A 72,089-nucleotide genomic window follows, 5' to 3' on the forward strand; every position below is an offset into this window, starting at 1 on the left:
GCAATGCGTAGTGTGGGCATGAACTTGCGTGGCCTCTTTGGAGCGTAGCACAGCACAATCGTTTTTTTCAGCTGATACTGCCAAGTCCAGTTGGTGGAGTCGATACACTGCATTTGTCCGGGCTCGCTGGAGAGAGCATACCATGCGTTGCCTTCTGTAGCTGGGGGCGGTGGACCAGAGTGCCACGTCGTCTGCATAGACGGCTATGCTGATAGGTACGCCGGCTCTTCTCTAACCCTTGCCGCCGCTGGGAGCGACGCGATGGCCAGAGCAACGAGTAGCGGGCTAAGAGCGCTCCCTTGGGGAACTCCTCGGATGATTTTCCGGGGATTGCTCACCGCGTTGCCGGTCTTTACACACATAGTGCGTTCACTAAGAAACGCGCAAATGTATTTTAATAGATCTCCGTTCACCCCGAAACGGCGTAGAGCTGAATTGAGGGCCTTGTGGGGGAGGGCGTCAAAGGCCTTGCGGACGTCCAGAAAAACGGCCACCGCAGACCAACCCTGCGCTTTTGCTTCTTCCAGTGAGCTAACGATATCTCCCATTGCATCTACCGTGCTCCGATGGTGCCGGAATCCCGAAAAAACAGTCCAGTAAATCCCTTGCCCCTTCTAGGGGGTAAACAAGACGGCGTAGCACTGTACGCTCCATCACTTTCCCGAGGCATGACGTCAAGGAGATAGGCCTGTATGAGCTTAGCTGGTCTTGGGGCTTGCCGGGCTCAGCAGTGGTATCGTGGTTGCTACCCTCCAGGCGTCTGGCAGCTCAGCTGTCCTCCAGACTTTGTTGATGAGAGCTAGCATCGCTGGGAGTGCCGACTCGTTGACGTTTCTCAAGGCCTGGTTGGCGACTCCATCCGGTCCTGGTGACGCGCGGTGTCTGGGAAGGAAATCAAGGACGTACTGCAGCTCGTGCAGAGTAAAGTCGGTGTCCGGTTGTTGCATCAGAGGTGCCGTGGGATGACTGAACTTGTCTCGATTCTCGGGGGCGCGATCTTACAGTCGGTACCAGCGGAACTTCAGTGAAAGTATCGGCGAGGAGTTCTACCATCTCTGTTGATCGGAGGTTCATGGCCACGGCCATTCCAAGGACTGAGTTTCGGAGAATCGGGCGGCCCGCCAGTGTTCTCGATATCCTCCAAGCCCGGCTTCCTCCGGATGGTCTCTCTAGAGTACTACACTTGAGACGCCATTGTCGGCGCGCCAGTTTCTTTCCGTGTTTCCTGAATCTGGCATCCAGTCGCCTATAGGCTATAAGTAGGGTGTGTACTTTCCGGTGTTTATTTGTAAGAAAAATCGGCGGATGTTTTTCGGTGTTTATTTATTTTCAAAACACCGGCGTATTTCGGTGGAAAGTCTCACTACAAGGCTAAAATCGGTGATTATCGGTGGAAAAAAATGCGATTGATCACAGACAGAGAGTTCCAGTTTTATTCACATATTTCATACACTTCTTTTTTAGGAAGCATCTATTTCTCATACTTGGTTATTATAATAGATGGAAGCCTACTTTGAGAGGCTTGCATCCGTCATGGCAGCAGGTTCCTTGCGGTTCACAACCCACAATTATGAAAACGCACGCTCCTGTATGACACGGACGTTGGCAGTGTCTTCCAGGAACCACAGCGACCTCTGAATACGTGGCTTGCACCGACATCACTTGGCCAGACACAATGGGGAAAGGGCACGAGAGAGCCTACGCTCCACCGCGTTAATTTTTCCACAAAAGGGTGCCATGGGAGACACAATAGGGGAAAGGCGTGTGAGAGCTTAGCTTCCACCGCGTTCACTAGACGCTTTTGACCCCCAGAAAGGAGGGCGGACTGACGCCATGTGCAAGCCATGTATAAACACGGGAAGGATGCAGGATCCACGAGATCACACGTTTGACGAACCTCTACGGGGAAAAGGTTTCGCTAGGTCGGAATCATGCCACGACCGGTGTTTTTCGGTTTTAACCAGAACGAAAAAATCCAACCACCGGTGTTTTTCGGTTTTAACCGATTTTATATTTTCGTCACCGACGGATGTTTATCGGTGTTTTTCGGTTAAAACCGGAAAATACACACCCTAGCTATAAGCCAGGATATCCTCCGGTTTTCCAGTGACCCATGACTTTCGCTGGGCTCGCCGTCTTCTCGCTTGGAGTTTAAGCCACTCGTGGTCAGGGTTATGACGTGTTAATGGCACGCTGACTTCACGGGTGGCTTCTTTGAGGACGCCCGACAGTGTTTCTGAATTAAAGGAAAATCCCCCTCTAGTGCTTCTCCAAGCAGTGTCCTGTAGTAATCCCAGTCGACTATCTGGCAAATCCTAAGGTGGACTTCCGGCGGTCTTCCAATGACAATTGGAAGGTGATCACTCCCCCAGCTTTCCACGTGAGGGGTTGCACTGAGCCTCAGGAACCAAGTTGTGAAGGTGAGATCAATCACGCTTCCCGTCACTCCAGGGCGGATAAACGTCTGGCTTCCACTTGTGATGTTCCTTAAGTGAAGTGCTTCGACCGTTGCCTGTAGCTCCCGTCCCCGTGGGGAGCCTTGCTTGTCTTCCCAAGACTGTGAGTGCGCATTGAAGTCTCCGGCTACTATAAGGTCTCCCTTGGCTCGCACTCGAATGTCCGCAAGAACATGGGTGTCCCACGGTGCGTTAGGGGCCACGTATTCCGATACGATGGTGAGTGGACGTCTTCTCCATTCCACAGTCACCGCCACAAGCTCCGCGCTCTCAGTGCATAAATCATTGAGGTCCACCTCACTTTGTGGCAACCCTCGACGCACTAGTAGTGCTGCCCGCGGAAACCCTCTTGCCACATGCGATTTGCTGGCTTACACTATGTGATTCGCAATGCGCATGTCGCCGGCTGACATTCTTGGTTCTTAGAGAGCTACTGCATTGTAGGCGTTGTCCAATTCGTGTTTGCGGAGCTCAGGGAGTCGCGTTCTCAATCCGCTACAGTTCCATTAAAAGACTGAGCAGGAGAGGGGTTGAAGATGCTTGGTGGTCCTCCTATTAATGTCTCCCACGGTGGATGAGTTGATGTGGGCAGGCGAATGGTGAAAAATTGCTGTCCTGCAGCTTTGAAAATCTGTGATTCATACTGGCGTATGAGATGTTTGTGCCTTAAATTATTTGATGAGAGCGTTTTACGAAGCGCATACCATATAAATTTGTAGAGGGCTTGTGGTGAATAGGTTTCGTTCCATTCCATTGCAGCAGGATGAGTTTCAATATGATCTGACTCATCTGTTCGATGCCATTTAGCTTTCGAGTTACAGTGAAGAAAATGTTTGTACTGACAAGTAAGGCTTTCTTGGAAACTCTCTAGCACAGCACTGCAATAATGGGTTCTAATGTGAGGACGGCTTTGATCACTTGATGAAGTGTTGATGTTTGTGACGTTGTGGCCAGTATCTTGTGAAAAGCAGTGAATATAAGTGGGATTATGGCTTTAAACACAGAGTCAGTCTTTGTTCCGTTTTCCTGGCTGGGTCCCGTCATGTAAACGTTGGAGGTTTTAAGGAAAGTGATATTTTGATGTGTGGTTTGTCCCAAAAAGGTTTCCTAGAAACTGGCAGTGTAGTTGTTGCGAAAGATTTAGCGGTGACCAGATTTGCAGGCGTGCTCTCTACGTCTTTGAGGAGGGAAGTCTTGAGCAGTCAGAGGCAGAGCATTGTTGGTGGAGGCGCTAGGTCCTGGTACGTTGTTTGAATCCATTGTTTCGCTTGCTTGTCTTTTTGCATGCACAGCACTTTTCGCCTCATGAATTGTGGTGTTGTGCTCTAACTTGTACCTCGCTACTTCTGACTCCCCTGCCCTCACTGGGCAATCAGGTGCGTTGGAGGCGTGATTTCCGTGACAGTTGACGCAGCAGGGGTTGGCTTTGCACTTTGTCTTTGTGGCATTGTCCACACCGAGAACATAACTGGGTTTCTTCTGCGCATCAGCGGCGATGTGGCCGAATTTTCGACACCTGTAGCACTGCAAGGGGCGTGCTCGGTAGGGAATTACTTTCGTTCTTACAAGACCGACATTAACATGTTGAGGAGCTACTTTTGTTGCGAACGATACTCGCACAACGGGTGATGTCTTGCCAAGGCGCTTCACTTCCGTTATGCAGGCGGTTGACTGTAGTCGCGTTCTTATGTCGGTCTCTGTGCAGTTAGGGTCGATGTCTCGAAGGACGCCATAGCAATTTGTGCGGTCGCTAGGTAGAAGAACACGCACCGGCAGTGCGCGTAGCTTGGTTAGCTTCAGGAGTTCGGCTTTGAGTGCAGGCTTTTTAACGTCAACCGCAACTATATTACGAGCTTTGTTGATACGAACTACACTAACCATGTCTGGTGCGATGTTGTTCAGGTAGTCAGACAGTTTAAATTTGCTGAGCGATGCAACTTCGCTGGTGTCAGTTGGCGTGTACAGTACTGTGAATCCGACTTGTAGGTTGGTTTTCTCTTTAGAATGCGATGCTGAGCTCTGGCTTGCCTTATTTCTTTTCTTGCCATGAACGACCTCGTAATCGCCGTCGTCGGTGTGCAGCTCGTTGTTAGTAGGCACGATTGTCGATAAAAAATTGCTCATTGTTTCAGCGGTGCAGTGTATGGGCGGAATCTCATAGCCGTCTTTGATGATCGTCGATGTGCTCGCCTGAGCTTCATCCATGTCGATGGACATGGAAGCGTTCAATGACTCGATGTCCGAGGTCATATGTGTTGATGTCCTGGCCTCCCTTTAGGAGGTCCTTTGCGCACGAAGATCCTATGTCGTTCTGTTAGTTGCTAATCGCCGAATGTACTGTTTAAACACACAATTTCTCGGCTACGTATGGAAAATTCAGGGGCACGCAAAGAGTTACCAGCAGCCGTCCTTTTCTTTTTCGAGAGGAGGGGCCTACTCTCCCCTCTGTACGATCCTCTCCTCCTCCTCAAGAGCTGCGCTCTAATTCGGCATTACAGGAAGTTGTGAACGTCTCTTTTTTCTGATAAATGAGATAATTAAAAAGTTACCCAGTTAATTTAATTAGACTAGTTATTCCGGCGCTCATGCCTTACCCTTCATTTAATGTGCGCCGAGCCCGATAGACATCGAGTGAAGACAGTATCTAACTATTCATTGCACCCTCTTAAAACATTATGAAAAGATTTTAAACAAGCACCCAGTTTTCAAGTTGTTAATACAAATTAATTTTCCGTGTGACTGTCGCTACTGGTGAAGTTTGCGGGCTCTGATATGTTAGATCCCAACTGTCAAATTAGAAATATATTGCATAGCTTGCAAGTAGCTTATATCTTAATAGTAGCATTACCACAGAAGCGTAAGATCAGGCCTACATTTTATAGACGTGTGACAAGAAAACTCGTTTTCTTTATTTATCTGGATAAATATTTAAGACAAAAACCACAAAAGCGTACACACCCAAATTCCCCAGAATCTCTGCTGCTTGATTTTCAGTTCTTAAACTACAATAAAGGTTATATTAAAGTTTTTATATGTTCGATATTTATCAATCACAAATAAGACCATGCCTTTGACGTTTAAACATTATTTTCGAATCTTGACAAGTTGTGTCAAATGCTTATGATTAAAAAGGTCTTACAGGTGCAATGATAAGAAATTAGTACACATTTACCAAGAAAAAATTGCATATGTACCGACAAAAGCTTATTGTTATAACCTTTTTGAAGAATACTTGTTTGTTATCAAACATGGATTGTGTCTAATAAAAAATTTTGCCAGTTATTTGGAGACCTATGGTTTTATAGTCAATTGGGTAATATATTTAATGTAGAGGCTACTGAAAATGTTAAAATAAAACAATGCATTACACATTTCGAAATTACAATTGCATGTGGTTCTACGAGCCTTAGCGATGCCACTAGAGGACGCCAGATGTGCAGCGTGTCCCCCAAAAAATAAATTAGACGTTTTCTTTTTTTTTTTTTCATTACAAACATAAACTATTCGCAACTCCAGCCCGCCGCTCGCACTCTCGCGAACGAACGGAGAACCAGAGGAGCGGGGACGGTAGCGGCGGCGGCGGCGCGGACACGGTGGCAGGGACTGTTGGCCTTGATGCGTGAAGCCGTTTTAACGAAAAAAGTGAGCGCGTTAAAATATAAATTTCTGTGCTCCGCCTTGCAGCAGCGTTACACGAAGGACCGGGATGTCCGATTTCATTAGGGACTTTTCGTACATTGCAGACGCTATAGATTTCTGGTCTTGCACATGACCACCAGCTCAATCTGCGCTCAGCGTGACGGCGGCAAAAGCTCCCGCTAATAGTGTAGAGCTCTATAGTACTGTCTACGAATAGTCTATTTTTCGCCACAAGTAGGAAAAAAACTCGTCACGCAACGGTATGTCGAGCAATACACATCGGGAATGGGTTTGCATTTCAAGGCCGTTACAAGGAACATGACCATTTATTCCTAGCACTTTAAAAAGACAGAATATTCGTACTTGCTTTCAGGTGATTACAAAGCAAATAAATAAATGCTCGAAGCATTTTAAGGGCGTCTGTGTTAGCCAGCCGCTCGTGACGAGAGCTTAGAACGGGCAGTTTTGGCGAGTGAGGCCGCAAAGTTGCAAATAACATGGTACAAAAAAAAGTGAAAGCCGTTTACAACTCCCTGTAACAACGAATTAGAGCGCCGCTCTTGAGGAGGAGGAGGGAAGGGTACGGGGGGGGGGGTGAAGCGACCTGGGGGGGGTCACGTGACCTTGGGGAGTCACGTGACCATGCCGATGATGTCATCAGTGACGTTACTGATGACGTCATCAGTGACGATGACGATGCGGACTCCGATGACGTCATCAGCGATGATGACGATGACGATGCGGATGTCGGTGACGTCATCAGTGACGTCACTGATGACGTCATCTGTGATGATGACGATGACGATGCGGATGCCCCCCCGAAGTCACGTGACCTGGGGGTGTCACGTGACTTCGGGGGGGGGGGTCACGTGACCTCGGGGGGTCACGGGACTTTGGGTCACGTGACCTTGGCGTGACCTTGGGGGTCACGTGACCTTGGGATGACCTTGGGGGCCACGTGACCTTGGGATGACCTTGGTTACGGCGACGCCAACGGCGACGCCAACGGCGACGCCGACGGCGACGCCGACGCCGCTCAAGCCGGGAACGGGCCCCTAAGAGCTGCGCTCTAAAATGTACGGTATATCAAAATATTTATTTTTGAGAGAGCAATAAATAAAACCCCTTAACACGTCGATTATGTTAATATGCAGTTTTAGCATATCATACAACACCTGTAAACTTTAGTTTAACGTACAGCGCACTGACGTTCAACCGACGCTACCAACTTTCACGAGCGGCTTGATATCCGAGTTGTTAAACTTATTAAAATAGCTTAAGTAAGTGTAAATAACTGTTAAAAATGAAAGCCGTTTACAACTCCCTGTAACGCCGAATTAGAGCGCAGCTCTTGAGGAGGAGGAGGGAAGGGTACTGGGGGGGGGTGGGTCAAGTGACCTCGGGGGGCGGGAAGTCACGTGACCTTGGGGGTCACGTGACCTTGTGGGAGTCACGTGACCTTGTGGGAGTCACGTGACCTTGGGGCGTCACGTGACGTCGGGGGGTCACGTGACCTGGGGCCACGTGACGATGACGTCATCAGTGACGTCACTGATGACGCCATCAGTGATGATGACGATGCGGATGCCTGTGACGTCATCAGTGACGTCACTGATGACGTCATCAGTGATGATGACGATGACGATGCGGATGCCGGTGACGTCATCAGTGACGTCACTGATGACGTCATCAGTGGCTATGACGTCAACGGGGGGTCACGTGACCTCGGGGTCACGTGACCTGGGTAACCATCGTGACCCTCGTGAGGGTAACCCAGTAACCCTTGTGAGGGCAACTCTCGTGACCCTCGTGAGGGTAACTCTCGTGACCCTCGTGAGGGTAACTCTCGTGACCCTCGTGAGGGTAACTCTCGTGACCCTCGTGAGGGTAACTCTCATAACCCTCGTGACCCTCGTGAGGGTAACCCTCGTGAAGGTAACCCTTTTGAGGGTAACTAACCCTCGTAACCCTCGTGAGGGTTACGAGGGTAAGTAACCCTCGTGGATGGTAACCCTCGTGAAGGTAACCCTTTTGACGGTAACTAACCCTCGTAACCCTCGTGAGGGTTACGAGGGTAAGTAACCCTCGTGAGGGTAACCCTCGTGAAGGTAACCCTTTTGAGGGTAACTAACCCTCGTGAGGGTTACGAGGGTAAGTAACCCTCGTGGCCCTCATGATCCTCGTGAGGGTAACCCTCATGAGATTAACCCTCGTAACCCTCACGAGGGTTACGAGAGTTGCGGTTACGCCGACGCCGACGCCGACGCCGCTCAAGCCGGGAACGGGCCCCTAAGAGCTGCGCTCTAAAAAATGTAATCGGGGTTTTCTTGGCCCTGCTTCAAAACCTCGGTGGTTGTTTTTTTATGTACTCTGTGATGCGTTCCTTAACTCTTTAATATCTTATACCGCACCGTCATCAAGCCTCTCATAAAAGTTGGGGCCGTCGGTTTGGCGTCAGTGCGCTGCACGGCGAACTGAAGTTTTGTAGTGTCGTATATGTGACAAGGAGCGCAAGGATTACAACCGTTTTTTTGTTTTTTAGAGAGAAAAGCACGGCAACGTTCCTGGCCCGCGCTGAAAATTGTGCTTCAAAGGCGCAGCGCCAGCTTCCGGTTGTAATGCTACACCGCACGGTAGCCTGCGGTAGCAAACTTTCTGTCAATAACCATAGAGTAGTTTGGTCACGTGTTGCAATACACCAAAACAAAGACGGTGAGCAGCGAGTTGTGAGCCTGTGACACGAAGACGCCGCTACTGTGAACGCTGGCCTTCCGAAGCTTAGCGGTCATCGTTCGCGGCCCACTTTTCAGAGCACTAATAGCCAGGCAAAGCGCAAACACGATATCTTCATCACCCTCAAACATATTCTACCACAAACAGGGACGTGGCCGGTGCCTAAAACGCGCTCGCCCGCCACAAAGCTTCGCAAGTTGAGGTTTCTGCAACTTTCTAAATAACAGCATGCTCGTATTTCTAACTTGCATCAACATCTCCGTCACCTGTAATATAATCCCTCCCTAACCGCTTTGCATTTGTAGATAAAGACATTCTTTTTAGCACGCTGACCGCCGTCAGTGAGCAGGCGCACGAGAAATCCTGGAGAATCTATCCCCATCTCTTCCGCCATCTTGGAACAACCGGCCCGCCACCTGTTGGGCGTTGGAGTTGCGAATACTCATCGTATCACCGCTCATTCTCCGCCCGAAGGCTGGAGGTCCGAACCAGATGCAAAAGTTTCAGTGCGAACCGATATTTTATTCAAAAATTATAAATGGTTTTATGAAAATCTCAATGGGAAAATGGTGGACGACAGACTCTCGATTACATGGTGCTCTATACGCCAGAAACAGAAGACGGGAGAAAATGAGCCCCATTTTCCCATTGGAATTTCCAGAAAATCACTTATGACTGTTAAATAAAATATGGGTTCGTGCTGTAACTTTAGGATCTGGTTCGGACCTCTAGCGCTACCTTCCGGCGTTGATTGAGTGTTCGGTCATGCATAGTTTATTTTTGCGGTGAGAAAAAACCTGTAAATATATTTTTGCAACTCCCTGTACTATAGGGTTCGAATGAAATGCGAACAGTGACGGAACTTTCAGCGTACCACCGGCGCAGCGTCGAAGCTTGGCCTGTGCCAGTCTAGGTTCATGCACATTGGAGTATGACGCACACCCTCGCCGCTCCCTACTCTCTACAGCTCAGTTTGATCATTGTCGAGAGGCTTCCAGGAGGCGCAGCGTGTGCTGACTACCAGTCGCTCCAACGTTCTCATTTCACTTGAACCCGATGGTACTTCCAATAATGCAGGGGAAATAGTAAGTAATATTCCTTAAAGGCTCAAACACCAACATCATAAAAAACTTTTTTTTTTTTTTGTAAATTCTGCTTAACTTTCAGAGCTTCGCAAGTGCGGCTCCGCCATAGCCCCGGACCACGCGGCATAGCCACACTGAGGTTTCCGCTCCCTCCGACTAGGAAGTCCGCTTCCTGTCTACGCACATGGCATGCCGCTCGTGATTGCATGCGATTGTGCAATCCTCCCACAAACATGGCGCCGTGGGCTGGCGTTGGCGTGGTCTCCGCGGTCTCCACTCTGCCAATTCATTTTTTATGTGTAGCGTTATTGTTGGCTGTCACCTGTCGGGAGGGTAAACCAGGACACTCAAGAAAAATACCAATCCGCCCGAGCGGCAGGTCATAGTGCGGATTCAAGACGGCAGAAACGTCTATGCTCCCTGTTTATTTACCTCACCTACGCTGGTGCTTTTCGAGCGTTTACGGATTCGAACGTCGCACGTTTCTTATCTTGCGTACATATATTTGCTCATGTTCAAGTTATTGGTGATATGTAGCCTTTAGTTTGTCTGTTTGTGTGTGTGTGTGTTTGTGTGTGGAACGCGAACTTGCGCGGGGTGCGAACAATACATAGAACGCGTTAAGACTAGCATTCCTGAATGTTGATATGGTCCGTGTAATCTCGAAAGCATATCACTTTGTTGCTGTCTCTCGGCAGTAGTGACATTGCTTCCATCATTGCAGTTGAAGAATGTGGTGAGATTTGTACTGGCAGCAAGGTGGCGTAGTATTTAATTCAACGTCGGCCCAGAACAACGTATCGCGTATTTTTCTTTTTTTTTTTGTTCCTGAGTTTAGTTTGGCAAGTTTTATATCTGGAGAATGGAAACTCCTAGAGCTTTTGTCCATCAGACGTCGCCTGTTCTTTTACCGCTATGCCTAAAAATTTCAACCCCCCCCCCCCCCCGGTTTGGAGGCAGGGCGAAAACAGATAACGGCGGCGGAGCAGCAGTTGTCGCGGTACCGATCACCATTTCTGTTGGGAGTCTCATGCACTCGTCATAGCGTATTGCACAAAAAGGGTTCGTTGCAGTCACAAATGACACAGCCATTGCTAACAAACTTGACCTAAAAGTCTCAACCGACCGAAAGTGTGCGAAACGGTGCTAATTTTATGCGTGTGAGTGTTCCATTTCGAAATTGGAGCAAAACTAGACGCAAGGGCTTCTTGACTCGCGATGAAAAACAAGGCTTATTAAAACTATTCAGGCACTGACTGCGGTCGCAACCATGCTAAAAAAACAAAAGTTGTAGTAAAAAAAAAAAAAAAAGACGACTGAAGGTAAAATTTGATTACTAAAAGCTAATTTTTTTTAAAGAAATTAATGTCATAGGCAGCTGCGCGTTGGCCTTGCTGGGCGACTGGTAAATCTCACCACCATAGCATGCCGAAAACACGAAGCACGCGCGGCGGCGCCAGCATTGTCAGAGGTGAAATCTCCCTGGAGCCTTTATTGTAAACGTCTATTGGTCATGTTGAGTAACTTACACTTAAAACAACTTTCAAGAATGTGTAACAATAAAAAAATTATACAGAAAGACGACATTACTCTTCAAATAATGAAACTCTAGCGACAGTCATAGATGATGACAGCATAAAAATTAATATAAAAATTCATTGAAGATTTACCACACAATGCAGTAGTAGAAGGCGCATTCAGAGTTCAAGTATAATGCTGCAATAATAAAATATAAAAAAACACGCAACAGCAATGTGATAAAAAGAAAGGAAAATATTGCGCATATCTAGACCGGACAGTTCTTGACGAAACGATATGGACCAGTTGAACTCGTGTCCCTGCGTAGATGCAGTGACTAGCGATTACTAGATTTACCAAATGACGGAGTCATGTTGTTACTCTAGACTAGAGTAACTGTATATTCTATATGTATACGTCACGGCAACTGTATACGCTTATCAAGCGAATCATATACGTAGTTACTTTAGCAAGGTTGAGCACTACCTTTCGCTGCATTTGGAGAATTATATATTATAGAAGTATTAGCGCATTTGAAATTAATTTTAAATTGTATTGCAAAGTCAAGAATGTAAACAAGAACACATTTGATGATTGCGTTGAAATAATATTATGATATTCATTTTTATTTTCATTAGATTATTGTATGTTTTTATACTGCACAATGCGGTCTCATGTTGGGTTTTCTAAATTCCGTGTACGCTCAAGTAATAGCTGCATTGCTTACGAACAAGGCCCATGCGTCTACTTTCTTGCAGAACATAGATACAGCCAACCATCGCGTTCTGCACAAAGAAGAAGAAAAAAAAAACGTAAGGAATAACAGGGTCGAGAACGCGATTCTCCTTAAAAATGCAATCTGAGCAGATAGCATTTTCGCGTGAAAAACGTTATCTCTGTCTCGTAAATTGCTACCATTATGGAGTTGTAGTAGATAGTTTTTCTCCTCCGCCACGGTATCCCCGAAGAAAACACCACAGCTGCGCATGCGCGCCGCCAGCCTTGTCTGCATAGTTCAAGGTCTCGTGGCGTATTATGGAGCGCTATCCGTGTGCTTAGCGGGCTGCGGGAACGATCTACTACAATTCCCTATTTTTCTGCCGATCGAGGTGATTCGCTATCCCCATGCTACGCGGGAAAGCAGACACACAGGTTTCGGTTAAAAATAGCGCGGCTATTACTCGGGCAAATACGGCTCTAAATATTTAGAAATCAAAATTTTTTTTAAATACTTCTATAAAAAAAAAACAAAAAAAACATTACGATTATTTAGAAAATGCACGTTTCTAAAGCCAAATTGGCAAAGTTACCAGTGCTTTATCAGAGTTTCTGGGAGATAATTTATTTCGATTAAAGAGGCCATTTTTTATTGTTTAATAAGAAAAGGCAGTAGCTCTTCGTGCTAAATAGTACTTTCCTAACATCGGAAGTGCCAGCTATGTATTTATAAATTAGGCTATAAATACTAAAAGTGATGACTGTATACCAATAACCCAGCAAGAACCGTAGATTAATTTTTTACGTTGAATTGTGTCGTAAAGATTCGAGACGCTCGAACAACCAAGCCTCGCAGTGAAAACAAGAACGATGCCCGTGTGTCTGCAGTGTGGAGCGTGCCCACTTCTGTTAAGTTGCATCGATTTCTGTCTGGCCACCACAGCAACTGCAGTCAGGCCAGTGCAGGAGGGAACTCTCGAGGATGCATCAGAGGTAGTTCAGCTTCCGATATATTTCTGCTAAAAAGAAAATATAAATAAAGTCCACTTCTCTGAAAAATTACATTGAATCATTAGATACCACGATGTAAAGTAAATCATTTAATTTAATATGATTCTGATTACCCGAAGGAGCGAAAATGATATGACATTGTTATAAATAAATATACACATGTTTCGTACCCAAAGCAATCAAATTCAAAAGTTATGCTGGTGTTGAATTAGTAAGAACGAAAAATTGCGAGCATAACACTATGAATGATGGATCATTCAATATTTAATAAGCAATTTTAGGAAAACTACTTGCAGGGAGACCTATACCGCAATTGTTAATTCGTTTAGGTTCTTAATTTTTGAGGAATGTGCATAGCACCAAACTGATAGTGGGCGTTTCGGGAGAATCAAAAATGATGCTTGCGTTGTGTATTACTATAAGTAAAACTATGAAACATTTCTGCAGGCAACGATCAAATAAATCTGAGACATATATGTACTATATTTTTGCGCAAACGAGCTAAAGGATAAATGTCATATTAGGAAAGGGCATGGTTGAATTGAGCTGAAACTCAAAAGATGTCTGTCCTGTCCGTCCTCTTTGTCTAACTCTTTAGTATTTTTAACCCTGGAGTGAGGGTGCAAAAAGTGACGGACAGACACAAAGCTCCGGAGCTTCGTGTCTTCGGAGCTTCGTGTATGTCCATCCCTTTTTGTCTCCTTGCTCCATAGTTAACATGCTTTTCAATACCAGCTCACCTCCCTACTTGCTTTAACATACATATTTAATTCTGCTTGCAAAAGGGCGAAACATTTATTGGTGTGTGAACTTTTGATTCGTGTGTACAAAAGCTCCAGTGGTACTTATACTCACTGACACTTTAAAAAACGCAAGATGTGAAAAGTGCCTGGCATCTTATTATCGCTTAGACGCCAATGAGGTTGCAGCATCAGCCGATAGCGAGGAAAAACAGCAAATCACGAAGCACAAAGCGTGAACACAGTGAGCCACGCCCGAAGTTTCTTAAGTTCTCAGTCACTATAAAGTGTACGCTTAATATAGGCGCCGTGGCATTCTCAATCTTTGGTTTAACGTGAAATATTTAAGTCAGAACATTGCACTTGTCTCAACTTTTGAATTGTACAAAACTGCCATCTTCAGTATTGTCTATTGTGATTTTAAAAAGGCAATAAAAAAGATTTCGGAGTTGACACATATTCTCGATCCAAAAGGCAGCTTGCGCGCCCTCTGCTACGATACGTTCAAATTAACCGGGAATAGTAAATGCTTTGCCAGTTTGTAAAACGAGTCCGCAAAAAACGAACACAGTTTTTTTTTTATGTTCTTTTTTATTACAAAATAAGCCATACGCATCTCCAAACTCTCATCCTCCACCCAAATGTAGCTTTAGTGGTTCGAACCATATGCCAATAGGGAGTTTAAGGGAACCTTTTTTACACTTCCGATATGTTGCGATGGCACTCCTGTACGAACTGAACATGCGGTACCGCACTAGTCGCACATATGGGCAGTTCGTACCGGAGTACCTATCGTCCCGTATGAGATGTGTAAGAACGGTTCCTTGAAACTTCCTAATATTTCAGAACCAACTCTTTTCTCATTGAAAAGTTATATGATTATCTGAAAATTTAAATGGGAAAATATTTACCTACGGTTTCGCCCGTTTTCACTAACGGGCGCCATTCAGCTCCATGCATTTGAGTGCGCAATTTTCCCATTAAAATTTTCAGCAAACTAAATATAAATTTTGAATGAGGTAACGGTTAGATCTGAAACTTTGGCGTACGGTCCGGAACGCTAGCGCTACAATTCGGCGGATAATCATTTGGGGATGCTTGGTTTATTTTTGTGGTGAAGACAAAATACGTACATTTTTCGGGCGGACACCTTATATTATATTTCCTAAAGTCCTTTACGAATAACATTGCGCCAGTACGTACAAAGGGTTGTTTTTCACAAATCAGGTTGACAGAGCTACAATAGCCATAAGAATTAAACGTTCTTATAAGAAGCCGTAAGAATGCAATATCCGATTTTTGGGTAAGCTCGCTTCTTTTCATTTAGATGAGCAATTTATTGGGAACATAGGAAAAGCTGACCGCCATGTTTGCTACGACTACATACTAAGAAAAAAGGGAGCTGTATTTAGTCCTTCCGGGGACCAAATGCGCTGACGCCGCCATTAGTTCCTTGGGGACTAAAGGAAAGGGAAGCAATATTTTCGCCCCTCCCGTTTGTCCCTCGAAGTTGAGTCACCGGGACTTTTGCACTTTTGCATTTAAGCCACGGGAACAAAATGTTGCGCCCTTACCTTATTCATTCCTGAATTGCGCCCTTACAGACCCAGGTGGCACTAGCCCACGGCAAATTTAAAATTGATAAAACATAACTATCACTGGGATGGATCGTTTTCACGCTAATTTCATTCACATCTAAAGAGCGCTTATTCCATATTTGTACACGTAATATGCATTTAACATAGACAAACAATTAGAACGCAGATGAGACACACGCATAACGCACACGCGGCGCAAATGCAATATTTTTTCTTCATTACTGTCCCGCTTATCCAATCGCATCCCCTAAAGGCTATCTACGCGCCTTTTATTCGGATAATTTGAAAGAAGTTGTTTTGTCAGGGACCATCTCGACCGTGAACGATGTCACAAATATTGTGCTGCTTTCGCACAAGTATTGTTCTGCAATATTGTTGCTAAACATTACGAGGAATTTACCTCTTACTAAGAAGTAACGGTACATACAGTAATTATTCGCCACAGTGCTGGCAGTCCCCATAGCCTCCCCGCAGCAATGTTCTCGCTTCCCTGTATAGACAATCCCACTTTGAGCATGCTGGCTCCGTTGCAACCGCATCGTTCCTTGTGAGAGAAGGAAACATATTTAAAAAAATAAAAAAAAAACAGAAAAAGGAATTAACCTTTTGCCTTTGGAAACGTTTTCATCACGTGCTACGTAGTTATTTTCCTCAGCGTTAAACCAGAAAGAAAATGTAAACGCTTCCAAAGCACGTTTCATAATAGTGCAAAGGGGAAGGACGCGAGGACAGCGGTTAAAAGACGCATGGCCAATGCATAAACGATGGCCGCGCTCATGGCAGGTCTGGCTAACGTTAGTATATTGGCTCACTTACAAAACTGCTCATAGATGCTGCTTGCACAGGCATTATACCCCCACTCACTCACCACGACTCCCCTCTCATCGTTGGACGCGCCGGACGGCCACTGTGGTAACTGCAGCGTATTTTATGGAATACGTACGTTTCGCAGCACAGCGTCTAGATTGCGTTCCAACTCTGCTCTATGCAAAACTCAGTTATGAAGCGAAAATCTAGATGGCGCTTCAAACGCCGGCAGGTGGACTGAAGTGACTGAGGAAAGCCACCCACTTCCGCGTGAGTTCCACAACTGAGGTAACCTAGTAACGTTGGCGCTGGCTTCCACGGCGTGCTGGAAACAACTTTACTAAAACACTTAGTTGGGGGTATCACCCTTCAAACCTGGACCACCCAAGTCCACCGAAACCAAACTGAATACGATAACAGCGCCACCCTTTAGCGACTAGTCAAACATGAATGTTTATTTATATTGCTACTGTGAAATGGCAGGCGATGGCGCCACCGGCCCTTGCGTGACTCGACATGACTTGAACAGATAAAAGCCCTTGTGTCTGGGAAAAGTTGCGTATTCTCTTCCCTCCTCCCTCAAAGAACCCTCCTTAACCCACCTCTAACTTCCGGTTTGCGACGAGGCGCCCTCTGGACGTTCCCAAGAGTCTCGACGTTTCGGTCAGTTGGAGCAGCGCGGTGCCGGTCGTGTGGACTTTTTCGTCATATAAGGCAATGATCTCATTTAGAGCCCGCAGTCGCATCCGACAGCCCTGAAGCCGCTCTAGATCTGTTCGTACAACCGTGGATCATAAAGGTGCTTTAGATAATCGTTCCAATCGTCCCTACCGCTTTGCATTATCGGTCAGTGTCTCGGGGGTTTCCTGTCCGCCACTTCGGCTTCACAGGAATAGCAAATCGTTTTTTGTTTCATATGAAACCGCCAAATTGCAATTATATTCTCCACGATTTCAGATTATTCACTACTTATTTTTGATGTCAGGAGAGACAGCATACTCGCGCTTGTCACACTGGCTTCGCTTTCACTTATTTTGAATCAGGGTATAGATACATCTACATCCTTGCGTCCGCAGCCGCGAAAGCATTGCAAGCTTATGAACTTTGTGCGAAACAAAGCATAATATGCGAAAACGTCCCTACTAAAAAAAAAAAAAAAAAAACATTTGAAATTCAAACGGGTGTCAAACTTGTCGATCTGTTTGGATCAAACGTGATACGGTTACCCGTTTGATACGGGTGCCCGTTTGAAACGGGTGCTCGTTCGATACGGGTGCCCGTTCGACCAGCCACGCGACCACACATTTGAATGCGCCATTCGAATAGGCAAATTATTTGCTAGCCCTATATGGGTATCGTCCGGCAGGTTGGTTATCTTAAACTTATTTAAGACATCCCGAAACTCATAAGCTATTTATAACGGAGGAAACACGTAGAAAAAATGTGCTCGCGCAGGTGCTTGCAAGTGGGCAGAAATACAGACACAAAAAATGATTTAAATTCTCAGAAAAGTTTATTACAGCCTATTCCGTAGACAAGTACAAACGTGAAAGCGATCTGTGAAATGTGAAGAGGCACTCCAAGCTTTTTTATACAACTTAGAAGATTGCAAAGCAAACAAGAACTGAAGTAATTCTAGACTATAATGGAATACTTTCGGAACAATTGCTCTCCCGGCTGCCGCGAGAACAGACGCTGCATAATTCTATAGATAATCTCGACGTGTACCCGGAGAAGAACCGTCAATCGTTGCCAACAAGTAGCTAGGAATGCACTTACCATAATAACAGCGGACCTGACAGACGTAATCCAAGATGAATGTCGACACGGTCAAAGCAGGACAACCACACGAACACTAAAACGAGAAGGAAGGCTCCTTGAAGTTTCAACACGATGCGGCGCACAAGCTGTCATTTGCCGAACCCAGCCAAATCGCAAGAATTCCTGACTTCTTTGAAGAATCGCTTGTTGCCGATATACGCGTAGTACTTTTCGAACATTTGGTGCACATCCCATACATTGTTGAGAGACATCCTTATAACACCGCAAGGAAAGGCGGCAGATCGAAGCAGGCAAGACAAATGAAGTTGCAACGGACAACAAGCAGACAAAGGAAAAAGCGACTGCCAACGCGCGCGCTGCCGGATCTGGCTATGCTTATCACCGTGTAGCGTGTCCTCCCCTCTCTCTCTGGTCACGTGACAGAGCTGACCAGAGAGGAGGAAGGGGGCGACGGCGAGGTCAAGGCGTAGGACACCGGACACCCCCGTCCCCCCAACCCTCTCCTCATGCATACTATTAAAAAAAAAAACAAAAAAACACTTGCTGTTGGCTTTTTGTGGCTATGCAGTCAATGCTAGGTGAGAGGGTGCACCAACCGCTGTACACGCGCTTTTCTCCTCTCTTCGATGTGCCACTGAACGTCGCGTTTGCAGCCTCGGAAAGCAGGTGAAACGCGCGCATTTCAGCACGCTGGAACGCTGGAAATGACGTCGGTCAGAAGCTCGGCTTGCGCCCGAGCCAGAAAAGCACCCAGCGCGAGCTCGTAATTTGACTGCTGCAACGGCAGACCTGCTCTCGCAATGCTCGATGTTCTTGCAGCCACGTGTTTGCGCGTTACCTTCGTTGAGTTTTGAATTGAGGTGAAATGGAGTCTAGAAATATATTCTTTCACGCGGTCGCGTCCTCTGCGCGAGAGGTTCGAGCCGAATAAGTAAATTGAGGCAACAAAGAACGCCAAAATTTTAAAGTTCTGTCAAAAATATCGGCTCGTCAACGTCGCACTTTTACGTATAAAAAAATCGCTTATTGCAGTTGCAGTGTAAGAGAACATCAGCGCAATCAAAATATAAATACCATTACTTGCATTACGCGGACGATTGTAAACCGATAAACCGGCGCTCCCGCGGCTTTCCGAAGGCAGGCTTGCACGGCTGAAATAGGCGCGCGCCCATGCCGCCGATCACTACGTTCAGTATTAAACTAGCTGCGGAGAGCCGATTGATTAAACCGGTACAGTTCGCCGGTCACCGGTCACCCGTCTGTGCAACATGGTCGCCGGTTTGAGCAAGCGTGCGACAACTTTGCTCGAACGAGTGGCCCACTTCATCAGACGAGTGACCCGTTTGCCAAAAGAGTGACCTGTTTGCCCAAATAGATCGCCGCTATGTCTCATTCGGGGACCCCTTTGACCATACAGGTGACCCCTTCGACAAACTGGTGACCGGTATGGCTAAACTGTTACCGGTATGAACACGTTTACTTTTATATAGGCGCCAAATGTTTTTTTTTTTTTGTTTGTTTTTTTCAGTAGGGGTACGCCACACTTGTCGGGCGAGCGTACTCCGCACCTCCGCACGCACCGGTATGTGGGAGCGACGCCGATGCTCCAAAGACGAGCAGAAGCAGGCCGTTTTGAACGACGCTTCTGCCACAGCACAGGCGTCCGTGCATGCCAAGTCGGCAGCGTTGTGATCGCTATTACATCGCTCGTGCTTACTGTGGAATGGAGCGTATAACTCGCTCTAAACAGCTGTCTTTTTGCATTCTGGTGAGCTTTAATCAGAGCACATACATCGCATAACTCTGCAGCTCCCGTCGGGTTGAAACCTTTTCCACCGATTCGGTGATGCAGGGTCTTCCTCCGAGGCTCATTTTCCGTCCCAGAGGGAACAATGAAAGGCTCTCCGGCCGACTTTTCCCCAGACGCGGCAGCCCGTTAGCTGCGGTTTAGCAACAACTTAGGAAAGTAATGGCGACCGGAAGTCCAGAACTGAAAGCAGTATGGCACGTGACGAATGGCCAATAGTTTGCGCGGCGGCTTGTTCAAGGAATGGGACCACTTTTCCCAGAATAGAGGGGCTTTAAAACCGATACGTGCAGCCATGCAGTCCCCGAGTCGCCAATCAGATAGAAATGGTGGCGTTGCGATTGCCATTTCTTCGGTTCTTGAGTACGGATCGAACCACTTTTTCAATGCCGGGTCTATGGCAGTTTCCCAACTGATTTGTTCTAGTAATGTTGGCAGGAACAGAGGCTGTTATCGTTATGAAGTCAGCTCCAGCCCTTAAAGATGCCTCCTCCTGCAATTGTTGATACTACGATTGTCTGGGGATACATCCTCCTGCGTTCCTAAAGAGTAAGTGCGTCACTGACGCTGGCCATTGGCGATGCAGCAGACGCCGCCATTTCGTCCGCGCGTTCGGGGGACTAAAACATAGAGGTGCACCCTGTCTTAGGAGGCCTAATGGCCGCTATTGCTCGAGCACGCCTCTTGGTTACCCCTGGTCGAATGCGATTAGTCCTCAGCATTTGAGTACGGCCGCTAGCTCGAACCAGATGTTGTTTTTTTTTTGTTTTTTTCGGGGAGCAAATGGGAGTTCAGAAGTTTAAATGCTCCCGTTGTTCCTTTGAGACCATTTTTTTCTTAGAGTGTAGCCTGTCGAAAAAAATCTGAACCGAAATTTGAATCAAAACCTTTATTTTTGACCAAACCGGAACGAAACTAAAACCTAGATCAATCAATCAATCATCTTTATTTTTCCAAGGCTACAATTATTTCTTCTTGGAAGGTCCATGGCACAAAAGGCGAAACAAAGTCGACAGACGGTGTGCCAATTGCCTACATCGGGAGGCAAGGTACACACTCTAAAAAAAAGGGTGTCATGGGATACACCCATAGGGGCTGTACGAGCTTTTCACATATGCTACACCCTTTGGGGGAATATTTGTACCCCCCAAATATGGGTGTATGCGCACATCCGTTGGTGTGGCGCACATGTACACCTTTTTCAACGCAAATCTTACTCGAGGGGAACACATGTGCACCACATTCAATGGTGTGCGGCTACACCTCTTTCTACACCCAATGAAATGAAAGGGAATAAAATGCATCCCATTCGAAGGTGTACCATCGCACCGCTTCGTAAACCCGCCTCACTCAAAAGGGACACAGATGCGCCCCGCCCAATAGTGTACCATTACTTCCCTTCCTACACCTACTGCCCTCAAACGAAACACAAGAGCACCCCGTTCAATAGCGTACTGTTACACCTCTTTCTACACCCACTCAGTTCAAAGGAAACAAAGATGCACCCGATTCAGAGGTGCACCGTCACACCACTTTATGCACCCGCTTCATAACTAACTTCATAAACCTATTTAAGACACAGAGGAAACCCTTAAAAAATGTATGCGCCCAGGTGATTGAAAAAAAAAACAGTTAAACGGACACACGAGATTGTTTTCAAATCTCCTAGAAGTTGAGTAGACAGCCTATTCCGTAAACAACTGCGAACTTGCAAGCAATCAGTGATATGTGAAAAGGTATAAAATCTGTTACACAACCGAGAAGATTACTAAGCAAACAAGAACCGGTGTGAGTCTTAGTGTATATTCTCTTAGCAGCCGGCAGAATTATTTCCACGAAACTCCACCGGCAGTCGCCATTCATTCATCGAACGACGTTTCATCGACACGCGATGTTTCATAGACAGCTCAGATTAGCTTGCCTATATTAGCTTCTCTTTTTTTTTTCTTTGTACTGAGCCGCCCCAGAATGTATCCGCGAAGTGACGTGCACGGGTGGGACAGGTGGGTTAACATTTTTGTAATGAGCCGCCGCAGACTGTCGCCACGAAGCGGCGGGAACGGGTGGGCTCTCTACTGAAAAAAACCCATATAAAGTTATACAGGATCGTACCGGTCCATATCGGTACATATATTTAAACCGGAGGCCCGGTAGCACCGTACCGGTGGTCCGAGTAGTTATACCGAGACCGGTTTATTTAGAACGAAGCCCCGGAAGCTTGATAGCGGTGGCCCTATCTGGTGTACCGGACCGTGGCTCCGGTCGTACCGGGCATTACCGGAATTCCAGGAAAGCAAAGTGGTAACCCGGTGCGCTAAACCGGTGAACCAGGTCGTCACAGCGGTCACCCGGTCACTCTACCGATAAGCGGGAAAACTGTGGCTGTTTATCAGTTCGTTATACCTGCGAAGACGCATAACTAAAGCGATAAGGCCGTTGACTCGCGAAAAACGGAAATGTTTTATTACACCTGATTTTGAGGAATTTAAAGCAAATTAGGAACAAGAAAATAAAAATATCACATAAAAGTGCACCACGCAATAAAATATATATGCGATTGTAGTTTCTGTATAAAACAGAGAAGTAAACGAATATATATATATATATATCACAAGTAAAAAAAGGGAATACTCACAGATCTTTATAAAAAGTCCTACCGAAAAAGACAAGAACGGTATGATTACATATGAAAAACGAACCTGGAATCTGAAAAACGGTTTGCATAAACCAGGAAACGTACCAGATGTTCAATAAACGGTTTAGCGGTCTGGGTCTACACAGGGAAATATACCAGGACAGAAAACAAACGCTTTGCATAAACCAGAATGCCACCCAAGCCCCGTTAACCCCAGAAACTCCGGAAAGAAAGCCCCATACCATTTAGCTGAGCGATGTTTCGTCAAAAACATTCGTGTTTTCTTTTTCTTCTTTTTTTCAGTGTTAATCATAAAAAAGAAATGTGAATATGGCAAAATGTCTCAAAAGAACAAAATATTTGAAAAAAAAGCAAACCCACCTTGGGAATGGAACCCGCGACCGCGGCGTATGAGTCAGAAGCGTTACCACTATGCTACGCTACAACTTCAAAACATCGCTTTGACAGTTAGTGTCATACGAGAACCAAAAAGCATTCACGTCGAAGACTGAGGCTTTAAGTTACTGATCGTAGTAATCGCAATCAAAAGACGCCGCGTTGTCGTAGATTGTTTTTTACCAACTAGGTCCTGTGGGGATGATTCCAGGGCTGGAGATTCGTCGCCGAAAACGTAAAGGAACCAAGCAAACGACGTGAAGCTCGCGGACACGGTTCGTGGGTGCCGAGTTCGTCCGAGCCACGGTCCAAACAGCCCTAGTGGGGGCCTTGCTTCCGAGAAGACAGGACATTCTTTCCGGCGGGTGCATAATACTTAGACAGCATGCCTGCGGCTGATGTGGATCGCAGGAGGTGGATATCGGGACAACCAATGCACAGCAAATAGGTCGAGCACGGCACATGGGACAACGATGGTCGCCGTCATGTTACAATAAAACGAAGCTAAGTAGGGCAAGCTTCAGTTTAGTTCACAATGCACTCCAACATGCTTTATTGGAAATAATTATATAAATGTTAAAACAGTTAATTTTTACTTTTGAAAGTTCAAATGTAAGTCGACTATAACAAGCACATTCACGTTGCGTCAAATGAGTTTCGTCGGAACCACTGTGGTCGAACCAACGAACATCGCCGCATCGCCATCGCCATCGTAACAAACTTAAAACGAAGCGAGTGAAAAACTTCATCGACGACCGTTATTGCGTTCTTGGAGAGAAAAAGTGTCCCAGGCGCCGGCGTGCCCACGGAGCCAACTGTGGATTTGAGCCTCATTGGTAAGTGCTCGTACATTCGTTTTACTTTTAGAGCGCAGCTCTTAGGGGCCCGTTTCTAGCCTGAGCGGCGTCGGCGTCGCCGTTGGCGTCGCCGTCGGCGTCGCCGTCGCCGTCGGCGTCGGCGTCGGCGTCGGCGTCGGCGTAACCGCGCCCCTCCTCCTCCCCCTCCTCCTCCCCTCCACCTCCTCTTCCCCTCCTTCTCCTCCTCCCCTCATTGTGTAGTATGGTCCGGGCGGGTCACGTGACCTCGGGGGGAGGGGGTCACATGACCCGTTTCCAGCCTGTGGGGCGTCGGCGTCGGCGTTGGCGTCGGCGTCGGCGTCGCCCCTCCCCCTCCTCCTCCCCCCCGCTCCTCCTCCTCCCCCTCCTCCCCCGCCAAGGTCACGTGACCCCGGGGGGTGACTCCTCTCCCCCCGCCGAAGTCACGTGACGGCCCGCCCAAGGTCATGTGATCCCGTCCCCTCGAGGTCACGTGACCCCCCGGACCTCTGCCCTCCTCCTCCGCCTCCTCCTCCTCCCCTCATTGTCTGGTTCGGGGGGGTCACGTGACCTCGGGGGGAGGGGGTCACATGACTTCAGCGGCGAGGAGGAAAGCAGTACGAAGGTGGAGGAGGGGGGGAGGAGAGACGAGGAGGCGGAGGCGAGGGGAGGAGCTTGAAGGACGAGGAGGTGGTAAAGGAGAGGGAGGGGGAGCAGGAGGGGAGGAGGACTAGCAGGCATGATCACGAGGGAGGAGGAGGAATATACCCTCCACTCCTCCTCCTCAAGAGCTGCGCTCCAATTCGGCGTTACAGGAAGTTGTAAACGGCTTTCACTTTTTTCAGTCCTTTCTTTTCGGAGCGTTTATGACGTATTCTTGTGTCTGCAGGCAGCGTGAAAGCGAACGTGTGCGGCTCCTTGTCGCACAAGTGCCTTGTGCATTGGATGACCCTCGAGTTTTTGCCAAGTTCCGAAACCGACGTGGACACTGAGCGAGCAGTCGAATTGCAGGAACGCACCCAGAGGCAAACGTGCCACCGAAGGCGCGAGAAGGGGAAGGCAGACTTGGTAAGTGTATCAGGGAGCTTCATCTCGTGGATCGGTGGGCAAGGCTTGTGTTCTACAAATAGGGTGGCGGTGTGCTTTACGGAACCTGTGACTGCTAGGCACCCGTTACGTGCTAACGCTAGAATTTGCACCCCGTTTGCTTCCACTGCGGGTGATCGGATTCAAGTTCGATTTTCGTCCTCGGAAACTACTCGAAATATTGCGTGCCGTGAGCCTTTAGAAGTGGGGTCTGTATTGGTCTGTTGCTTGCAAAGAGTATAAAGAATGAAACACTTTAGTGAAAAACCCGAGACTGAGGAATTGACAGACGACGACAAGAAAGAGAAGAACATCTCAAACTCAGCTAAATCTCTATTGAGGACAGGACCCCATATATAGGGTTGAAAAAAGAAGGAAGAAAAGGGAACCCTTATTCACATCACCTTTCTCAACAAAACACACGACACCGGATTTCTAACAATGGGGCCAAACCAAACAAAACAACTGCACCGAGGATAATACATCATCCACACAAAAAAAGCAGGAAAGCCACATATTGCATCGGACCCATCACTGAGGGAGTCAACTAGAAAACGTTTACTTTTATATAAGTTTTAATCAACAATACAATTTTATGGTGGACTCCATCAGTGGAAGGTCCAGTGCAATCTGTAATTTCCCTGCAGTTTTTTTTTTTTGTGAATGATGTGTCATTTTTTGTGCCGTCAGTTGTTTCGTTGGTTTGACCCCACTGTTAGAGATTCAATGTCGTGTACCTTATTGAGAAAGGTGGTGTGAAGAAGGGCTCCCTCTTCTTCCTTCTTTTTTCAACCCTATATAAAGGGTCCTGTTCTCAATAAAGGTTTAGTTGTTTGAGACGTTCTCGTTCTCTTCCTTGTCGTCGTCTGTCAATACCTCGGTCTAGGGTTTTTCAATAAAATGTTTGATATGCACCGACTCACGCCCTTACGTTCTGCTCACTATAAAGAATCCTTTTTTGTCTGTGGACACTGACTTTTTTTACAAAATTTTGTATATGTTGCGCTTATTTGCTAGACCTCAGGCAGTACTTTATTATGAAGGTAGCGAAAAAAAACGCCATTGAATAGTTAGAAAGAAAACAGAAAACAAGGTGTTTTGAACAACTTCCTTGAAGAGACCATGAACTGATTTTCAAACTACTTCCTCCTCACTTCGTAAGTAGAGTGAGAAATCACGTGGTCGTATTTCACTGGAACCCAAAGTTCTCCAAGCAGTCTGAGAGTCGGCAAGGACAAAGCCCTTGATAAAATACACGCTTCACATTTTCGCAAGCTCCAACAACCATAAAGCGAGCGACGAGACAAGCGATGGCGACCTTTTTGGTTAACACTCAGTCATCCGCGCAACGAGGCAAACCGCATGAAAGCGACGGGAGCAAGCGATCAAGGCGATGACCGACGTTTTCTAGAAATCTAGAAACCAAGCGGCGTAACGAGCGACAGTGGGAAATCTCCATCGTTCATCTCATCGCATCGCTCGCTAAATCACTTGCATGCGGTTCAGCCTTAATTCTGTGAATGCGAGAGGCGCATGCCACAAGCGGGTGCTGTGCTGCCCCTCACTTCCAAGGGCCTCTCATTTCAAGGCTACAAAGTCATTTGCTTCCAAGTGCTGCAAAGGCCTTGTGCGCTGGCACTTTAATCCCACTTACTAAACTAACACAAACGTATTAAGGAGTTAGGCGGGGGTAGCCATGTGGTGTGTATACCGCATCATTCTTTTTCAGGTAAGCGGGCTTTCAAAGGAAAATTGGGACTAACTTGAGCTTTATAAAACCCATTCGGGTTTTGAAAATCGGGAAATATTGCCGCGCGCGCAGTTGGCCTAGTTGGCAGTGCTCCCGTGTCCTAACGGTTACCGTGCTTGCCTCCCACACGAAAAACCGAGGCTTGATGCCTGGCCGCTGATACACATTTTTGTTGAAAAGACAGTGAGTGTGCAGGCGAGCTGGTGATAGTGGGTGTAGGACAAAATGGTCCCGGTCAGACTGGTTCCTGTCAAAATTGTTCCGTACAAAATGGTCCCAAGTGCCAACCCGGAAAAAATGGTCCTAGGGGAATTTATCAATACTTTGAGAGCTCTCAATAGGACAAAATGGTTTGGTACTTTGAAATTTATTTCGACACACGTTCAAGGATAATATTAACGTTTTCATTATAATCATTTGAAACAAATTTTTAATCCCTTCTATCTATAGCAGGCAGCTCCATTTCTAAAAGGTGCTTGATTTCTACCGATACATTCCGCGTGTCTAATAAATATATTTCTGTCACCAGAACCTGTTTTTAAATTAGCGCTATCGATCTTCAAAATGATATCCGGAATGAAAATTATTATCATACACGTACTACAGGTTTTTGACGTGGTTTTCTGAGGTGAACCTGTCGTACCACCGTGTTCCGTCTTTCAGAAACAGCATCGCTCTGTCTGAACAATGTATATTAAAAATCAAAAATGTATTTCTTAAGTATGAGCGTATTTATTAGATGGACCACTTAAGAGACAAGAAGTCGACGCTGCTGAAGCAGAGGCCTAATACAAAAATGTATTGATATTGCCGCGAGCGCAGCTGGCCAAGAAGGCAGCGCGCTCCTGGTCTAACGGTTATCGCGCGTGCTTTCCACGCTGAAAGCCAAGGTTCGATTACTGGCCGCGGAGGCGCATTTTTGTTGACTCTGTAAAGTAATGTTCTGGTAAATTCGAGAACTATGTTGGGCTTGTTCGAGGTCAGGATGTTCTACGCGCCGAACCTTCTACGCCGAACGATCCAGAAACCCACGAGGGTACATAAGGGATTCCGCAAGGCGAGCGGAGACAGTCTCGCCCCAGCGTTTCAGCTGTTACGCCGACTTCGACGCCCGCGACTCTCTGTTATTATCTTTTGTACCCTTTTATTTTTGGGCACAAGTTCGCCCCATTAAACGTTTCAGTTTCTCCAGATATTCTTTGTTTTCTCGCCAGTTTATTTGTGACAATATGACCCACACCCCTCAAAAAGTCGTTCAAGGGACGGAGCCCTTGCACGTAATATGTGCACAAAGTTGCAAGCCGCTGCTGCATCTCTTTGTATATTCTTTTTGACCTCTTCTTTGGTGGATGTATGACCATTTCCGATGTCATAACCGTAGTGACTGAGGATTGTTGAGAATGCAGAGCGTCGATCGCCCTCCAAATGGTGGGATGGTGGTGCCCAACTATGCTTTAAATGTTCCTGTTCCAGGCTTCCGCGAGGATATGAGTTCTGCGGTCACCGGTCATCGTTGCAACGTGCATGTTCCGAATCCTCGGAGGAAATTTAGGTGCACGAGTCTCACGGTTTTATTCATTGTGAGAACTCTGCGAAACGTACCGATGACAATACTGTCGAAGTTCGTATCAAGCAAATCTCCTGCTTCTGAACGCGCTGTATTCCGCAAAAACTCGACGCCACGTGCGATGTTGTCCAAAGGAAGGAATTCCAGTCCATTCATCATGCCATCAAACAGGCGAAAGACGTCGCTCTTTTTTAAAGGGACACTAGAGACAGCTCTTGAATTTTTCTCCATGTGCTTTGGCGAAAATGAAAATAGCATCCTCTTGTGGTGACGTCTTCTCCGAACACAGCACGTGCAGAGTTGATAGCAGGAGTCTCGAAATCGCTGATGACAAGACCTGGATTTAGTGATGTTCCGGCGGTGGCTTCCGCAGCTGCAACCACGGCGTTCAGTAGTTCCTCGTATGAGGAAAAAAAGAAGCGCATAAAATGAGGGCCTACAAGTGGGGATACAGAGCCCTGTTCATTATTCGACTATGCCGACGATGTTTCTCTGTATCCCTCGTGCTTGTTCCTCATTTTTTGCGTGCCGTTTTTCATTGGATATAAACATTGATTTATTGCACATTGGCCCAACCGCTTGACTGTAATTTAGTTAAAATAAAAAAGGGTTAGTGTTGTGTTTCACGACTATTTCCCAAATTATTTTTTAAGTCTTTAATATTCGTCAAAAGTATAAAATATAAAAACCGGAAAACAGCAAATAAATAATGCCACGCTGGGATATTTTGTCCAGGTTGGCGGTTGGGACCATTCTGTCCGGGACCATTTTGTCATGAACCATTTTGACCGGGACCATTTGGACAGGGACCATTTTGACCGGATCCCGCTGATAGCTAATCATGTCATATATCATTTGAGATTTCGTGGAAGAAATTGGAAACTTTTTAGTAGAAGGAACAGACACAGAAATGGACGTCTCAAACTCAGCTGACTGGCTTATTTCTCGACCACCCACGAAGCACTTCCCAACCACACTCTACGCAGAAATCTCATTTGTTGAAAACAGTTCCAAATGGAGAGAACACACTTGACACAAAAAAGATATCAAGCGCACGCACAGACAAAGGAGGCCCTTACCTGTAGTACACCTCGGGACATGGCAGTGACCTTGATAAAAGTTTTGACGACAGCACACATAAAACGAATACACTGCAGGCCATCGCAGTGACCTTGAAAGAAAATAGCCGGACTATCCTAAACAGTAGCACCAAAACCACACGTACCCTTCGATAGAAAAAAAAAACAACGAGAGAAAAACTACTTTTGGGAAACACATCTTGGTGACCTCTAAACCGCGGCGACGGACCTTAACTACTTATTGTCCCCCTAATTCCCCTCTTCCTTTCCCTTCCTTTTTTTCGCGAATCGATGTGTTCGTTCATAGTCTCAGACACTTTTTGGAGTTGTTTTCAAGTTCCATTGATGCTTGGCTTATGCAGTTTACCATTGCTTTTATTCTTATCGTTTCTTTAAAGACTCTCTTGATATCATCTCGCTCTTTATGTAGAACTTCCCTTTCTGACCTGTGCGCAGTACAATTGTTGCATTCCTCGATGTGCTTTGCAATTTCCAAGTTCGGCGCTTTCGTGTTTACATTTCTCCTGTGTTCTAATAACCTATCGTTGAGGCATCTCGAGGTTTGTTCCACGTACTTGAAACCGCATGTTAACGGAATTTCATATACCACACTTTCTTTGCACGGAACCGAGGGTTCCCGATGGGCCTTCTGACAGCATTTGTGGTTTGACAGAAATGGCGTCAACCGGCTCATTTTGAAATCTGAGGAGAACACTACGCCTTCTCCGAACTTTTTGACGCAAGCCTTTAGGCTGTGGGAAATGCCGTGGAAATACGGAATTACTGCTATCTTTTTCCTTTGTTTTTCCTTTTCTGGTGTCCATTTTAAAGTTTTATTTCTAACTGCCTTTTGATGGATTCCTCTTCATACCCTGCAGATTCCAGCCTCGACTACTATTCCCTGACCGCATTACCCATAAAATGAGTGCACGATTTACGCAATGCGGTCGTTACGAAGGACTTCAATATCCCTGCTTATTTGGCGTGGCAACTTTTCCTACTTAGCGCAGTTTTTGCGGCTTTTTTCCCGTACTCCTAACAAAGAGCTTGTTCGACATGTATGCGTAAATCAAGAAACTGCAGGACCCCATTTTCAGGTTGTTCGGTTGTAAACTTAACCTCCGGAGCTGCTGTCTTTACAATCACTTCCAAACACCGAGCATCCGTTTCTCGAAAATCACAAATAAAAATGTCATCAACGTACCCTTTTACCAAGCACCCATTCAAGTTATTTTCGTTAAGGGTTTTAGTTACGGATTTATCTAAGGTGTTCAGATAGATTTCTGCTAACATCGGTGCCACAAAAGAGTCAATGCATACACCATCTCTCTGAACATATTTACGACCGTTATATTCAACAACTGTCGCCTGAAGATATAAATCAAGAAGAGAAAGGAAACTGTCGACGGCGATACCTGTTTTGGAATGAAAAGTTGCCAGGTTCAGCTCTACCACTTGCCTAACCCTTTGCATCAAGCGAACCTTCTCTAGCGAATAGTATAAATCCTTAATGTCCATTGACATTACTGTACACTGTTTTCCATGAAAGTCATCTAGGTCATCGATTAGTACCACAGTATCAGGTGCTATATGACATAATTACCTTTTTGTTGTTTCTGTAACGTCGCATTCTGGTAAATTTGAGGCAAGGATGTTCAACGCCGATTGTGCCAGAAGCCCACGCGTCTACATAAGAGGCTCCGCGTGGCGAGCCTGAGTTAGTCTCGTCCCAGCGTTTGATCGTGCTGTTTCACCAACATCGACGCCTGTGACGCTAAGCTTCTTCTATTTTGTTTTGAGCGCAAGTTCGCCCCATTAAACGTTTAGTTCCTCAGTTATTTGCCGCCTCATCATTTGTCATTCGTGACAATATCGGGGCTTATTCGAAAATGAAAACCTGGCCATAATGCCTTTGATATTCTTGGACAGTGTCCACCGCATGACTGCAACTTATTAAGAAAGTGCAGTTTTTTCATATCGCTCAGAATCTACTATAGCGTATCCAGAAATTAATCACTGGGCTAATAACGAGACTATCTTTAATTTTGGCAAGCCTCCATGGTATGCATAGTTTACAGTAAGATTCCTGGCTCGCTAATCCAGTTTGAATGTTCGCGTGATAAAATTTATACCTTTGTTTTCTCGCTAGGTACTTACTATTGAAATTTTTACTCACCCATCTATGATGGTCCGACTGCCCAAAGAATATATTTGTAGCATTAAATCTCCTTTATTTTTTTAAACCGCTCAAGATTCAATCTTCTGCAAATTGGCGATGAAGGCGGTTTTCGGTGCTGTAAACCTGCAGTGCCGAAGCGTGACGGGGCGGCCCTGCAGGCGGCTGAAGCGAGCAGCTCCGAAGAGGGAACTGACTTCTGACAACCTGGCAGTCGTGGGCAGTAAGTTGTTTTCTTTTTGCTCCCAACAGGCGAAACTCTGCCATTTATTTGCAGCCATCAATATGACTTAATGTTGACCACTTTGGCTGCTTGGTCTCTTTATTCAGCAAATACAAAACTAGGTATATGCATAAAGGTTCCTTGCAATTGAAGAAAGGCACCATTCCGTATGATAATGACAGGCCTGACGGAAGAATGTCTCAGTCATGGACATCTGCACAGAGTGTTGCAATACTTAACACCTACAAGGAATCGCTCTAATTATTAAAGGGTAAGGTGATATTTATACGTATTTAACAATCTTTAGTAACTCAGTTAAATAATTTTTAATTGTTTGCACCATCGTCGTGCTTGTTGTCAACATGCAGAAATTTAGTTAGTTTTTTTTACCTCCGATCGCTTTGGTTGTCGTCACAGACGTAGCTTTGTGTACAACTGCACTTATCAATTTTCTCCACTGAGACACAATAGGCTGTGGTTGTAGAGGAAATCAGGTACTATTACGGCAAATATGAGCTGAAACGCCATGACACCTTGTGCTCGGGACTATTAGTGCCATTTGTCGTATCTCTGGGCAAACACCTGCGCGCTTTGGGGCTGAGACACTTTTACTTCTGTGCTCGTCACGCCGTTCCAGTCTCCGTGACGATGGATGCACCTTGCAACCCAATCCATAGACACTTGCGTTGGGAATGCCACATTTTTAGATAATCCGCCTCTGCATCTTTGCCAGTGAAAGGAAAAATTAAGTTGTTATTTACCTGCATGTTTTTTTATTGAGTGAGTTTAACTTTCTTCTGCAAACAGCTGCACGATTAGGCCTTTCTGGAGCATTCACCAGCACGCGCTCGGAACCGGAATTTCTGCCGCTGCATTCTAAATGAGAAATTTAGCTGGGGAATGCTTTAACAGGCATCACACAGCAGTGACGCACGGCCTGCCGGTATAGTGCTCATCCCATATGACAACAGGCAGGTGTGGGGATCGAGAGACACCCGTAGCCCTGGGTTTTACAGCGCGATCCTTGGTTCTCTTGAATGGCAAGAGTTATGCATGAAACCGTTTGCAAAATTTAGTCAAAACAAGCTCCGCGGTACTTTCGTGCAGAGCCTCGATTTGTGCAACATTCAGTTTGCGATAAGTAGTTCACACTCAGATCTTGGTTTATATTTATGGAGAATGACAAGTGTTACCTTGACACTTTCGCACTCAATACTGCACCCGCCGCCTCGCTAGCAGACAGCCGGAGGTGCGCTGTGGCATGGGCACACGAGGAGATATGTCTCTGCGTGAGTTGGTGCCAGTGTTTACGGAGCAGTGTACCAGGTGGCACTAATAGCGCCACGCGTGCGGTTTCAGCTCATACCGGCCGCGATACTACCTGGTGTCAAGAAGCCGCAGTTCTTAAAAGAAGCATGGTAAACGAACGTTTCATGCTTTGTAAAAGAGAACACTTCCACTGATTGAGAATCATCGCCTGCACCAAGCCGTGTTTGAGGCTTCTCTTGTCCTGTTAGCACAAGGACAAGTGGTCTTTGACTTAGACATCAAATAAACTTTAAATCTTCGTTCTTCTGGGCCCCTCATTGCAGGAGCGTAAAAGAACTTGACATTGTTGATACTTATGATTTTTCACTTTTTAATGCTTAATTCGCGGCTAGTTCAGCACCCAAGTACTGTGACAGGCTCCATAAAGCAGATCTTTACCGTCTTTTTGTGAGCAATACTCCAACCATGCGGCAGTGTTCTCCCGTTTCCCCCAGTCATGTTTAAACTTTACAGATGTCATGACAGATCTTGTTCTCCCATCTATTCTGAAGGGTGTTATAGAGCCGTTGATTAAAGGAGCTGTGCAACGATTTTAACGTTGAAAGAATTGGCATCTTCTGCTTTTGATATTGTTCACCTTGTCACAAATGACAGAAAACACACCTTCTTTCATCGAAATGTTGCGATTCCGCCGCGTAATAGCGATGCAAAACTGAGAATATTCCCCGACCTGCAGCCGCAAGCGGCGGCCATGAGAAACACGCAGCGTGACGTCAATGGCGAATCTTGTAGAAAGATAGCAAGTTGTGCGAATACCTGCTCGATAAAAGGTAACCTTTCTATTAATCTTGTCGTTCCAACATATATATAAATGCGTCAAAAACCTGGTGTAATCGACAACACTTTTATTATACGGAGTTTTAGTGGCGCCATCTATCATAGGTCCACAAAACCGTCAGCTCTATCTACAACGCGAACAGCCGCCAGAAGCCAAAGGGGGAGGAGGACAGAGCCGGGCCCGGATGAGACTTTCCTCCTTTCACCATATTGTTTCCGCGGCGCCCGCCAGCACGTGGTCACGCGGTCGCGAGCGGATGAGTTCTCTCTGCTCACTGATGGCTCTAAAGAGAGAACTTTTCCGGAACCCCACGCCTACCCCATCAACGTCACTGCGCACGTGACCCGGAAGACGACGTACGAGTTGAGAGGTGGCGAAAACCTGGATCTTTTTCATTTTTTTAAAATAAAAACTAGGGTATCCAGGCAAAATCTGTTTTCTGTAGTTCACTTCAGAAGTGTCAGGCATTAACTTCCACAATAACCTAAGCAAAACCCGGAAATTGTTGCACAGCTCCTTTAACTTGAGGAAGATCTGATAAAGCAAAAGGCAGAGGCGATCGTCATTCATATCCGCTGTTGGTTTTGTGTACATAACAACAAAACACTTGTAGTGTCTGTAGCTTTACAATTATGTAAAAAAAGAGCGGGGGAATCCTGGGAAAGTAAATAAAAGTGCCAAATTCACATACATTGGCATGATGCAGGTGAAACTTCAATTTGGAAATTAAATTCTGAATAAGGCGAGGAAACACTGAAGTGATAGATTTAAGCATTTATAGGCATATGCCTAAGCTTACGTGCCCTGATTTATTATATCCATTAAGGACTTATGTTCTTGAAATGTTGGGATAGATCACCTTTGTCACCGTCTTAAGTGGTCAACCTGGAGGTGGGCCACAGTTATGGGCAATTTTCGAGCGGCGTTTTCGAACTTAGTTTTACGGCTTTCCTTTTAGACCGCCAGATGCTGCGAATATTTGCTTAGCTCACGTAAACTATTGAGCGAACCCACCCTGACAGTTTTGTGCCCTAGCCACGAGGTGCCGTTGATTTCACAAGTCGCCATTACACCATTAACCTCTACGTTGAATGGGCCGTAGAAGCTGTATGCTCGTTGGTCCAGTCAACTGTCAGTTTTAAACCCTATGATCAACCCCCTCATGCCCTGCAGACTCACGTGCTGAGAGTGAAGTCAAGCAATTAGAGACAGGCCTTTGATTGGTTCGGCGAAAGGCACCCTGTTTAGGGTGAACGTAGTGTAGCCCAGAGCAGGCTAGCTGTGCCGATTTCAAAACAAAGTTGTCATTTATAAAGTTGTCAGATTTAAAGAGGCAAATATTTTGGTTGACCTATTTTGGGTTGATAGACCAATAAGATATTTGCTAATTGTTCTCAGTTGCACTTTAGTAAGTACAATATTGCAACAAATTAACATGTGATTGTGATGTGTTTTTTCTAGGGCTACAGTGAAACCCGATTATATCGAAACCGGTTAATTCGAACTATCCCTTGTATCGAACTAATTGTGAACAGACTAGTAGCTGCAATAAAAATGCGTAGAGAAAAATGTGGTTACATTTAACGAAAATTGCAGCGTCTCCCGATAAATCGAACTGCTCTGTAAGCTGGCTTTCCCCCATTAGTGAAACTCCTTGGGGGAAAGCCAGATCATGGGGGAAAGCCAGATCGCAAAGAAAGCTGGCTCTTTCTTTTTTTTTTTTTTTTTTTGAGCAACCGCTTTAAAGGAGCTGTGCAACGATTTTAACGTTGAAAAAATTGGCATATTCTGCTTTTGATATTGTTCACTGTGTCACAAATGGCAAAAAACACACCTCCTTTCATCGAAATGTTGCGATTCCGCCGCGTAATAGCGAGGCAAAACTTGGAATATTTTCCGACCTGCAGCCACGAGCGGCGGCCATGAGAAACAAGCGGCGTGGCGTCACTTGGGTAGTTGTAAAAAAGATAGCAAGTTGTGCGAATACCTGCTCGATAAAAGGTAACCTTTTTATATATCTTGTCGTTCCAACATATATATAAATGCGTCAAAACCCTGGTATCATCGACAAAACTTTTATTAGACGGAGTTTTAGTGGCGCCATCTATCCTAGGTCCACAAAACCGCGAACAGCCGCCAGAAGCCGGAGGGGAAGGGGGACAGCGCCGGACGGGCAAGGACGGGTGGTCACGCGGTCGCGAGCGGATGAGTTCTCGCTGGTCGCTGATGGCTCCAAAGAGAGAACTTTTCCGGAACCCTGCGCCTACTCAAGTGACGTCACTGTGCACGTGACCCGGAAGACGATGCACGAGTTGAGAGGCGGCAAAAACCTGGATCTTTTTCATTTTTTTAAATAAAAACTAGGGTATCCAGGCAAAATTTGTTTGCTGTAGTTGACTGCAGAAGTGTCAGGCATCAACTTCCACAATTATTTAAGCAAAGCCCTGAAATTGTTGCACAGCTCCTTTAACCACCTGGAAGCAAAAAAAGCCCTTTTGAGCAGGGACGGGGGAGCGGGTGAGTCGGTGGGACCTTGAAAAACGAAGAAGCGGCCTCTAAATAGCCGCTTGGAGCGTCCCTCATGATCTACAGAGGCCCCTTCGAGAGTAAACGTTTCTAAATGCGGCGTGCTTGTTCGTTTTCAAATTCAATAAAATTTTTATATAAAAATACTCGCTACATCGAACTGGTAGACGGGTTTTTCCGAGTTCGATAAAAACAGGTTTGACTTAACAGCAGTGCACACAGACAATTGCCATGTTTTTTTTTTTTTTTTTTGTTAGATGTCTTCGACATGTACATCGGACAAGCACCCTTGGATGGGTCACCTAGGCAAAAGAAGGGTCTCACGAACAAGTATACCGCGTAGACACTTCCAAGATATCGACAGGAAGCTGCAGTTTTAAGCTACTTCTGGGAACTAACTCAGTTTTCCTGTTGATGTGATGGCGGTACTGGGTTATTTGCTTTTGTCATGTGTGTAACATATCTGTTTCGTCTACTGTACCTGCTTTCGAGTCCTTGTATCAGTTCCTTTGCATGCTCTTTTCAGGAAGGGTGTCAGGATTTCATTCCAATGGAGAGCCTCCAAATACGAAAGGCAGACCGGCGGTTGCCAGCTCACCTTTTTCTGAACAGGAATTGTACGGGTGGACCTGCATCACAGGTGGACCTGCATGACGGGTCGACCCGAATAACAGGTCGACCGGTATATGGTCTCGTGCTCCTGTTTGCGACCCGTTCACATATAGAACGACCTGTCTGCGTGCGGACCCCGTATGTCCATAACATCGTATGACCAAAACGGGTCGACCCGTGTGAAAATTATATGTTTTTTTTCAGTAGGGCTAGGTAAAGGCCCTTTATCCTAGGAAAAGTGGCGCCATTCATTGTTGTGGAAATGCTCGAAACACGTGCCTCACGCCACTTCTGGGAAGAATATGGCGTCTGAAATGTACTCAGTGCTACGCTGTGCCGCCATGATCTTCCCAAGGGCTGCACGTTGCACGTATCTCGTCCATCGACGCACCTTGCGTTATTTTTGAAACATGAAGGGGCTTTAGGTTGCGTCGGTGTGCACGCGCCTCAGAGAAACACGCGCAACGAAATGTCCCTACAGCGTGCATATCGCGTGAGAAGTGTCGATGAAGTGTGTGTACAAAACCTGTATCAACGAAAAGCAGTCCATGAAACGTGTTTTCACAAAACGCCGGGAGAATAAGAAAGTCAGTATTCTACCTGCAGTTGTCGTATAATTGTAGACAGCTAATGGCAGGCGATTGCCGATATAATTTCGGGGAAATTATTCTCCAGGCTGCTAGAAAATATACACTGCCTAATTCTAGAGGTAATCCGGAACGGAACGGTCAATTGTTGCGAAGGAGTAGGTTGCAGTGCACTTATGATGAAAATGCCCTATTTTAAATATGTAATTCAAGATATATGTCGACACGGGCGCCGCAAAAACGAAAAGAAAGGGGTCCGTAAAGATTTGGCAGAAGCTGTAATTTGCCGAAACGAACACTAAACGCATCACATGAATTCCTTGGGCTTTTTTGAAGAAATCGCTTGTTGCCGATTTACGCGTAGGGACTTTTCAAACACTGGAAATTTTGGTACACCCAAATACGTTGTCGCGATCGAAATCTACGGAATCCCCGCTGGTCGCAGCACAGCACACAAGAAACTGGGCCGAGAAACGGGCACTCCGTGATCGGAAAAAGGTACTACGTCATCCGTGAAACCTTTACCACGTGATGACGCTCCTGCCGTTACCCACGCCTCGACAGCGGAGTCGAGGGATAAAAAAGCCTCCTGTTCATTGGTCTGGCGACTGCGTCACTTCTTCCACTCTTTCAGCTTAGGGAGAGAAAGAAGAAGAGAGGAGCAGGAAAATAGCAACTTATTCTAGGCCAAAAGGGGGGTGCCCTCGCAAAGGGACATCCTAACAATGACCACAATGAGAGGATTTGTCACATATATCCTCTTGAAAGTTCGACCCAAAGTTAATAGTGCAGTGAATGTTATCTGTGGCCTTGGCCTTCAGGGAGGTACCGTACTCTGCCTTATCTCTAGCTTGGAGACTGTAGTCACGTTATCCTAGAGGGAGGCCCGATTGGCCTAAAACAAGCATAGCGTCCGCTCTGCTATCAATACCAAGTGAATAGGATTGCTCCATGCTTTATAAGAAACTGCCGAACCCAAAAAGTGATTCCCAAGGGGGAATCCAAGCACAAGCATATCGGGACGCGTGGGTAGCTTGGCGGTGCGCTGATACACCTAGAGGTTTTTAAGGGAGAGGAGCATGTCATTGTCGGTGTACAAGTACACTCGCTGGGTAACGGAGGGTGCATCTTTCAGGAAAAGGGTGCATGTGCGCCTGATGCACAGGACTACACCTTTTTTTTCTTAGAGTGTACAGCAGCACGCGCAAAACAAAACAATACACGCAGATAAATTGTAATGTCGATTTACCCATATATGATTCACAATAGCGATATATCCCTTGTACATCAGTGATAGGAAACAGGAAAAGAACAGAATATTGTACACAGGCTACTATATATTTATGCCGGAAAAAAATGCAGAAAAGACACCGTCCATATAAAGAAAACCATCGGCAGATTATTTTTAAAGCACAACGTCAAAAATAGCACAGCAAATGCAAAATATATAAAAAATGGTGCATTTTAAGTGTTTAAAAATTTATGCACCAACAAGCAAAAAAAAATATATATATATATAATGTTTGTCAATATTAATAAATAAAATAAAAAAGAGCAAGATGGACATGTGATACTAAAACACTTTAACTATAAGAACGTGAAAAAGCAAGAAAATATATATATATATATATTTGTTTATTTATTTATTTATTTTACCCTCAGGGCCAAAGGCCTTAAAGGGGGGAGTGGGTTAAAAACAAAACAGAAAAAAAACACACAACAGCAAAACGGCAGGACGACTATAGTTGTGTGAAGCAATACATGTTAGTCAAGGCACTTCTAAAACTCTTACTGCCCACGATTTCGGCAACATCCATGAAAAGCTGATTCCAATACAAAGAGGGGCTGGGAATAAAGGAATGATAATATGCTTTAGTGGTGCAGGATGGAATGCCGACTTTGAATCTATGATCGTTCCGTGCTGAGAGATAATGGGGTTGTGTTAGTAGCCTATGCTTGAGAAATGAATTACGATGATATATTTTGTGGAAGAAACACAAGCGATAACATTTTCTACGCACAGAAAGATTAGGCAGGGATAAGCGGGTTTTCATTACGGTTACGCTGGCGGTACGATGGTAATTAGAAAGAATAAAGCGGGAAGCACGATTTTGGACGGATTCGAATTCAGAAAGGAGCGATTCAAGACCGGGGTCCCAGATAGACGCAGCATATTCAAGCTTACTCCGAACAAGGGTTTGGTAAAGAATGAGTTTCAATTACAGGCGCGAGAAAAAAGTTTATTTTAAGGTAACCAAGCTTGCGATTAGCGTTGTTAACAATATGTTCAACATGACCTTTACAGGATAAATCACAAGTTATGTGCACTCCTAGATACTTGTAGGATCGCACATACTCAAGAGGAACGTTATCAATGAAGTAAACACGACATGTGTTAAGACGAGACACACGCATGTATTTACATATAGCAGTATTTAATTTCATGCACCACGAGCTACACCATTCAGAGATAGAGTTAGCGTCAGACTGAAGGAGAGATATGTCAGAGTCATTGGTAATTTCACGATACATAACAAAGTCATCTGCAAACAGACTGGTAGATGAACACACATTGTTAGGTAGGTCGTTACTATAGATAAGAAATAAGAATGGCCCCAGAAGAGAGCCTTGGGGAACACCTGAAGTGAGTGGTGAAGGGTTGGGAATCCACATCATTGACGGTTAAAAACTGCGATCGATTAGTAACAAACGAACGTAGCCATGCAACGACGTTGGAGTCTAAATTAAGTTTGATAAGCTTTTGAATAAGGTGGAGGTGAAGGACCTTGTCGAAGGTTTTAGAAAATTCTAGGAAAATACAATCTACCTGAGAGCCGCGGTCAAGAATGGAATGAAGGTCGTGGGTAAAACACAAGAGCTGAGTCTCACAAGAAAATGATTTCCGGAAGCCATGTTGAGCATTACAGAGATAAGAGTTAGACTCTAAAAAATTAGCAAGGTGAGAGTATATCATATGTTCATCGATCCAACCCTGCCTATCCCACAACGACAACTCAATAACCAACTCGCCGAGTTCAGTGAGTGCTTCTCCACATGGTCAGAGGCGCGCCAAACGACGGCTGTGACACATTGAATTGTTACTGATGACGGCGCGCTTCCTGTTCATTGAACGTCGTACTGTGTCTCTGTGAAAGAGAGAGACGTCATCCAGAAACAGGTCTAAGAAATGATCGGGGACGGCATCGTACAGCCCTCAACCAGTCTGTGGGATTCACCGGTAGTCCTGGTGAAAAAGAAGGGCGGGACTCTTCGGTTCTCCGTGGACTATCGTCGACTGAAGGCTGTAACAGAAAAGGACGTCTACCCGTGCCACGTATCTACGACACTCGGGACCGGCTGCGCCACGCCCGATACTTATCGTCGATGAACCCGAAGAGTGGGTTCTGGCAGATCGAGGTCGACGAACGGGATCGCGATGAAACTGTCTTCAATTAAATCGTGTTGTTGGCCTAGTTGGTTCATGATGCAGTATAGAGGTTTTTTTTTTTTTTTTTTTTTTTTGCGCTTGTCCGTGTCTACTCGCTTGTAATTGTCCCCTGTGTCGCTCAAAAAAAAAAACCTTAAAACTGTCTTCCTCGCGCCGGACGGACTGTACGCATTTAAAGTGATGTCGTTCGGACTGTGCACAGCTCCGGCGACGTTCCAGCGCGTAATGGACACCGTTCTTTCCTGCTTGAAATGGCAAAGCTGTCTCGACGACGTCGTGGTATTCGTAAACGACTTTGACGATCACCTGCGACGTTTCCGAGCCATGCTACAGGCTATTCAGATTGTTGGACTGACAATAAGCCGTCAAAATGTCGGTTCGTTGGCGGCAAGCTCAAATTCCTGGGCCATGTCGTGAGTGCTCAGGGTGAGAGCCTTACCCTGCAAATACATCCGCTGTCGCCGAATTTCCGAAGCCGTTAGGCAAGAAAGGCGTACGAAGATTTCTTGGGCTGTGCGCTCACCAGAGACGTTTTGCTGGCAATTTTGACCAGATTTCTGCACCGCTCATGCACCTGACGAGGGACGACGTAAACTCCAGTGGGGGAGGAGCAAACACAAGCGTTCAACGAATTGAAGGAAATATTCCAGTCGCCCCCAATCCTAGGACACTTCGATCTATCGGCGTGAACGGAATCTCACACGAACTTCAGCAACGCCGGTCTCGGCACGGTCCTCGTACAGAAAAAAGATGGAGCAGAGAGGGTGATCGCTTACGTAAGCCGGGCACTATCCAAGGCAGAGAAAAATTGCAACACGACCGGCAACGAATGTCTAGCTGTAGTCTGAGCGTTAACCAAGTTCCGCCCATACGGGATCCCGTTCCGCGTTGTCACGGACCACCACGCTCTCTGTTGGCTCGCCAACTTCAAGGACCCGTCAGGGCTCCTCGCTCGCTGGAGTCTTCGACTGCAAGAGTTTCACGTAACCATTGTGCATAAGTCTGGCCGCAAGCATAACGACGCCGACTGCTCGTATAGGGCCCCAGTCGAACCTCCTCCCGGCAGCACTGACGACGACAATGACGCCCGCTTTCTCGGCGCAGTTGCGGATACCGACATGGGAGTTCTTCAATGAGACAACCCGGAACTTCGCGCCGTAATCGACCACCTTGAAGGTCAAGAAAGTTCAGTTCCACGTGTCTTGGCCCGACACTTGTCAAACATCAGAACCAGCAACCCTGCCTGGCTGCTGGTTGTTCCTGCCAGCCTACGAGAAGAAATCTTTGAAGCATGCCACAACGACCCGACGGCTGGACACCTTGGCTACAGCAGGACGCTCTCCCAGATTCGTGACAAATACCATTGCCCGAGACTCCCGAAATCCGTCCATCCGAACACGCGGTCGTGCCACGAGTGCCAACGACGTAAGAAGCCTTCGACGAAGTCAGCAGGACTCCAGCAGCCGACGTCTGCCCCGACTACGCCTTTCCAGCAGGTCGGAATGGATTTACTTGGGCCGTTCCCAACATCAACGCAAGGAAACCGGTGGATTATCGTCGCAACCGATTATTTTAGACGATATGTCGAGACAAAAGCCCTTCGATCCGGAATAGCGGTTGAAGTCGCCACGTTTTTTGTCAAGTCCATTCTCCTTTGACACGGCGCACCTAAACTGCTTGTCACACCTCGAGGGTCCTCTTTCATGGCAGAGCTGACTCAAAAGATTCTTCGGCTCAGTCACACCAGCCATCGACGAACCACCGCTTATCATCAGCAGACCGACGGCATAACGGAGTGGCTCAGGAAGACGATCACCAACCTGATCTTCATGTACGTCGACGTAGAGCACAAGACGTGGGACGAGGTGTTGACGTACGTTACGTTTACGTACAACACAGCGGTTCAAGAAACCACGAGAATGAAGCCGTTACAACTAGTTCACGGCCGAATATTTACCACGATGCTCGACGGCATGCTACCTCACTTGCCAACCGACGATGGATACGACGACGCTCAACTGATCTCTCAACACGCGGAGGAAGCTCAACTGCCAAGAATCAAGATTCAAGACCAACAGCGACGCGATGAACGCCGGTATAACCTTCTTCGCCGGGACGTCCACTTTCAACTCGGAAACTGGGTATGGGTGCGGACAACGATACGGCACTGCGGTCTCAAGGAGTATCTTCTGAAACGCTATTTCGGACCCTACAATATTATCCGACGCCTCGGCGATCTGAACTACGAAGTTCTCTCTGTCGGAACGCGCCAATCTGCAAGACGCCATTCCCTACCCGAGGTGGTGCACGTCGACCGGCTCAAGCCGTATTACGAACAATAGAACTTTGGACTCTCATCAAAGAGTGAACTGGAAACTGTTGCTTGCGATTCTGCTGTCCGTTTGTTGTGGACTTGTGTTTTCTGTGCTGCATTGGGATGATGTACTTTTTTTAAAGGGGGGATTAATGCCGCGAGCGCAGCTGAAGAAAAGTAGGCGTAACGGTAATCGTGCTTGGTTCCCAGGCAAAGGGCCACGGTTCGATTTAAGGCAGCGGACGTACAATTTTATTATCTCTTTAACTGTCGCATTCTAGTAAATTCGAGAACCCTGTTGTGTATTCGAGGTCTGAATGTTCAAGGCGCCGAATGTTCTACGCCGAATGTTCCATAAGCCCACGCGTGTACATAAGAAGCTCCGCGAGGCGAGCCGGAGTCAGTCTCGCCCCAGCGTTCGATCCTGCTGTTACGTCCACTTTGACGCCTTTGACGCTCTATTGCATAGCCTCCTCTATACGGAGAAAGCCTGGCACATCGACGGCGGAGCCATAGGGCGCGCGGCAGCAGAAAAAAGGAGAGGAGGAGCGCGCGAAGCGGTGACCAATATGGTAGCGCAGAGCAGAACGGGCAGAGATAGTCTGCGAGTGCTTGGGTCATGATCGGCCGCTCCCCGAACCACGTTTGTTTTCGTGTTTTCGTCACCGTCGTTTTCGTACTCCGGGAGAAACGGCTGCGGCGATTCGAAAGGGCGCTGGCAACAATGCACCATGCCGGTGGCGTCGGCAGAGTTGTCGGTGTGCCAGTGGAGTGCGGCGGCGTCAGACCATCGTGTCGTGCCGCGGAAGAACCAAACAGTTTTGACTAAGTAGTTTCGATGCCCAGGTGCCGAGGATACAAGTAACAGCGCTACAGGATAAAAGTTCGGCGTGTTCCAGCGAGCACTGCGGCCAACTGCGACGGGAAACGAAGGTGCATGCGCGCGTCGCAAAGACGAACGCTTTCAGGCCAGAGACCTCCAGCGCAAACGAAAGTGACGACCGGGACCGTTGCGGAGATGGCCTAGATGCGGACGCAGGGACGGCGAAGGGAAAGGGTTGACGTTGAGTTTCTCTTCCCCGCGATTCCGGAAAGAAAAGAGGAAAAAAAAAAGACTGTTTCTGTGCTTGGCCGCTCGCTCTTGTGTGGCGCTAGCAGGCAAGCTTCCCTCCGCTCCCGATTCCCCGCCCCTCCTCTCCTACTTTCTGCGGCCACTTTTTTTCGCGACGTGCCAGGCTTTCTCCGTATAGAGGAGGCTATGTCTATTGTTGTCTTCTGTTTTATATTTTTTTTTTTTTTGTGCACAAGTTCGCCCCATTAAACGTTTCAGTTTCCTCAGTTATTCCTTCTTCGACACCTCGCCATTCGTGACAGAAAGCCGATGACAGCTATCGCTGCAAATAAGTCCTGAAAACACGGTAGTTTTAAGCATAACCCACAAGTTCAGTTTTACATTGACTACCCTATATATTTTAATACAGGTGACGGGTCTTTTCGGAAACGCAGTCAAAGTCGCTCCTTCGAAAACTACGCATCTCTCAAAAAAAGGTCGATGCTGTACTGGTCTGTATCAAAAGGCCCATTAATAAGGATTATAAGCTCTCAGTATAATTAGGTAATAATTACATTGGTGTAATTAAACTGCTCATTGATGATTTTAAAGCTTTAAATTAGAATCTTGCTAGGCATCATCGAAAGCAACTAAATGCACCAAGATTGCAATGATAGATGTCGCACGCAGAATTTTACGGCGTTCCAAAGGAATGCTCAATTGAGACACGTTTCAGGGTTTCGTGTTTTTATCGAAGCGGATCTCGCGCAAGCAGTTCCGCTCCCCGTATCCGAAACGCGCATAACGTGCGCCGTTACGCATTGCACGTAGAAGTGGCTAAGTAAGAAAGACTCCGGACTGTCAACGGGGTTTACCTTTTTAATGTAGGTGCCAATGTGAAGATGCACCTTTACGTGCGATGCGGGTCGGCACACGCACGTTGTGCGTTTATTACACGGCGGGGGGGGGGGGGGGGGGGCGGAATTGCAAACGCGGAGATGGGCTCCGATAATAATTGAGAATTTGTTTGGAATGCTGTAAAATGCAGCGTGTGCCTTTTATCATTGCACTCTCGGGGTATTTATTCGTTTTCGATGTTGCCCAGCAAGATTCTAACTTAAACCATGCCTTTAAAACCAAATATTGACAGCTTAATTACTCAAGAAAAAGATGAATTACCCATTTATACTGTGTGGGAGACGAAGGTGAAAAAATGAGGTGGCTTACTTCGGCTATGCCAGGATAAACGTAGCGTGAGCTTGTGCGCGCAAAATGAGAGGCGCAATCAAGCAGCTCCAGTGCAGCGTCAGACTTGGCTACTGTGCAACGGAGGCGCACAGCTGGGCACGCGGCGTCGCCGGTGCGTCTGCAGCGGCTATCACGTCACTCCTCTGGAATGCACAGGCCGGCGAGGCGCGCACGGCGGCGGCGGAGCACGCGGCGGCGGCGGCTCCGGCGCGCCAGCTGTGCGCCATGTGACGTCACTGCTCCTCGCGCATGCGCAGTACGGCTTTTTGGGAGCCACGCGAACCTGCTCAACCTCGGCCAGTGTAGCTCACGCTACAAAAACGACGGGGCGGAGGACACGTGACAGGCGGTCGGCCGAAGAGTCACGAGCTGGCGCTAGACAGTGCGTGCTGCGCGAGGCTAGAGCCGGGCAGGAACGATGGAGCCGCTTTGGCTGGTCTGGCCCATGGCGATCCCTGGAGCAGTCCACCAGCAAGGTTCTGACCAGGACCGGGGGAATGGTGAGCCCTGGCCATCCCGGCCTGGGCCGTGACGTTCCTGGGGTGGCTCTGCAGCGAGACTCGGGCTATGATAGCCTAGGACAGCTAGCCTACGCGGCGCTGGCGTGGGAAGGACAATCCGCAGGCCGGGACACGGACTCCGACGGCGAGCTCTGAACTACGGGCGACAACCAGGGGTCGGCGGGCCCGGACTGCCGACTTTCGAGGACGGGCGACCGGGAAGTACAGTAAACCCATTCGCCGTACTCTAGTTGTGTTGTGTCACTCTTCGGGAGACGAGCGAAGCACATACCGATCGGGCGGCGATTATTAATAGAGCAAGCATACCACAACTGAAAGATAATATTTTTATTGCATTACACAGTCGCCCCTGAAGAAGAAACCAAGCAGGTTTCGAAACGTTGGGCTCCTTTTAATTTTTGGTTGGCGTTCCTTCCTCCTCTTCTAAATATTTTTAATTAATGGGCCTTTTTGCACAAACCACTACGGCATCAACCTTTTTTGTGCGATGCGTAGTTTTCGCAGGACGATTTTGTCCGCGTTTCAGGAAGCACCCAGTATACTTAATATATATGTATATAATAATTATAAATGCAATTTTATATGCTTTAAGAGTTTAGATATTTATGTACCATAGTCTCATTACATTGCTATAACAAAATAAAAATATATGCGAAGCAAAAATAACGTAAGGGCGGAAGTGAGCTGGTGTATACTGAACATTTGAAAGCAACCTGAGAGTGAGGAATGCGAAAGTTGACACCAAGAGAGAAGAAAAAGAACGTCTCAAGAACGTCTGCTTCTCTTCGCTCGGAGTAAACTTTCGCATTCCCCACTCGCAGGTTGCTTCGAAGTGAAATGCGACTAAAAAAATTAAAACAAAAACCTAAATGTGTTAGGGACTAATTAAGTGTCAAAAACAACTTATAAAACACGTTTCATTACCTTTTTTATTTGATTTTCAGATGCTTGGTGCAGTTCACGGGATAACGTTCGACTTTCAGTTCAAAACGTCTGACTACTTCATTCTCACTGACTCTAGTCCAACCTGCTTGACAATCCAGTTCTTATTTTCGGAAGAGGGAGTGGACAATCTTGGTGAACTCTGGGTGCATTATAAAACACTCACTTCAGAAAGGTAAGCTTAATGATTGTCTCACTTTATACGTAATACACCACTCTCTAAACGCATAACTAATGACATTTCAGGCACGTTCAAACAATACCGCTCATGTTTAAAGAACCAACTGAAAGCAGACTAGGGAACACTCTCATTTTCGAGTTTCCGAAGCCACCTAAAATTGGTATGAATGAAAGATGTATTTTAAGCATGCTGACATGAGTCCGGAAATATATTTAAAGACATTACGCAGGTAGTTGTTGACCTTCCAGAATTGAAGCTGAAAATTTGTTGTATAAGATTTATCTAAAATGATGTTTTAGTTTAAATCTTGTCAATATTGCGTATTTGAATCTATTTGAGAAGCTCCCAGTTTGAGACTGCCAGTGGTAAAATCCCAATTGATCTTTATCTTTTTCACGGAAGGGTGAGACAACTTATTGGGATTCTATTTGCTTTGTTCCGTTTCTTCTTTTGCTCCTATTTGGTGCAAAGAAAAGTTGTTTCATTCTTATTAGACGTAGTCAACATTGGTTGAACATGTCTGGCCTTTCCAGCTGCACAACTTCAGGCCTTCTTCTAGGACAAGCCTTTTTTTTTTTTTTAGACGTATAGTGGGGCTTTTTCTGGTCACCGTTTTTGTTGAAGATAAAACTGACGCACACGTTCCTTCGGCCGATCCAAGTTGATTATAGTGACAGCCTGTACCTTTGGCGGAGCGGTTGAGCGAGACGTTACATTGCTGGCGTAGAACGCTAGATTGTCTAACATGAATCGCAGCGCCCATTTAGGTACAGTGTAGGGAAAAACAGGGTATACGAGATACATAACTTTACCTTTTGTGATAATCAGACATCGAAGGCTCAGTTAGGATCAACACAATCAATTACATTTAACACGGGTGCCTCACCTCTGTCACTGCTTAAAATCATTATAGCTTTTATAGACAGTAAGTTCTTTCTACGTTTAACTTAGCACGATTAATGAACAGGCACTCTCTTCAACGGTGAATGCCAACATTTTAATCAGCACATTCCCAGCTGTAGAAACCGCGTTTCTTGACAAATAATCAACTGTATTTTCATTTCGAGCAGTTTATTAGTATGGTTGTAGCGTCTAAGAAACAGGCACTTGACGACGACAAGAAGAAAAAGGATAACCGAAACACGATACCCGCCAAACTGTGCCTACGAAGCGATTCTCGGTATGTACATTGCTGCATTATAGAGCTGCTAGAGTCCTGAATGTAATATCTCCGAGTCATTAATGAACCGGAATATACAACAAAGTGGCGACGACGAACGAGGGTTGTGATGGCCAGCGGAGCTCCACGCGACCATCAAATGGCAAAAGCGATGCGCGGCCAGAGCGCGTGTCTTCAGAGCACGAGCTGGACACAAGAGCCTTCGATGGCACAGGCCAGTTGTGCCGAACACTGATCTATCCTGGTCAATACACCTAAGTATTCGGGGGGTAGCGGCCTGGTCTATGCGAATATGACACTGGCGATGAGGAACCAAGAACCAACAAAGTCTAGAATCACCGACCACAAGCCATAGCCATGCAAGGGAAGCTGGAAGCCTTCTGAGGCAACTAGTGTAAATCGTGGTTCGAACGTCTTGCATTTTACTTCGTGGCCAAAGCATCAACGCCATGGATAAAAAGCGAGCGCTCCTTTTAACGCTGTGTGGCCCTAAAACTTACGAACTGGTACGAGCAGGGCACCCAGAGGACCCAGCGATGTTGAATTCGATTAGCTTGCGACCATCCTTGGTGCTCACTTCGACCCTCGAACTTCAGAGCTCCATAGTCGGTTCAAATTTCAACGGCGAGACCAATTGCCGGAAGAATGAATAAGCAGCTACGTTGCGGCTCTCAAACAGCTGGCAGGGGACTGCAACTTCTGCAGCAAAGGCTGTTTGCTGAGGACCTAACGTTCCCCAGCGTATTGGACATTGCTATCACAGCAGAGAGCGCCTACAAACAACAAAAAGCCCAAGAACAAAGAGGAGCTCTAAATAAACAAGACTGTGAAAGCCGACAAGGATTCTGCTTCACACAAAGAACGCCGGTGCTACCGATGAAGGGGTCAGCACGAGCTACAAGAGTGCCGATTCCAGAAGACTGAGGGTCGGTACTGTAAGAAGACTGGACATATCGAAAAGGCGTGTCTGGTGAAGAAGCAACAAAGCGGAGCAGGGCACAAGAAAACCAATCACAACGCTGCAGGAGTGATGAAAGTTGTTTGCCAGCCGACGTGTTCTCCCAGAAGTTCGTTTGACGAACTGAAGAAGCTGTCCACGGGAAGGCACGTTCCCGAATTTCACGTTTCTCGTCTGAATGAGGGCAAGCCTCTTCAATTCGAGGGTGATTCTGGCTGTGCCAGTTCACTGATTAGCAAAGAGACATTTCACCCCGAAAATCACGAAGAATAACTTGGAACCTTACACTTGGAGTGGTGAGGGCCTGAAACTTATTGGGTTGCTTCAAGTCCATGTACGTTTCAAGTCAAAATTTTATATCCTGCCGCTGCTGGTGATGAAAAGGTCCGGTTGAAACCATTTGGGCAGAGATTGGTTCGACGCACTCTACATCAGAGTACAGGGGATCAACCTGGTGGAGCAACAAACCACACCCCCAGAAGTGGAAGCAGTCCTTCAAAAACATGCCAAGGTATTCCGGGACGACATCCGCGGCTACATGGGACCCCCAGCGCACTTGGAACTGGAGGAAGGAGCAACGCCGAAGTTTTGTGAAGCTCGCCCGGTTCCCCTCGCTCTCCTCTCAGCTGTAATTTTCTAGCTTCAGCAACTACAGCACCAAGGAATCATTGAACCAGTCCAGCACGCTGAATGGGCTACGCCTCTCGTAATCGTCCGGAAAAGGAGCGGAGCCATCAGACTGTGTGGCGAGTACCGGAGCACTGTGAACTCCGCATCAAAAAAGTCAAGTTATCCGCTACGTACGTCAGGAGAAGTCCTGTCAAACCTCAGAGGAGGAACCCTCTTCTCCACAATGGACTTGTGCCAAGCGTACCAGCAGTTCAAAGTGACTTAGTCCACGGCAGCTGTCCTGACAATCAACACAATTAAAGGGTTGTACAGAGTGACACGGCTGTCGTTTCGAATTTCAGCAGCGCCAGCGATCTTCCAAAGGATGACGGAGACGACACTAGCTGGCTTCGAAGGTATAAGTGCCTATCTTTACGACATCATTATCAGCGGAGCAACCATAGAAGAGCATATTGAACGTTTGGACCAAGTTCTGTCCAGGCTAGACAGCTCCGGTCTGAAACTCAAGAAAGAAAAATGCAAGTTTGCAGTCAGCGAGGCTTCATTTCTGGGACACAGTATTGACCCCGCAGGTGTTCATACAACCGCCGACAAGGCGCAAGCGATCCTCGTTGCTCCAGAGTCAACAGGAAAAGAGGAACTGAAGCCTTATCGGGGTTGCTTGCGTTCTGTGATCGCTTCCTCAAGAACAGGGCTACAGTCGCAGCAGACCTTTACAAGCTTCCTGAGAAGGACAAGCCATGGCTCTGGACGGGCAGTCACAGGGATGCATTTCGCAAACTTAAGGAGTTGATCAAGGACTCTACCATTCTCAAGCATTAGGCAGAAAATAAGCCCCTGCAGCTGTCTGCAGTATTGATCCCAGCAATCCGACAGAAGACATTCCAAACTTCAGGACAGGGTTGGGCAGTATCGCGATACAAATGTATCGCGATAGTATTTCAGAAATACATTTCGTATCTGTATTTCTGTATCGCGATACATTTTTTTCACCAGTATCTGTATTCCTGTACCGAAATACATTTTGAACGTTCCTTTGTATCGCGATACAATCACGACGAAGTGTATTTCGTTACAATTCTTGAAAAATACTCCCCCCCCCCCCCCCCCGAAAAAACAAAAAAAAAGAGAAACAAGTTCGAAAGCATTTTTTTTTTTTACCTCTAGGGGCACCAGAGTCAAGGAGATTCTGGGGTATTGTTACTATGCTGACCAATTAGTTCCTTTTGATTCTGCAAACTATTTTTCTATTAGTCCTCTTCTCTCTTCTGAGAAGTGTTGCATAGTGGGAAACTCGAACCAGGTGGCGTGCCAGGAGTGGAGTCAGAGCATCTTCTGCCGCAGGTCTTTAGGTAGGGATTTCTTGAGTCATTGTTTCCTGGCATCCAATGCCCGCTGCTTACCGTCTCTCTCGACTTAGCGTACAAAGTACACCCTGCTGGCAAAGCTGAGTCACATTCCGTTGCAGCACGAGCCAGGCGGTGGCTGACTTGAAATAGTAGGAAGACTCATGCTGTGAAGTTCGACACATATCCGAATGCATCTGCGGCTGCGCCCGTAATATTGCACGGCTCAAGGGTACGTCATCAGCCGACGTGAACGTGACCCGCTGCTCTGGTGATCCGAAACCCAGAAGGAGGCCAGAAGTGGCAACGCTGTGCCATCCTAGATTACGTAATCCCCCAACTAGTCTCGAGGCCGCCGTTTCTTGGACAGCTCGCACCTGTGCCGGCAATATCAGCTCGTAATCCACGAGGTCTCTGTTTGGATAATGCTAGGCAAAACTTGAGGACTGCAATCCGTGCGTCGGTGGCGGAGGGCCGGTAGTAAGGACCTTCAGAACAGGGATGCTACCGTATCGTTTTTTCAACTGTAAAACAGAAGATAAGACATGTATTCCAAGATTCTTCAGGTGGTCCACTATTCTCAAAAACTCCAAATGACACTGCAAGCACGATCTTCAGCTAGGTAGCCTACAACGAAAGTGCGCATTGTCCTTTCATACAGCAGCGTGGTAAAGTTTCATGTTCAAGGCCGCACCTACAGATAAAGAATTCTAGTTCATTCCGCCGTGACATAATGTGATCAATGTTGACAGGATTCCCTCGTCAGACAGACAGGATGTCATGGAAGGGACCGCGGTCAGCAATTGTTGGAACGTTTTTTTGGGCGCATTCAAAACTCCTTGTCGTCCGAAACCACTACCTTCGAGGCAAAGTGCCAAGCCTACGGGAACGTAATTTCGGGATCGAAAACATCCACTTCAAACTTCAAGCTTCATCTCAGTTGGCGTCTCAAAAAATTTGAAAAATGTATTTCAGTATCAGTATTTCTGTATTTGTATTTCTGCCCTCCCTAAAATGTATTCCTGTATTTGTATTTCCAAATACTTTTTGCCTCTTTTTAAAATGTATTTCCGATACGCATCGCGATACATTTTTACAGATGTATCTTAGTATCAGTATTTTAGCTATTAGTTCAATGTATCCCAGTATTTGTATTTCCAAATACATTTTTGAGTATTTCTGCCCAACCCTGCTTCAGGATCTGTTATCTCCTTTCCAACCGAGCAAGGTGACTTACCAGGATCTCGTACAGCTCCTGAGACGATTCTACTCGTCAACACAGTTATTGATAGCCAAACGCCCCAAATTTGGAAAGCGTTAACATATATCGGAGGAATCACTATCCTTGCAGATTTGAAGCGGCATGCGGTGACCTGTCAGTTTGAAGACAAGCCGGAGGAGCAATTGCATGACAGATTTGTCTGTGGTCTCAATCACATGGTGGCCCAGAAGCAGTGTCTAACAATTGAAATTCTGACTGACGCTAGATGTGTAATTGGTAGCTGAACTTAAAGTGGGAAGAGGATCAAATGAGAAGTCTCGAGAATGCACGTGAAACCGCTCAACATAACGTTAAACAGATGGCAAACACAAATACTGCTTGTTGGCGTCGCCTTGGAACCAACCACAACCGTCAAGATTTCTTGTACAAAGCCTATACTTGTGACGCAGGGGGTAAGGAAAAGAATGTAATTAGCCAAAGTATCAGTGATAGATACAAAATGCGTAACAAATGACATAGGGAATTATCATCCCATTTCTATTGTGCCTATTTTCGAAAAAAATATTGCATAACCGCTTAAGTTCATTTTCTGATAAGCATGGCCTACTAAACGCCCCACAATTCGGCTTTAGAAAATATTTTTCCACGGAAGCAGCACTTTTAGTACAGAAAGAGTTTATTTTGAAAAAAAAAACACTTTGAGAATAGAAAGCTAGTTTCAGGAGTATCTACAGAATTCACCAAAGCACCTTCGATTGTTTAAACCATAGTATCGTACTACAAAAACTTGAACGTTGTGGTTTTTGCGTTCATGCGCTGACACTTTCGGGTTCATACTTAAAGCATGGACACTAATATTTGCATTTAAATGGTTTTCCTTTGGTCAATCCAATTAGTTCCGGTGTTTCCACGGGTGGTATATTAGGTCCGCTCCTATTCAACATATATGTGAATGATATAGTTAACATAGATAAAGAAGCAAAACTTGTTATGTATGCCGACGACACAAGCTTATTTTTTTCTGCCGACGAGCCAGACTTACTTATCAGTCTTGCAAGTAAAACAATATCAAAATTACGTTCACGGGCAAATAAAAACTTACTGAAAATTAACACAATCAAAACCGAAGCCGTTATATTTTGTCCTGACATAAACAAGTCTAGCACAATACTAGCCTTGTCTTAAATGCGTGACCTATTGACATTGTGAATTCTTTTAAAACACTTGGCGTTATTTTTTCTGAAACCATGTTGTGGGACTGCCACGTGAATCACGTTATCAGTAAATTATCTTGCATCGTCGAGTTGGTCAGTCCTAATCGCTCTGTCTTGCCAATTTCTGTGCGACTACTTATATACAACTCGCTTTTCTTTATTGTCACCTCGTATGGGGCATGACCACGTCAACAAATTTAGGTAAGATATTTTTACTTCAAAAGAAAATAATCAGAATTATATGTAACGCTCCGTATGACTTTCATACTGCCGACTTGTTTACGCGCTTTGCAATTATTACTCACATAATTTATATAATTACAGGTTGAGCGTCAGTTTTAAAAATAAAGAAAAAAGAAATTCTCGCTTTCCAGCTGAACTTTCAGCACTGATAAAAATATTCAGGCGTATCCCACTCGTCACACTGAGTATTGGAAGACGATCCTTCACAGAACAAACTATGGTGAACAAATGCTCAAATACACCCCACCGTATTAACTCAACAGCCTCACAATTAATGATTTGGACCTTAGCTAAATAAATATGTAATTTAGACTGTCAATGCTAACATGTAACCATAAATGACTGTCGCGCCACTGTATTTCATTCTTTATTTCCTTTCCCTGTTTTATAATTTCTTTGTTGTCCTTGCTGCCGTCTGTCTTGCACTGTAGGGGGCCGGAGACCGGTCAAGCTGTTCTTTTTTCAGCTTTTTTCTCCGGCCTGCCCTTCAACATTGATGAGAAATAAAAAAACAATACTATTATTATTATTACATCCATAAAGCCGACAAGAAGAGTGGCGCACACAAAGACGGAGGGAGAACGTCAAGCCGGGAATTAAAGAGCAAACGCAAGGGACCTGCTACTAAAGGAGCCGGAGGAGTTCGACAACTGAAAAACGAGGATATTCCGGACGAATACTTTGTCCTTCGGACAAACGCGAAATCGATCTTTTTTCCCTCCTTTAAAAAATTGTTTACGTTAACACTGTAAAGCTTGGGATATAGCTTGAGGTGGTGCCACAATAACTGAAATTACGAAGTGGTTGGAAAGACAACTGAACATGCGTAAGCTGGAGCCTTTCGGAACCAAGCTTCGAACTTGATCAGAACAAAGCCTGAACAACTGTGGCGTTGCTGGTGCTCTCAAGATTAGCCATAAGACATGGGCGTTGCAGAAGGTCGTGGTGAATGCAGACGTACCAACATTCTTTGGAAGAAATGGTACACCGTTTTTTGACGAGAACTGAATGTCGAAAAAACGTGTCAATGCTGTAACTGACACGCTCTGTTTAGACGGCATCTTTCAAGAGTGCCCCGCACTTTTTAAGCAGGAGCTAGGTTCTTTCAAAGGAGTTGAAGTCAAACCGCAACTAAAAGAAGATGCTCAACCGAAGGTTCTGAAAAGCTGGAAGGAACCCTATGCTATCTAACATCTCATCAAAGGACAGCTATATGATATTATTAAAAAAGAAGTCATCAAATCAGTCAACAACAGTGAAAATGAAGTTCGGCAATGTGTTGACTACAAGCGAACAGTAAATTCATAAAGGGAAATTTTTTGTTGATTTATTTAGACCAGAGGTCTGGGAGGCTGGAGCAAAAGGGCTACCAAAGCCGCCTGACAAGGCTCCAGTTTCCGTTACAGCGCTATAGCAGCAGAGCAACAATTCACATAATTACAGACATGCAACGAATGGTGCACTTGTAACTTGGCTTAATATGAAACTAACAAAATATATATAGATAGATATCTGAACATAGAGTGGGATGATAGGTGTGCTTTAAATTATACAAAACAAAGGCAAAACTAAAAGAAGAAGGGTGATTTCAGATAAGATCGACCAAAGAGGGGCTCGTCGACATTTTTAAATCAACTGATATTTTTATAGGCTATTGTCCAGTCTCTCGTATAAATGATTCCACACTTAGTTCTGACCAGAAAAAAAAAAACTGGGGACAGGAAAAATCGTAAGGCATGAAGAGGTGGACAGTTGCATTATCGCGCACTGATGGAGGGGGCAGGTTTGAGAGTGAATAGCTAAAACGATAACATTACGAAAATTTGTTATACTTTTTAGACACAAACTATGGGTACAGCTTGCTTGTAATATAAAGTAATAGTATTTATTTATATCTTATTTAGTTTTCTAAAAATTGCCAAACATGCCTGCTCGAACGACAAATGGCAAACTTTGTAGGCCTGTATCTCATGGAATAATTAATCATTATCATATACTTTGCAGGTAGTATTCTACTTATATATCAATATTATTTTTAAAAAATTAAGGTGTCTCAGTTGTATGGCAGTGGGGATATATTTAGGCAAACATGAAAAAAAATTCAAAGAACAAAATATTCCGTTGCAAATTTAAAAAAAAACACCATCTTCGTTCTTTGTTTATTTGGGTAGCCTGTCATACCCTATTTCGGCATTCGTTTCTTTTAAAACATGTTACATTATTTTATTGAGAAAGAAGACAACTCCCCAAAGCACCGGTCCTTTTTAAAAGCCTGACTAAGTAGTGCCCTATGCGGGAAGTGACTCTGAGTTCCAATTTCAGGAAACGAACTCATATCTTCCATATATTTTTATTCAGATGAGGTCACTGACAACTGGAACATTCGGTCATATACTAAAAGTGAGGAGAAACTATATACAGCATTTTACATACAACGTAAAGAGAGGTATCATATTAGAGACTAGTGATTCGAGAAAAGATGATGCAGTACGATGTTTTACTTTCCGGTATAATTTATATTTAAAATAAAAGAAACAACTTTACTTCAACACACAATACTAAAAATAGAATACTAAAATAGTTTAGGTTAGTCATGTATTTTAGGGACAAACCACTTCAGGTGAGCGGTGCCACCATGCCGGACTGTAAGAGCTTCGATACTCTCGGTGTACGAATGGATCGTGGCAAGTCGAGATATTTTATCCTGCGCGAAAACAACGTTTCGTGATTCTCGTATGGCGATCAGATAAAGTTTATAATCTATCACCAAGTAAAATAGTAGGTTAAATACCCCGCGGAGAAAGCTTTGACAAATAAGATGTCCCTGCATTCAAAATAAGCAGTCCTTGGGGCATCAAATTCGGCGTTTTACACTAAGGTTTTCCTCGATGCACCCATTTAATAAAGTTTCTCCTAACCAGATTCGACTCTCCCTGCCACATATATGTCACAGGTTCCTTCTGTTGATGACTAGCGCAGCCGCCACGCGTACCAAGACTGAATGCCAGGAAAGGCATGCATCGTTAGCCACTCTTTCTTTTTTTTTTTTGGGGGGGGGGGGGGGGGGGGGATACTGAACAAGCACATTTTCATTCAGATACGCAAAATGCACACAGTTTCTCAAACAGAACGCTCACCATTGCCCTGGCCGTCTGAATTGCGTTTATTGAACCTTCTCCCAGGTTGTTCAGCGTGGCCTGGTGCTTCACGAGTCCGCCAACTCCGTCGCACGCATTTTCCCATGTACAGATGCAGAAATTAACCACTCATCATGTGGGCAATCATTCTGTGCAAACTGGTGAAGCTGGTAGCGATTCTTAGAATGACTGGCGGCCCCGTCACTTACGTACGTCACGTGCGAGTATACCGCCACGTTGTTTTAAACCCACTTTTTCGCTTTTTCTAGAGCCAAGCATGTGAGAGCGACGTCGTCACACAGGTCCTCAATGATGATAGCAACGCTGTTTGTAAATTTCTTTGTCGTGACTCCGCATGCAAATATCCTAACTTTTTTTTTCTTTAGTGGTATGTTTTAACTTTGTGAGAAAGCACGATGATCCAGTTTTCAGCAAAGTCAAAATGAAAGACAATGCTCCCGCGTTGCCTGCAGCTGCTTTTCATCGTAGATCGCTTTACCTTGCGTTTGTCCGATATGGTTGTGAAATATACAACTTTCAAGAGTTACTTGAACGACTTTTAGGGAAGCATCGTTATCCAATGTTGTTGTTTTTTTTCCCACAAGGTCGCCGGACCTTGTGGGAAATTGTGGGAAAAGATTGTAAGCACAATCTCTTCATCCTCTGGGATATCAAGTTCCTCGAGTGTAAGAGACTGGCCTTTTGGGCAGTGATCACAGTCTCCTTAACGGGATGCTGAACCGAAATCTGGATTCCCCAGAACACGCGGCAAAAGCGTGCAACGGGATGCTACAAACACCAAAACATCACTCATACAGCGATATCTCGAACGGATGACCGTATTTAAAAAACGAGGCGCATTTGGCAGGAATGTTGACGTCATGTTTCTCCGAGAAGGAGAGAGAACGGCCTCGCGTCTTCTCCGCCTCGCAGCCTTGAGGGAGCGAAGCGAAGAGAGGAGGAAACTAGGTATCTTGACGGTCACGCGCCTCGTCGGCCTGGTTCAATCTAGACTTCTTCTTCGAAAAATACGGCCGTCCATTTGAGATATCGCCTTACGAGTAGTGTTGTGGGGATTGTAGCGTCCCGCCTACATCTCCAGCATTGTTTTCTTGAAATCCAAATTACGGTTCACCATCCCTTTAAAGACACAGACTTGTTATTGAGTCGCACAGAAATACTAAGTTTATTTCACTAGTGTTGAATGTTGAGCCTGTAACGTTCTCTACAGCGGCAAAACAAAGGTAATAATTGGCGCAGCGCGCATAAACTCACACTTCTGAGCTTGTCAGGAAGCGCTTTGGCACGAACGTTATCTCCATGTCGAGCATGACAGAGATCACGTCCTTCTGGCTGGGACCTTGGCGCGAGCATTGCAGCTCGTCCTTAGTGAAGTACTCCAGGGCAGCACACAGGTTCTCAGGGCTCACCTTGCACCTCGTCTAAGGATCCGGCTCATACCACACGCCATGCTTTTCCTTACCTTCAACGTAAACACTGTCGGCATGTTAACCATTCCTAGGTTAACATGGCGACAGTGCTTACGCTCTATTGTATCTAGGTGGAGCTCGATTATTTGGGGGCTCTGCTCTCTGTCGGTGTGCCACTTTGTGCCTGATATTATCGCCCGCGAAGCCAGCGAGTGGGATGGCGACAGGCACGACTGCTCAGTTACCAGGCATCGGCGGCCATATTCTGCTGGTTGAAGCGAACCCCCTCATCCTTGACAGCGAGTGGGGAAATGCGAAAAAAGATTGTATCGGCCGTTTTTCCAGGACTAGCGATGATGGTCGCCCGCTACTTCCGTCAACTATTGCGCCATAATCGTGATCTTTGCGAGGAAATGATTGGTGCTAGCCACAGAACACTATCACGCAGAAAGGGAATGCTTGAATATGTTTTTATTCTAGATATAAGTCAGATATATATATAACAGAGAGAGATGGAGATAGAGGGTAAGAGAGAGGAGCATATAGTGCCATAGGAAAGTAAAGTGAACAGAGTTCCCAGTGGCCGATGGTTGCAGGAAATTTTCTCGGATCACTAGTTTGTAATATGATAGCTCTTCGTACACAAAAGGTTCTCCTCAATTTTAGTGTGTGAACGATTGCTATAGTTATCAATAACCTCATCTAAATAAATATATATAAAAGATGTGTGTTAGTTTCATGCAACTGGAACTTAGAGTCACTTCTTGTATAGGACCCTAATTTGGGGAGTTGTTTCTTCTTTATCAATAAAATAATGCAACATGCTTTTAATAGAAATGAATGTCGAAATAAAGTATAGCAGGGTACCCAAAATTAAAAAAAAAATCCAAGCTGGTGTTTTTGTTTGTATTCGCATTGGAATTTTTCGTTGTTTGATTTTTCTCTCATGTTCGCCTAAATATATCTTGACTATCGTATCACTCACATACCTTATTCATTTTTATATAAAAGCCATGTATAAGCAAAATAGTATTTTCAAATTATATATTAATTAATAAATTATTTCATGAGATACAGTCCTCCAACTTTTGCTTTTTGTCGTTCGAGCTGGCATGTTTGGCAATTTTTAGAAAATAAATGAAATTTAAATAAATAAAAGTCTATATTTACAAGAAATTTGTACCCATAGTTTGCGTCTAAAAAGTATTAAAATTCTTCTAATGTTATCGTTTTAGTTATTCACTCTCAAACGTGCCCCCTCCATCAGTGGGCGTTAATGCCGCTGTCCAACTCTTCATGCCTTACGACTTTTCCTGTCCCCATATATTTTTTCTCGTCAAAACTAAGTGTGGAATCGTTCATGCCAGACACTAGACAATAGCATATAAAAACATAAGTTGATTTAAAAATGTCGACCAGCCATCCTTTGGTCGATCTTTCCTGAAATGACCCAGAAGGAAGGTAGGATGGAAAGGATGAGGATGGGAGACGTATTATTGCTAAGGACTTAATATGTAAAGCCTTATTTTGTTTTTGAAATTTGGAGGCGATTTATAGTTAGTAATAATGTATATCGTTTCTGGGAATTTATTTAAAAATGTAGGAAATATATAGCTCTAAAGTTGAGACCCATATTCTGTGCGAATTTTTTCTTGAACGTATTTTTCATATCGTAAGTTATAGGTTGTGGTTTTCTCAGAGTAATTTTCTAGAAATAGAGACTCGCTGTTTCAAATTCTGTATAAATTTCTAGAGCCACTCTCATGTAAAAATGTTGTTGCATGGTACGAATATTGTGTTTCAGAAAAGCAGCCGTGTGGGCGTAACTATCTAGATTATCTATGCACCGGATAGCTCTCTTCTCTATGACTAGTAACTTTCCAAGGTTAGTTTCTATTGTTGCGTCCCAAATTAAGAAACAGTAGGCGAGAAGAGAGGGTAACAATGCATGATATACTTGACGTTTTAACCAACAAGGCAGGAGTAGCCTAACTCTACGAAAAATGCCGATAGATTGGGAAGTCTTTGAACGAAGGTGTTCCACATGTCGAGACCAAATTAAACTCACATTGAACACAATACCAACAATTTATGCGATTTAACGTTTTCTATAATTGTTCTCTAAAAATGTATGTTTATTTGATAGTTAATAGGTTTATTTTTAGGCTTAAAAATAATATATCGTATCTTGCCAGTGTTCAACTGAAATTTGTTGGACTATAACCATAGAGATAAGTAATCACTCATTTGACATAGTTTCTTGCTTCATTAGGTTTGAATAAAAAATACATTCGTGTCATCTGCGTAGAAAATTATATCTGGTGTAAGTGGCAGCTTTACAATGTCATTTATATACAATAGAGATAGAAATAGGCCAAGAATAGATCCTTGTGCTACACCGTAAGTAATCGTTTCAAGCTGAGATCGCATGCCGTTTCTGAAGGTATATTGAGAAAGTGCCGATAAGTAACTACGAATCAGTGCCAATTTAGCCTGTTGTTATTGCTTTGTATTTCCCACCCCTCCCTATAATGTTTTCGGACCTTGAGGATAAATAAATAAAAAAAATAAATGCAGTGCCTCTTATTCCATACATTGGTAATTTTGTTAACAGAATATCGTGCTTTATGAAATAAAATGCCTTCCTAAAATCCAAAAAAAAAAATTCCGACTGTGCAAAAGCTTATTTACCATATTGTCAATCATTTTATTTTTTTACATGCAACGAAGCCATTTCCGTTGATCAGTTCTTTTTAAACCCATATTGTTGACTTGCAATTAAATTATTTGCACTAAGAAATTGGGTGAGTCTTGTGAATATAAGCCTCTCCAAAAGTTTAGAAAACATTGGTAAAACCGATATGGGTAGGTAGTTACTAAGGTTGTTTAGCGCTCCACCTTTGAGAAAAACGCAAACTCTGGCTATTTTCATTCTGTCTGCAAAAATGCCCTTGCTTAAAACTGCATTAAATATATAGGCGAGGGGTGCGAATATTAAATGAGACACTGCTTTAATTGGTACGGCTTTTAGCTCATCCTCGCCTACTGCAGTACTGTTAGACAAGCTGTTAAGCATAGAAAAAAAATTTCGGCCTCGCTTGAAAGTGACAATAAGACAGAACTTGACATATCTGCCTAGACGCACGCATCCGCTCTTTCGACGCTCACTAAAGACGGTGATGCACCTGAGGCTACAAAATGAGAGTTTAACTTATTCGCAAGCGATTCACCAGAGAACAAAACGCCGCCAATTGTTATTTTGTCCTTTGAGGGGGCCCTTTGACGTTCGCGGAGGATCTTGGCGTCGGTCGTCTTGGGCAACTCCACGTCCAGGGGTGTCCGCGCCTTGTTTCCCCGGCCAGGAGCGAGGGGTGACAGGCTTTCACGTCGGGGTCGGTGTATCGGCGAAGCTGGACGTCGGGGCGATGGCGACCGGAACTCTCGGCGGGACGGAAGCTCGGGGGACTGAGGTCGTCGCAGGTACTCGTTGATCTCCCGAGGGCGTTCACCATAACAGGGGCGTGGGTCATTCGGGTGGAACCCCCGTAACCCGAGTCGTCGGTGTGGGCATTGGCGGTATGTGTGGTTTGCTTCCCCGCATTGGAAACACAGAGGGCGTAGGTCGGGCGTTCGCCACACGTCGGTCTTTCGAGGCGCGCGGGGCTCTTGGCCGGCGCACTGAACCTGGTCGTCGCGGCGGCGGTCGTGCTGCGGCGCAAGAGACCGACTTCGGGGCGGCGCGACATAGGCTCGAGGAGGAGGCGGTGGCCGTCGGGCCACTGCGGCGTAGGTCAGGGTGGGCTCCTCGGGTGCTGCTACGCTGGCAGGAGCCTCCGGTTGAATTGCCCGTTGAACTTCTTCGCGCACCACTTCAGCTATCCACGGCGAGGTCGGCTGGTTGGCAGCAGGCAGCAGCTTCCGGAGCTCCTCTCGGAAAACGTCTCCAATGACCTCGCGAATGCCCGGGATACCGGAACCAAGGTCGCGGCAAGACGCCGCGAGGGCAGCGAGGCCGAGTGGGCGATGGTAGTAGCCGGATGGGGCTTGCAGGGCACGCTCGATGTTCGTCGCCTCAGGGACAAAATCTTCGACTGTTGTCGGAGGGCTACGAACAAGGCCACCGATGATGTTGTCTCTCACGCCCCACATGAGGATTCTAACCTTCTTTTCTTCCGTAGCCTGAGGGTCGGCGCGGGCGCTCAGGCGCAGAACGTCCTCTACGAAGCCGGTGACGCTTTCGTTGGGGCCCTGGGTTCGGGTTTGAAGTAGGTCTTCGGCTCTCTCTCGGTGGTGTTGGTTGAGAAATGTTGCCTTCAGCTGGCTCTTGAAAGCATCCCACGATGTCAAAGAAGCCTCGTGATTTTCGTACCAGTACTGGCAGTCCCTTCGAGCAAAAATACGCGTTTTGCAGACGCTGCTCGTCCGTCCAGCCATTCTGGCGGGCGACACGTTCGTACTGGTCAATCGAATCCTTGACGCCTTCGTAGAGCTAACCGTAGAAGGGAGCAGCCGTCCGCCGTGGGACGGGCATGTAGATGACAGGAGATGCGGCGGGGGCTTGCGACTGGTTGGCCATCGTCGTCTTCTTCGGCTTGGGCTTGTCCAGCAGCAAACCGTACTCAGGATCCTCTCCCTTGGTGCGGCGGCTGGTCCGAGTTTCAGGTTCCGCGTTGTGTGGTCTTCTCACCGGGCTTGGAATCGGACTTGCACTGCGGGCCCTTGGGGGAGGAACGCTGCACGAACATGCGGTACCCAGCACCTCTACCAAAATGTCACGAATGACAACTGATGAGGCGGCGAATGACTGAGTAAACTGAACGTTTAATGGGGCAAACTTGTGCCCAAAAATAAAAGAAGGAAACAGAAGATAACAGCAGAGCGTCGCGGGCGTCGAAGTCGGTGTAAGAGCAGAGTCGAACGCTGGGGCGAGACTGACTGCAGATCGCCACGCGGAGCCCCTTATGTACGCGCGTTGGCTTTTGAAACTATCGGCCTAGAACGTTCGACGACCAGAACATTCGGAACTCTAACAGTCGAGAGTGTTCTCGAACTCACGAGAACACATTGTTTAAATAATAAATAAAAGAACATTCCACCGTCCAGGACACGGCCGCAGGAAGAGCGTCACCACCCTTGTGGAGGATGTTTTGCGCCTGATCGAGCGCCCACGCCAACCCTTATGCTACAGAGGACAAGAAGCTAAGAACCTCATGTCCTTTATATGTGAGGGACAACACCTTCGGCAGCCTTGTCCGCTACCCCACGACAGCACTGGAAGGTTCATATCACCGAGGCTTCCAACATTGAATGTACACTGCAGGCCCGAGCCAGTCAATATCAACAACTCCCCAGCGTCTCGACACTCGAGTCGTCCAGCTGCAACTTCGACGCCAGCCTCCCAGGCATCCGCGACATCATCCAAAACAGTGTCCGGGAGGAGATAAGGAAGCTAGTTCCTGCCATTTGTTGCCCGGCTTTTATTTTGATTGCCGAGATTGTTTCGGAAGACGTTCGACAGGCATTTCAACTGGAGACTTCTTCGAGCAAAGCGGCATCTGACGAACCGAGGGCGACTTATGCCACAAAGTCACAACGACCACCACCGGCTACCTGTTACTATTCAATGCCAATTCAACGAGACACCCTAACTCTGAAGCATTCCTGACATCAGGAAGAACCAGTGTAGGTCCGCGCTGAACAAATTACACCGAGGAAAACGGAGGTGCTGCGAATCGCCAACCGAAAACCACTCCGCTATCATTGCATGAGGCCGACCATATCTACTGGAGGTGCCCGTACAAATGAATTGGAATGCAAGGGTCCCCACGAGAGTCCGCGTTTCGACGAGCGTCCGCGAAAGATTGAGGATTATCTTCGGCGGTCTTTGTCCCTGGTGCCGACGTTACCCCGAAGCTCGTGATCGACTTCATCTGGACGGGAGGTAAGCACGACAAAGCAGGTGAGCAGCAATGCAAAGACAGTTGATCTGCTGTCGGTTGTCGACCAAGGACAATACCTAATAATTTGCTGACACTAATTATCTGTGTCCACGCCACGAAGCCCACAATTTCCAACTTTGAGGGAGTATGCCGCTGAGTGACTTGAAGAAGTAGAATGGTTGGTTGCTTCCAAGCGGACTGCAAGCATCACCAGACTTCACTTTGCCACACGAGACTTACACAAGTTGCAGTGGTCGCGGGACACAAAATAAATCGCCATTACGAAATGGAAGTGAAATGGCTTGGATTGCAAACAAACATTGTTGCCAGCTGGCAAGTCAATGGTACAGCAAAAGCCACAGCCATGTAACCAATACATGCCCGAGCCATAGAGTTCATACATACTAACTCTAGAGGAAAAGGTCCGCCATTTTCCCATACATTCTGGCTGCCGCAAGCGGCGGATCATGCAGGCAGACCCTCGGGGTCCCAAACACGGTTACATCATCAGAGCAGTTTCGTGAACTTCAACAATCCACGAACTTACCGGTGGAAAGATATTCGCGTTCCTTTCGAAGCTTTTTTTTTTGCATAGCACGCAGATGTACGGCCTCGCGTTAACGCTAAACTAAACCATATACCCGGCTTCGCCGGTGGGGTGCGGGTGGGCGCGGTTGAGGAATGCGAAACTGCGCAACCACCAGATTTCCGAGATTTCGACAGAAAGGAAGTTGATGCAGCGTAATGACTTTATTGCTTTTTATAAGCGTTAGAATAGCTCATAATTTAGTTTACAACGTTATATTATCACTGTTTATATTGCTGAGAGTTTTCACTCTTCGCGTTTACCATGGCAACGTTGCTTTCTTTCTCTCGTGTTCTGTCGCTCTCTTTTGCGATCGTTCACTCGGGACCCCGGGTGTCGGCGCACGGGATTTGCCACTCCTCCTCACTAACCTTTACCCCCCTGGCCCGAGCTTGCTGCATTGATGCAGAAAACTACCAGGAAAATTTGCGGATTAGAAGCCAGCTCTGCAGCTTCAGTGCATCAAATGTTGGTGGCCGCACACGACGTATGATTACAAGACGGCATCTGTCGGTCAAAGCTGCCACTCGACCAAACTGAACTCCGACGTGCCAGGAGCGTCATCCGACAACAAGGAGCACAGGTACTACGACTGGGCTGTAGACTGGACGCCTGACACGAGACTGTCGCAGAAAGAACTCGTTATGGAACCATTTTCTAAGAATCAATAATTATGTAATTAAGTGTAACTAAACATATTTGATACACTAACCAGATAAACATATTTTCGCTCGCCTTTACGGCTTCAGAGTCTCTACACAATGAATTATGTTCACGGCTCGTGCTGGACCTTTTGAGGACACCCGCATCTCTGACTCCTCAATATTAATTAATGGGACATACCAGACTGGCAGACTGGTTGCATTGGGCTGCACTTGTTCCACTTCTCCTGAACATGTGGCGCATCCGAAAACCAACTCCAGTGATGTGAAAATGTTGTTTATTAATTTATTCCCACCAAGGGTCTCTGTAGGCATTGGGCGCGTTCAGTAGCGGCCCCCGAGTCAAGGAGTCACTGACTCCTTCCACTGGACGGCCAAAAGTCACTTCCGGTGCGCGTAACTCCGGCGCTTCGGAGTCAAGCTCCGAAGCACCGAGTCCGGAGACGGTGCACGTAGAGTCAAAGGAGCTAAAGATGACGTCATTTCCTGACTGGTGACGATTTCCGGCGCTAAAAGAGGAAAAAACAAACAATATGGCGGGATAAACTGCTTCGGTTCTGTCGCGGGTGCGCGGTTTGCTCGCTTTTGTTAATGAAAAGCGCTCAAGGTAAGACGAATAACGCGGTCGAATATCTTTTTCAGGTAAGGCTCTTTCGGAAAATGCATTGGACCGTATTTTGTTTGGTTAGAATATGCTAATAAACAACGCAAACGTTCTTTGCCGCCGTGTCTTGATCACCGTTGCACAGAAACTCGGTAATATTGACGATAGTCCTGCCCGCGCTCAACAGAGCAAAACAGGGTATGAACGCGACTTTGGAAGCCGGTTGGACACTCACGCAGAGCATGATACCGATTAATGTTTTGTTTGCGTAGCTAAATCGGGGTGCACGTTGGCTGAGGCTCGCTTCGGCCGACGCGCGGCCGAACTTCCCGTGTGTATACAATACATTTTATAGGAAGTTCGTTACGAAGGGCAGAACAAACTTATGGCCGTATAAAAGTATCGCAACCGGCGGGGTAGATTCGCTGAGCTCTGTATTTTGCGTGGGCTGACAACTTTTTTTGTCGGCTTTTATAACAGTAGCTGCCTTTGCACCGCCAAGTGAAGGACTCGATCGCGTTGCATCGCTTCGAACAGCAGCGCTGATGTGTACAATCACCCGCTTTTTCTTCAACGACCTTGTAAAGACGTCTTCAATATCATCGTCGAATAAAAGCGATTGTGCTCGCCATCGTCTGCTTCCAGTTTATTCGGAGACCGTCTGGCATAGGGGAGGAAGCGGAAGTTGCATAGAAGCAGGTTTGGAGCCGCGGGTTTTTTGGCCGTTCAGTAGGCGCTCCGGTTACTCCGACTCGAGTTGCTCAATTCGGAGGCAAGGGAGGCGCTACTGAACGCGCCCATTGCAGAGAGGATACTTAAAGCTACACACGTGATAACATCAAAGCACATGCACATTAATGTGCACAAAAGAGGCCCAGCTAACTAAAATAAATATTACACTAGCAAGAAATAATTATTGCTGCAAATTGTTGGAGTGCAAAAACAAACACACCTCTGAACGTCTAGTTTAATAGTATGGATGCATTGCTGTATAGCAGGACACTTCCTATACGTATTACACACTAGACCATTTGCAGAACCCCATCAAGCAACACAACTGTCACCATTTTTTTTTTCGCCGTAAAGCACATGAATGGGCCCCAGTTCACGTCGAATGCTAATGCAGCATTTCAGTCCAATAGGCGCTGAGCCGAGTTCACAGTGATGGCGGACATAACATTCTTGTCGAACAAATGCCCAAAGTATGAAAGCCTGGGGTAATTAGAATAGTAGCTACTGTAATTCGTTTCATCACAATCTGGCAAACGGCAAAGGCTACAGTCTCGGTGAGCCAATTTGCACGTTAAAGAGAGGCACATGACAACATGTCATTCAGAGTGCTCGTCTGCACAGATTTGTCACACACCTTCGCTCCATCTCTCTGATTGGCTTGAGGAGGCTGTGGTGGTTGCCCCTTTCCAAGTTACAATGATACGAAGTATAGGCAGCCCACACTTTTCAAAAAAAAGTCTATTGAAGAGACTGAAGGGAATGGTGAACATTTTTCAACAAGACTGCTCTTCAGGCAAGGGATGAACACAAATGTGAATAATCTTATCCAGGTAATTAGAACAAGTAAATAATTGACCGACTAATGCCATACGCTCTTGATGAAAAAAAGTATTGCTGCAATAAATTTTACAAAAGAGAAAAAGGTGCAGTTAATCCAGGGCGGATGCAGAAATTTCCTAAGGGGGGGGGGGGGGGGGGGGGGTCAATTGTTAGTCAGCGTACCATATGTTCAGGAAACCCCTCTCCCTCCTTTCACGCCCTAAATTTTACAAATGCAGAAATCAAGAGGGGGGTTAAGACATACGGACCCCCCCCCCCCCCCCCTCTAAATCCGCCCCTGAGTTAATCTAAGCATACGCCAAAACAGTTGTTCTTATAGCAAGTCGAAAAGCTTTGAAGCAGGTGCCTGCAACGATTTATTCATCCCCACGCTCAATAAAGCGTCATCCTCGCAGCTGGAAATAAGTGTGTACTTCGCACTCACAAAAAAAGGAAGAAAAGCGATCCAATATAGAATCGTCGATTAGCACAAAAGGTTAAAGGTCGCAGGAGTTTCCTCGCTAAAAGTTGCTGTGGTTATTCGGTGACGCAGGGCTGAAATAACTTCCCCTAGGCCCTAACGCGACGTATACCCAGTGTCGTACGGTACGGTGTTCCAAGGAACGGTGTTCCTGGAACGCGTCCCTTTAAGGAGGAACGAAGGAACGCCACCGTTACATTTTGCATCGTTGGAACTGGAACGGGAACTCGTTCCATTTTTACTGAAACGAAAAAAGGAACGGCGTTCCTTTTTTTGTCTAGTGGGGTAGTTTGCATTTTATTTCCAAGAGGGAAAATCTAAAAGTATAGAAACAATATCTTTATGAAGTGCAGGATCTCATTAACTTTTTGGTATTTATGACATGGTTAATTTTGAGCTGTCCTCACTTGGTAACAGTCGGATGAAGGAGAGCTAGCGGGTATTTGTATATCGTTTCAGTGCCCGAGCCTGCGGTATAAAAAGCAAAACTTTTAGTCGAAGGAAAAAACATAAAGAGAGAGACGTCTTAAACTCAGCTTTTTTCTTTGCTTCCACGAATCCTCAAACATCCAGAAATATAATGCCGACTACAGTCATAACTGAACTTCCACAAAGAGACCTGCAGTTACCACGAAATAACAGGTTACCTGATGTCGATCGAATCCTGAATATTGGTCACTTAAAATATACGCAAAAATTAATTTTTTGTTTCTTCTCCCCTCGCCCCCCCCCCCCCCCTTCCCATTTCAAACTGAACAACGAATCAAACCCTGACGAAGGACGTATAGTTTTCAAGACCGACCTTCCAAAAGTCCTACCCTCTTCACTTGCTCGCCTTGCAGACAGCAACATCGTGAAGCAACAGTTGTTAACTTCGAACAAGGGTCTTTATTAGATTGAAACGTGTGAGGTTGTTATAAAACGCTCGTGTAATGTGGATTAACAGTAAATTTGTCTCGTTTGAATCGCCCACTAGAATATGTGGTTGTAAGCTGATATTTTTAAAAGTAAAAATATCATCAAATGAAACCCTGTTTCCGGTTGTCTTCTCCTGGTATGTTGCCATCACTGCATTCAAATTCGTATGCTGCCATTTGATGGGACAGATAAATAAAAAAAAACTTTGCTTGATCTAACTAAATATGGCAATCAGCAAAATGCAAATGTAACGTAAATGAAACAATCCGTTCCACTTTTTTAACTAACAAGAACGAGTTCCTTTTCCACATATAGAACTTGTAACGGGAACGCGTTCCAAAAATCAGAAGGAACGAGGAACGAGCTTCCGTTCTTTTTTTCGAGGAACGTGTACAACACTGCGTATTAGCCCCGAGAGCGAACACAAGTGTCGCTGCGGTCGCCGCGCCCTGATTGGGTGGGGTGTACCGTGACGTCATGGGGAGGACTCCGCTCCGTGATCTCGCATCGGCTCGCTTCCCAGCACCGGTTTCCTGGTTTGGCGTTGTGTGCCGCAAGCTCTTCGAGGAGCTGGACTTTGTTTACCCGGTGTACAAGACGTTGAGTTAGGCCGATATTGACGTGCTTCCGTACATTTTATAAGCCTGCTCGTCCCTTTTACCTTTAAAATTGTGTTACAAATCCCGAAAGCTATTGGAGGAGGCAATTCCGCCGATGAACCTCCCCGTCCGTCCACACCACACTAGGCAATCTTGCGAGGGGTCGGTGAAGCGGTGGCGCAAGTGTTCCAGACGCTGGAATTCTGTTCCTTGCCTGTGCATGATTTAGGACGATATTACATCCCGCTTTCAAGGCATTTGAAGTGGCATTTATATCATGGGCTTTTGGTGGTCGGCAAATTAGGTCGCGACGACGACTCTGCGCGTCCACTCTGCAAGCGCTGGTTCGCAGATGTTTTAAAGGCCCTGCGTCTGATGATCTTTGAAGTGCTCGTGGAACAGGGCTGTTTTATATAAATATAGCTTCTTCGTGAATTAAATATATAGTTTATACACGTATGCAGGCATATTTCTTAGAAGATGCACAATTACTAAAAATTAGTTTGTATGGTAGCAGCAAAAAAGGCCGAATTGCCCCCAGCTGTCTGTATGATATGTATTGAACTGCCCAAAATATGCACAGCAATAGCGCCGTAATTTGGAATGTTTGTACTTTTTCCTGACATTCTTTATTCCAGCCTTGGTTATTAAAAAAAATACACCGTTTAGTCTGAATTGTCATTTCCAATTAAAAGAGACACTGCTGCAGGTCCCCAAAAGCTTCTTCAGCCTCCAAACTCCCTACAGCTGCACTCTCTGACAACTGAGGAAACCAGGAGTAAAAGCAAGCATTCGAACGTCTGTCCAGCGGTAGATGCAGCACTAGTAGCAGAAAATGTGGACCCTGTGAAGTGCGACAGTCTGCGTGAGAAAAGCTTCTGGTATTTTAGCTTCAGGACAATTCGATTTAAGTAAAATATCAATTTAGGGCTTAAGGGACTAATAACGAGCAAGACGCCTTGGCTTACATTTGTTGTACATTACTAGAGGGATGATATAAACAAGTGTACAGATACAACCAGTGGAGCCCATTGAAATACTATCCGAATTCAGAAAAGGTTAAATGCGAGCAATGTATATAATAAATGTTCCTTTCTGTTTTTTTTTTACTTTGTTCCTGCACTTGGGTTGTCTTTTGATTCTCTCTCCATGGCCCAGACTGTATTAAGCATGTTGCTCGAGGAGCATGCAGCTTTTCTGCTTCGGCGATCTTGTTTAAAAACAGAGATACAAAAGAAAAATATAAATAACCTGCCGATTCATTCGGACCATCAACAGAATTTATTATGCGAGATGTAAATCTATGATGATGCTCCTCCAATTGTGGCCATATTTCTTTATTTTCATATACCAGCTGCGATTCACGCGTTGCCTGCCCTGTCAAGCATGCTTAAAATGTTGGTTGAAGTTTCGCCTGTAGCTACAGGCCATACCTCAATAAAGGCACATATAAAAATTTACACTTCCTACGAAAAACACGCAAAAAAAAATTAAATAGAAACGAGCGCGCCGACAGCTAGCGTCGTCACAGCCTCCCCAGGGCGAGCGGGGCGAGTCGGGGAAAAATTCTCTCCTCGCCGTGACGTCACCCCGGTTCGCCGTAAGGGGGCGCCACGCGCACTTCTCGGGGCTAATACTTTTCGCTCCGATTCTCAGACATTCCAACGTTCAAACGAAGCTAGAAAAATGTGGATATTTTATGCCTGAAGTTATATCGTAAAATTGCTGATAAGTGCAAAACTGAACGGTCGCAGGAGCTTCCTCGCTAAAAGTTGCCGTGATTATGCAGTTACCTAGGGCTGAAACAAATTCCCCTGGGCCCTACGGCCGACGCATTCATTTCGCGTCGATTTTCAGACATTCCAACTGATGTAAATTCAGAAGTAAAAATGAAGGAGTCATGTCAGCCTAGCTGGTTGTCACAAGACTGAACGTTTATTCGTCGTCATCGCCGTTTGCCTTATTTTTCGGCGCGGCCGATCTTGATAGATCGGCCGTTTAAAGTAAAAGAAAACAAAACAACTTCGGTCAGCCGCGTGAACCGCAGCATTCGCTCCCCAACACCCCTTTCCCCTTGTAGAAGAGACGTGATGGCGACCGACGACTTCGCGTTGATCGTCGCGGAGTTTGAGACACTGGAGCCGGAGCCACGGATGTTGGTACCGCCTCAGGTGGGACGGTCTCGGGCGCGGGATGTGGCGCGGAAGCCGCCTCAGGTGGGACAGTCTCGGA

General features: G+C 46.0%; 1 protein-coding gene across 1 annotated transcript; it reads left to right on the top strand.

The window, feature by feature from the left end:
- The first annotated feature begins 13,018 nt into the window (after positions 1 to 13,018).
- Positions 13,019 to 47,355, top strand: LOC120841075. The gene is made up of 3 exons (XM_040211901.1): positions 13,019 to 13,141; positions 46,979 to 47,151; positions 47,223 to 47,355. The coding sequence occupies exons 1-3, from the start codon at positions 13,019 to 13,021 to the stop codon at positions 47,353 to 47,355; spliced, it is 429 nt and encodes a 142-aa protein (XP_040067835.1).
- The last annotated feature ends 24,734 nt before the right edge of the window (positions 47,356 to 72,089 follow it).

Source organism: Ixodes scapularis, unplaced genomic scaffold, assembly GCF_016920785.2.
Source record: "Ixodes scapularis isolate PalLabHiFi unplaced genomic scaffold, ASM1692078v2 PGA_scaffold5__190_contigs__length_132052651, whole genome shotgun sequence".
Lineage (NCBI taxonomy): Eukaryota > Metazoa > Arthropoda > Arachnida > Ixodida > Ixodidae > Ixodes > Ixodes scapularis.

Bases quoted from the DNA above. Each gene is read 5' to 3' on its own strand.
- LOC120841075 (XM_040211901.1), top strand. From the start codon at position 13,019: ATGCCCGTGTGTCTGCAGTGTGGAGCGTGCCCACTTCTGTTAAGTTGC. The intron at 13,142-46,978 runs GTAGTTCAGCTT...TTTGATTTTCAG, and splicing joins CTCTCGAGGATGCATCAGAG to ATGCTTGGTGCAGTTCACGG. The intron at 47,152-47,222 runs GTAAGCTTAATG...ATGACATTTCAG, and splicing joins AAAACACTCACTTCAGAAAG to GCACGTTCAAACAATACCGC.